The 72089-nt window shown below is 44.6% G+C and overlaps 2 protein-coding genes, 3 non-coding genes and 1 pseudogene across 5 annotated transcripts; 4 read left to right on the top strand and 2 right to left on the bottom strand.

The window, feature by feature from the left end:
* Positions 1–28226: 28226 nt before the first annotated feature.
* On the top strand, positions 28227–28299 carry TRNAA-AGC (transfer RNA alanine (anticodon AGC)). Its single transcript has one exon. It is a non-coding gene; the product is annotated as a tRNA-Ala (tRNA).
* A 1783-nt stretch (positions 28300–30082) lies between these two features.
* LOC123147103 (uncharacterized) lies at positions 30083–31257 on the bottom strand. The gene has a single exon (XM_044566342.1). It carries the CDS (start codon positions 31040–31042, stop codon positions 30149–30151), a length of 894 nt encoding a protein of 297 aa, XP_044422277.1. The 5' UTR covers positions 31043–31257; the 3' UTR covers positions 30083–30148.
* A 3789-nt stretch (positions 31258–35046) lies between these two features.
* TRNAG-CCC (transfer RNA glycine (anticodon CCC)) lies at positions 35047–35117 on the top strand. The gene has a single exon. It is a non-coding gene; the product is annotated as a tRNA-Gly (tRNA).
* Positions 35118–38902: 3785 nt separating this feature from the next.
* Positions 38903–41116, bottom strand: LOC123154460 (F-box/LRR-repeat protein At2g43260-like). Its single transcript, XM_044573190.1, has 2 exons — positions 40924–41116; positions 38903–40402 (listed from the first exon to the last, which is right to left on the bottom strand). Exon 2 carries the CDS (start codon positions 40388–40390, stop codon positions 39245–39247), a length of 1146 nt encoding a protein of 381 aa, XP_044429125.1. The 5' UTR covers positions 40391–40402; positions 40924–41116; the 3' UTR covers positions 38903–39244.
* A 7083-nt stretch (positions 41117–48199) lies between these two features.
* On the top strand, positions 48200–48272 carry TRNAA-AGC (transfer RNA alanine (anticodon AGC)). The gene has a single exon. It is a non-coding gene; the product is annotated as a tRNA-Ala (tRNA).
* A 14618-nt stretch (positions 48273–62890) lies between these two features.
* On the top strand, positions 62891–65091 carry LOC123152962 (uncharacterized; annotated as a pseudogene).
* The last annotated feature ends 6998 nt before the right edge of the window (positions 65092–72089 follow it).

Below are 72089 nucleotides of genomic sequence, written 5' to 3'. Positions count from 1 at the left end.
TCATGTCATTACTGTAATCGCCTACTTTGCCGAGTTTCAAGGGAACTCAGCAGCGCATTTGCCGAGTTCCACCCTCGACGAACGGACTCGGTTGACTGGGTCGACAATCATTAATATTGTCGAGTTCTTTTTATCGGGAGCTCAGCAAAATGTCATATAACTACTGTCGAGTATGTAAAAGGTAGAACTCGTCAAACTGAGGGTGACAGACGGGATATACCGTTAATGGTGATGCCACGTGACACGCATGCTTTCAAAGTTCTTTTTGTCGCCGAGTTTCTTTTAGGCACTGGGAAATGATGATGTTTGCCGAGTTGTTCAATACTACCGAGTTTTATTATTGGTGTACACAACATATGTCCTCCACTACCGATCTCCCGATAAAAGAAACTCGACAAACCTTGAGAACTTGGCAAACACAATTCCAGTAGTGTGTCTAGAGTGTTGGATATTTCAAACTACTCCCTCCGCCCAAAAATACTTGTCGCTCAAACAGAACGACACTGAAGTAGCAGCATTTTAGATTAAAAAGGAGTCAAATACACCACCGATGCTTAAACTTGGCGAGGAAAATCACTTTAGTACCAAAACTAGCGGCATACATTAAATTGGTGCCACAACTTGGCTCATCGTGCAAATAAGATGTAAAACTCGTTTGTATATGCATGTGGCACTGCCGAGGCATGACGGTGACGTGGGGGCTCATTTTCAGTATCGGGCGATGTAGACCAGGTGTGTGGCGTGTTTTTTTTTTGCAAAAACACCCCTGACTTTTATTTTTCATGCAAAAAAGAAAACCTGACAGTTGCGGGACCCGCCTGTCAGCGAAAACGCACAAGTTTTGTTAGAATGAAAAATTACATGCTCGAGGAATCAAACCGCGACCAAAAGCAAACTGATGCTAGAGGTAACCACTTGTTATCCCGTGTATCTGAGCTAATTGATCCTGCATCGGGGGAGTGGGATAGGCAGCTTGTGTACCAAACTTTTTGTCATGTTGATGCCCAGAGAATACTTGCTATCCCACTGCCTATATATGAAATGTCAGACTTCTTGGCATGGAGCTTGACAAAGACAGGGGGTTTCTCGGTAAGATCTGCATATCATGCTGTTTGGGAGGCCCAGTTTGGTCACCATCTGCAGGCTGGCTGTAGCTCATCAGCGCCTAAACCCACTTGGAAATCTCTTTGGGGGCTGAATTGTCCTGCAAAAATTAAAATTTTTGTTTGGAGAGTGATCCACAACGCTATTCCATGCCAGGCGTTACTGGCGGATAGACATATCAAGATAAAAGCCCATTGTCCCTCTTGCAACCTAGGCCCTGAGACCATTCGACACTTGTTGTTTGAGTGCCCAGTCGCCACCGAGGTTTGGAAGCTGCTTGGATTGCATGAGGTAACCACTAAAGCCCTGGTTTTGGACAGATCTGGGGAAGTAACTTTAGAATTCCTTCTCAATCTTCTAGATAATCATATCCATGTGTTGGGATTCCCCAAATTCAGAGAAACAATTGCCACTTGCTGCTGGTTTTTGTGGTGGGAAAGAAGAAAGCTAACACACGGAGGAGTAAAGCTTAATGCTTCACAGATCAGTGTAGCGGTGAGATCACTTGCTGCTAACTATATTAATGCTTATTCTCCAAAACCAAAGATCCCACAGGCTGGCTGGATGAGGCCGAGGAATGGGTACGTCAAGCTGAATGTGGATGCGGGGTTCGACCATGATTCGCTGGAGGGATCTGTGGGGGCTATCATTAGAGACCACAATGGTAATTTCGTGGCAGCGGCCAATGAAAAACTGAACATATGCTATGATGCAATTACCGCAGAAGCAATTGCAGTAAGGTTTGGCTTGAATCTAGCCCGTGCCGCTGGATGCAACAAGATCGAGTTAAATTCGGATAGTCTTGAGGTCATCAACGCGCTTAAAGAAGGGAGTTCTTCTTCGGTTGCCAGTGCCATCTTTGATGATTGTTTTTTTATGTCCTTAGATTTTACTCATATCATCTTTGAACACTGCTGTAGAGATAACAATAAAGTAGCTCATGAGTTAGCTAGAGTAGTTAAATTCAATCCTCCTGGTGTTTGGCTGGATACAGCCCCGGGGGCGGTTATCCCCCTGGTTGTTTTTGATGCTACTATTGTAGCTAATTAATAAAGAAGGTGTTGAATGTCAAAAAAAAAAACCCACCACGATAACGCTCGATGTCCTATAAGCATACTCAGTTCTTATATTAAGGACATAAATTAAGAGTTTTAATTCCAACAAAAAAATATGCGGTCATGAGGGTTCAAACACGGGACCCGAGGCACACAAAGCTGACGGACCTGCCACCCCAACAAAGGCATTTTAGTATCTACATCGGATTGTTACTTTTTATGTCTACAACCGACCGCGCCCATGGGCGAAAATAGACTGCCGTTAGTGCGGCCCATTTTCAACATGTGTTTTGTTTTTCTTCTATTTTGGAAAATTGTAAAAAGAATATGATAATCCTAATTATAAATAATATACATATAATTGTACATACATCTTCATTTGAGAATCTGCAGATGACACATTAGGTTCATTTTTTTCCCATACATATATTTGTTTTTATTTAATTTATTTTTCAAAACACACAAACTTTATCAAAACACATACAAACTTTTAAAGCAAAATAAAAAAAATCTAGCATGAAATTTTTATATACTAATGAATATTTTATTAAAAAACTTGTAAAATTTTGAACTTACAAGTATATATATAATTACTTTAGTATTTCTATCTTATATGCAAACACTTTTTAAATTTATACAAACATTTGTATAAGTGGTAATCGAATTTTATGGATTTTTGTTAAATTAATAGGTGGGCATTTTTTGGAATTAGATGAGCATATTTTTGTGTAATTTATTTTATTTGTATGTATATTATTTGTAATTAGTATTTCAATATTTTTCACAAATTTCTTAAAATGAAAAAACACAGTGTGTTTTAGCCCATGAGTGCGGTGTATTAGTGAGAAAATGGATAAAAATCGCAACAAGGATCAAATGAATGTGGATGCAGTGGCCAGCTCATCTTGTTTTTTGCCCAAGTCGCAGGTTCAAACCCCCACGGCAGCATTTTTTTGGAATTATTAAAATTCTTAATTTATGTTGTTTATGGAAAAAAATATATAAGAAATGTGTATCCACCTAGGTCATCAAATGGTATCGATGTAGGGTAACTAGCCGAGCGAGCGGGATGACTCGAAGTCGCCAGTCTGAATCTTCAAGGGTGCAATTTTTCATTCTAATGTAAAATTTGTGATGTTTCCCTAACAGATTGGTCCCGTGCCTGTCATGGTTTTTCCCTTGCGGGAAAAAGATTCGAGGGTGTTTTTGCAAAAATAACATGCCACAACCCTAGTTTACAACTGGAGGTCACTGACAATGGGCCCCACGCCACGCTGTCACGTCTCGTCAGCTCCGCATGCATATTAGAACGAGTTTTGCACCGTATTTACACACCCAAGCCTAGTTGTGACACCAGTTCAATGTATGCCGCAAGTTTTGTCACTAAAGTGATTTTCTTTTTACCAAGTTTAAGCATCGATGGTGTAATTGACCCATTCAAAAGTTTCGTAGTCATACATATATGTGTTGGTGTCGTCGAGGGCGGAGGCAGAAAATTTAGCCATTGGGTTCACTCATTGACTTGGTGTCATGATTTGATACAAATTAACTATGTGTAAAATCTCATAATCAACATCTTACAACAAGAGTATAGCACTAAAAGATAACATCACAAATAAGGGCACGAAGTACCGCATTTAATGCACTTTGCCTACGGCCCATGGGTGGCCTTGAATTATCAGAGCATCTCTAGTGGCTTGTGCAAATGGTGGTCTATACCAAATTTAGACTACCACATGCCAAAAAACGTCTTCAATGGCTTGTCTATTGCGTTGTGTAAAATTTAGACAATGTCCAAACTAGCTACCCGTCGTCCACATTTGGACAACCAAGCCACAATGTCTAAACCAAAAATGTTGGCTCATGAGCTCAGCCATTCACCAATTCGGAGCAATTGGAGGACGTCGGCAGGGAGGCGGTCGCGCCGGCGCTGGACACGGAGGTCGTTGCGCCTGGACCGCCGCCTCATCAAGGTTGAACCTGTTGCTATTGTTTATTTCTCGTAAATTATATAGGGTGTTGCTAGTGTTGAACCTAAAATAATTTCGCGGCTGGTTTATTTTCTCCTTTATATGTCTTGCGGATGAAAAAAAATAAATGAGAACAACTCAGAAATGACCAACATAAGATTTTTAAAAAATATAGCTGCTATAAGATACTATTAAAATATATGAAAGAGAATATAGACATCATGTATATAGACAATCCGCTGGAAAACTTAGGTTGTCTAAAAGAAAATCTTTTTACACCATTGTGTATATGTAGATATAGTGTTGGGGAACGTAGTAATTTCAAAAAAATTCCTACGCACACGCAAGATCATGGTGATGCATAGCAACGAGAGGGGAGAGTATGATCTACGTACCCTTGTAGATCGCAACGGAAGCGTTGACACAACGTAGAGGAAGTAGTCGTATGTCTTCTTCCCGATCCGACCGATCCAAGCACCGTTACTCCGGCACCTCCGAGTTCTTAGCACACGTTCAGCTCGATGACGTTCCCCGGGCTCCGATCCAGCAAAGCTTCAGGGATGAGTTCCGTCAGCACAACGGCGTGGTGACGATGATGATGTTCTACCGACGCAGGGCTTCGCCTAAGCACTACAACGATATGACCGAGGTGGAATATGGTGACAGGGGGCACTGCACACGGCTAAGGAACGATCATGAGGATCAACTTGTGTGTCCTAGGGTGCCCCCTTGCCTCAGTATATAAAGGATCCAAGGGGGGGTGCGGCCGGCCAGGAGGAGGCGCGCAGGAGGAGTCCTACTCCTACCGGGACTAGGACTCCCCTCCTGTTCCTTGTCCAACTAGGAGAGGTGGAGGGAGAATAGGAAAGGGGGGGGGGGCGCCGCCCCTCCCTCCTTGTCCAATTCGGACTAGGGGGAGAGGGGACGCGCGGCCTGCCCTGGCAGCCCCTTCCTCTTCTCCACATTAGGCCCATGAGGCCCATTAACCCCCCGGGGGGTTCCGGTAACCCCCCGGTGCTCCGGTTTTATCCGAAATTCACCCGGGACACTTCCGGTGTCCGAATATAGTCATCCAATATATCAATCTTTATGTCTCGACCATTTCGAGACTCCTCGTCATGTCTGTGATCACATCCGGGACTCCGAACTAACTTCGCTACATCAAAATGCATAAACTCATAATAATTGTCATCGTAACTTTAAGCGTGCGGACCCTACGGTTCGAGAACAATGTAGACATGACCGAGACACGTCTCCGGTCAATAACCAATAGCGGGACCTGGATGCCCATATTGGCTCCTACATATTCTACGAAGATCTTTATCGGTTAGACCGCATAACAACATACGTTGTTCCCTTTGTCATCGGTATGTTACTTGCCCGAGATTCGATCATCGGTATTCCTATACCTAGTTCAATCTCGTTACCGGCAAGTCTCTTTACTCGTTCTGTAATACATCATCCCGCAACTAACTCATTTAGTTGCAATGCTTGCAAGGCTTAAGTGATGTGCATTACCGAGAGGGCCCAGAGATACCTCTCCGACAATCAGAGTGACAAATCCTAATCTCGAAATACGCCAACCCAACATCTTCCTTTGGAGACACCTGTAATGCTTCTTTATAATCACCCAGTTACGTTGTGACGTTTGGCAGCACCCAAAGTGTTCCTCCGGCAAACGGGAGTTGCATAATCTCATAGTCATAGGAACATGTATAAGTCATGAAGAAAGCAATAGCAACATACTAAACGATCGGGTGCTAAGCTAATGGAATGGGTCATGTCAATCAGATCATTCAACTAATGATGTGATCCCGTTAATCAAATAACAACTCTTTGTTCATGGTTAGGAAACATAACCATCTTTGATTAACGAGCTAGTCAAGTAGAGGCATACTAGTGACACTCTATTTGTCTATGTATTCACACATGTATTATGTTTCCAGTTAATACAATTCTAGCATGAATAATAAACATTTATCATAAAATAAGGAAATAAATAATAACTTCATTATTGCCTCTAGGGCATATTTCCTTCAGTCTCCCACTTGCACTAGAGTCAATAATCTAGATTACACAGTAATGATTCTTACACCCATGGAGTCTTGGTGCTGATCATGTTTTGCTCATGGAAGAGGCTTAGTCAACGGGTCTGCAACATTCAGATCCGTATGTATCTTGCAAATCTCTATGTCTCCCACCTGAACTAGATCCCGGATGGAATTGAAGCGTCTCTTGATGTGCTTGGTTCTCTTGTGAAATCTGGATTCCTTTGCCAAGGCAATTGCACCAGTATTGTCACAAAAGATTTTCATTGGACTCGATGCACTAGGTATGACACCTAGATCGGATATGAACTCCTTCATCCAGACTCCTTCATTTGCTGCTTCCGAAGCAGCTATGTACTCCGCTTCACATGTAGATCCTGCTACGACGCTTTGTTTAGAACTGCACCAACTGACAGCTCCAACGTTTAATGTAAACACGTATCCGGTTTGCGATTTAGAATCGTCCGGATCAGTGTCAAAGCTTGCATCAACGTAACCGTTTACGATGAGCTCTTTGTCACCTCCATATATGAGAAACATATCCTTAGTCCTTTTCAGGTACTTCAGGATGTTCTTGACCGCTGTCCAGTGATCCACTCCTGGATTACTTTGGTACCTCCCTGCTAAACTTATAACAAGGCACACATCAGGTCTGGTACACAGCATTGCATACATGATAGAGCCTATGGCTGAAGCATAGGGAACATCTTTCATTTTCTCTCTATCTTCTGTAGTGGTCGGGCTTTGAGTCTTACTCAATTTCACACCTTGTAACACAGGCAAGAACCCTTTCTTTGCTTGATCCATTTTGAACTTTTTCAAAACTTTGTCAAGATATGTGCTTTGTGAAAGTCCAATTAGGCATCTTGATCTATCTCTATAGATCTTAATGCCTAATATGTAAGCAGCTTCACCGAGGTCTTTCATTGAAAAACTCTTATTCAAGTATCCCTTTATGCCATCCAGAAATTCTATATCATTTCCAATCAGTAATATGTCATCCACATATAATATCAGAAATGCTATAGAGCTCCCACTCACTTTCTTGTAAATACAGGCTTCTCCGAAAGTCTGTATAAAACCAAATGCTTTGATCACACTATCAAAACGTTTATTCCAACTCCGAGAGGCTTGCACCAGTCCATAAATGGATCGCTGGAGCTTGCACACTTTGTTAGCTCCCTTTGGATCGACAAAACCTTCCGGTTGCATCATATACAACTCTTCTTCCAGAAATCCATTCAGGAATGCAGTTTTGACATCCATCTGCCAAATTTCATAATCATAAAATGCGGCAATTGCTAACATGATTCGGACAGACTTAAGCATCGCTACGGGTGAGAAGGTCTCATCGTAGTCAATCCCTTGAACTTGCCGAAAACCTTTTGCGACAAGTCGAGCTTTGTAGACAGTAATATTACCGTCAGCGTCAGTCTTCTTCTTGAAGATCCATTTATTCTCAATTGCTTGTCGATCAGCGGGCAAGTCAACCAAAGTCCATACTTTGTTCTCATACATGGATCCATCTCAGATTTCATGGCTTCAAGCCATTTTGCGGAATCTGGGCTCACCATCGCTTCTTCATAGTTCGTAGGTTCATCATGATCTAGTAGCATGACTTCCAAAACAGGATTACCATACCACTCTGGTGCGGATCTCACTCTGGTTGATCTACGAGGTTCAGTAGTATCTTGATCTAAAGTTTCATGATCATCATCATTAGCTTCCTCACTAACTGGTGTAGGTTTCACTGAAACAGTTTTCTGTGATGTACTACTTTCCAATAAGGGAGCAGGTACAGTTACCTCATCAAGTTCTACTTTCCTCCCACTCACTTCTTTCAAGAGAAACTCCTTCTCTAGAAAGGATCCATTCTTAGCAACGAATGTCTTGCCTTCGGATCTGTGATAGAAGGTGTACCCAACAGTCTCCTTTGGGTATCCTATGAAGACACATTTCTCCGATTTGGGTTCGAGCTTATCAGGTTGAAGATTTTTCACATAAGCATCGCAGCCCCAGACTTTAAGAAACGACAACTTTGGTTTCTTGCCAAACCACAGTTCATAAGGCATCGTCTCAACGGATTTTGATGGTGCCCTATTTAACGTGAATGCGGCCGTCTCTAAAGCATAACCCCAAAACGATAGCGGTAAATCTGTAAGAGACATCATAGATCGCACCATATCTAATAAAGTACGATTACGACGTTCGGACACACCATTACGCTGTGGTGTTCCGGGTGGCGTGAGTTGCGAAACTATTCCACAATTTTTCAAATGTACACCAAACTCGTAACTCAAATATTCTCCTCCACGATCAGATCGTAGAAACTTTATTTTCTTGTTACGATGATTTTCAACTTCACTCTGAAACTTATGTTTCATTAAGTAGATATACCCATATCTGCTTAAATCATCTGTGAAGGTGAGAAAATAACGATATCCGCCACGAGCCTCAATATTCATTGGACCACATACATCTGTATGTCTGATTTCCAACAAATCTGTTGCTCTCTCCATAGTACCGGAGAACGGTGTTTTAGTCATCTTGCCCATGAGGCACGGTTCGCAAGTACCAAGTGATTCATAATCAAGTGGTTCCAAAAGCCCATCAGTATGGAGTTTCTTCATGCGCTTTACACCGATATGACCTAAACGGCAGTGCCACAAATAAGTTGCACTATCATTATCAACTCTGCATCTTTTGTCTTCAACATTATGAATATGTGTATCACTACTATCGAGATTCATCAAAAATAGACCACTCTTCAAAGGTGCATGACCATAAAAGATATTACTCATATAAATAGAACAACCATTATTCTCTGATTTAAATGAATAAACCTCTCGCATCAAACAAGATCCAGATATAATGTTCATGCTCAACGCTGGCACCAAATAATAATTATTTAGGTCTAATACTAATCCCGAAGGTAGATGTAGAGGTAGCGTGCCGACCGCGATCACATCGACTTTGGAACCATTTCCCACGCGCATCGTCACCTCGTCCTTTGCCAGTGTTCACTTAATCCGTAGTCCCTGCTTTGAGTTGCAAATATTAGCAACAGAACCAGTATCAAATACCCAGGTGCTACTGCGAGCTCTAGTAAGGTACACATCAATACCATGTATATCACATATACCTTTGTTCACCTTGCCATCCTTCTTATCCGCCAAATACTTGGGGCAGTTCCGCTTCCAGTGACCAGTCTGCTTGCAGTAGAAGCACTCAGTTTCAGGCTTAGGTCCAGACTTTGGTTTCTTCTCTTGAGCAGCAACTTGTTTGCCATTCTTCTTGAAGTTTCCCTTCTTCTTCCCTTTGCCCTTTTTCTTGAAACTAGTGGTCTTGTTGACCATCAACACTTGATGCTCTTTCTTGATTTCTACCTCCGCAGCTTTCAGCATTGCGAAGAGCTCGGGAATAGTCTTATTCATCCCTTGCATATTATAGTTCATCACGAAGCTCTTGTAGCTTGGTGGCAGTGATTGGAGAATTCTGTCAATGATGCAATCATCTGGAAGATTAACTCCCAATTGAATCAGGTGATTATTATACCCAGACATTTTGAGTATATGCTCACTAACAGAACTGTTCTCCTCCATCTTGCAGCTATAGAACTTATTGGAGACTTCATATCTCTCAATCCGGGCATTTGCTTGAAATATTAACTTCAACTCCTGAAACATCTCATATGCTCCATGACGTTCAAAACGTCGTTGAAGTCCCGATTCTAAGCCGTAAAGCATGGCACACTGAACTATCGAGTAGTCATCAGCTTTGCTCTGCCAGATGTTCATAACATCTGGTGTTGCTCCAGCAGCAGGCCTGGCACCCAGCGGTGCTTCCAGGACGTAATTCTTCTGTGCAGCAATGAGGATAATCCTCAAGTTACGAACCCAGTCCGTGTAATTGCTACCATCATCTTTCAACTTTGCTTTCTCAAGGAACGCCTTAAAATTCAACGGAACAACAGCACGAGCCATCTATCTACAATCAACATAAACAAGCAAGATACTATCAGGGACTAAGTTCATGATAAATTTAAATTCAATTAATCATATTACTTAAGAACTCCCACTTAGATAGACATCCCTCTAATCTTCTAAGTGATCACGTGATCCAAATTAACTAAACCATAACCGATCATCACGTGAAATGGATTAGCCTTCAATGGTGAACATCATTCTGTTGATCATATCTACTATATGATTCACGCTCGACCTTTCGGTCTCCGTGTTTCGAGGCCATATCTGCATATGCTAGGCTCGTCAAGTATAACCCGAGTATTCTGCGTGTGCAAAACTGGCTTGCACCCGTTGTAGATGGACGTAGAGCTTATCACACCCGATCATCACGTGGTGTCTGGGCACGACGAACTTTGGCAACTGTGCATACTCAGGGAGAACACTTCTTGATAATTTAGTGAGAGATCATCTTATAATGCTACCATCAATCAAAGCAAGATAAGATGCATAAAAGATAAACATCACATGCAATCAATATAAGTGATATGATATGGCCATCATCATCTTGTGCCTGTGATCTCCATCGCCGAAGCACCGTCATGATCACCATCGTCACCGGTGCGACACCTTGATCTCCATCGTAGCATCGCTGTCGTCTCGCCAATCTTATGCTTCCACGACTATCGCTACCGCTTAGTGATAAAGTAAAGCATTACATCGCGATTGCATTGCATACAATAAAGCGACAACCATATGGCTCCTGCCAGTTGCCGATAACTCGGTTACAAAACATGATCATCTCATACAATAAAATTTAGCATCATGTCTTGACCATATCACATCACAACATGCCCTGCAAAAACAAGTTAGATGTCCTCTACTTTGTTGTTGCAAGTTTTACGTGGCTGCTACGGGCTTAAGCAAGAACCAATCTCACCTACGCATCATAACCACAACGATAGTTTGTCAAGTTGATGCCGTTTTAACCTTCGCAAGGACCGGGCGTAGCCACACTCGGTTCAACTAAAGTTGGAGAGACAGTCGCCCGCAAGCCACCTATGTGCAAAGCACGTCGGGAGAACCGGTCTCGCTAAGCGTACGCGTAATGTTGGTCCGGGTCGTCTCGTCCAACAATACCGCCGAACCAAAGTATGACATGCTGGTAGGCAGTATGACTTATATCGCCCACAACTCACTTGTGTTCTACTCGTGCATATAACATCAAACCATAAAACCTAGGCTCGGATACCACTGTTGGGGAACGTAGTAATGTCAAAAAATTTCCTACGCACACGCAAGATCATGGTGATGCATAGCAACGAGAGGGGAGAGTATGATCTACGTACCCTTGTAGATCGCAACGGAAGCGTTGACACAACGTAGAGGAAGTAGTCGTATGTCTTCTTCCCGATTCGACCGATCCAAGCACCGTTACTCCGGCACCTCCGAGTTCTTAGCACACGTACAGCTCGATGACGTTCCCCGGGCTCCGATCCAGCAAAGCTTCGGGGATGAGTTCCGTCAGCACAACGGCGTGGTGACGATGATAATGTTCTATCGACGCAGGGCTTCGCCTAAGCACTACAACGATATGATCGAGGTGGAATATGGTGGCAGGGGGCACCGCACACGGCTAAGGAACGATCACGAGGATCAACTTGTGTGTCCTAGGGTGCCCCCTTGCCTCAGTATATAAAGGATCCAAGGGGGGGTGCGGCCGGCCAGGAGGAGGCGCGCAGGAGGAGTCCTACTCCTACCGGTCGTCCACATTTGGACAACCAAGCCACAATATCTAAACCAAAAATGTTGGCTCATGAGCTCAGCCATTCACCAATTCGGAGCAATTGGAGGACGTCGGCAGGGAGGCGGTCGCGCCGGCGCTGGACACGGAGGTCGTTGTGCCTGGACCGCCGCCTCATCAGGGTTGAACCTGTTGCTATTGTTTATTTCTCGTAAATTATATAGGGTGTTGCTAGTGTTGAACCTAAAATAATTTCGCGGCTGGTTTATTTTCTCCTTTATATGTCTTGCGGATGAAAATAAATAAATGAGAACAACTCAGAAATGACCAACATAAGATTTTTAAAAAATATAGCTGCTATAAGATACTATTAAAATATATGAAAGAGAATATAGACATCATGTATATAGACAATCCGCTGGAAAACTTAGGTTGTCTAAAAGAAAATCTTTTTACACCATTGTGTATATGTAGATATAGACTATCAAATTTAGACAAGCCACTAGAGATGCTCTCACATCATTATCCGGATCCTCGAGGAAACCCTTGAACCTGTGTGATAGGACGATGACGGTGCCTTGGTGTCGTATTCATCTTTGAGGGCTTCATTTTTGGAGTTGGGCATTGCCGAGTGCAGTGGAAGGCGATAGTGTTGGCGTCAAGGCCTATGTGGCAATGACGATGGGAGGAGCGATGTTGGAGATGCGGCAAATGGTTGAGGTAGTCGGCTCTTCTTCGGCATGTCAGTAGGATTGCCTCGGCTTGTTTGTTTATGTGAAGTCGAATCTGCGGTGGTGGGGTCCTGGTGGCATATGATGCTGGACAACAACTGGTCTGCTCGATGATCTTCCACGGCACCAGCCTTGCCTAGTTCTCTTTCGTTGTTCTTCTTTAGAGTCGGAGTTACGATGTCCTGTCGTAGGTCACTGAGTTCTAGAGCGATTTTTCGTATGACTCCACATGGCCTTTACAATGTGGGTTGGATCGACAGGTGTCTTTGGTGAAGTCCAAGTTGTTTGTCAAGGTTTACTGATGGCAATGTCGTCTTCTAGAGGAGTAGTTATGACGATGATGCCTGCATGTTGTCTTGACGAGGCCTTATTTGAAGAAGTGTGTGTGAGATATTTGTGTGTGTCGCTCAACGGTTTGCGATGGCTTTCATCCATTTTTTCTTTAATTAATTGAATAACTCTCTTGTACTTAATTAATGGTCAAGGCAAAAAATGAAAATGCCTCCTTTTCCAAAAAATTAAAACCGGATCTGTGACCTCTTTGAGAATCTCCATTTGATTGTTTGGATCAATCAAAGTACGCGGAATAAGAAATTAGAAAGATAGGGCATTGCACAACAGAGAGAAGATGACTAGATGTGATGATGTGATATCGATAGTCAGCTCATCGCTGCACGAAACCTCGAACGGGCCTGTCACAAAGCCGATTCAATTTGTGGGCCTTTGGCCTTTCCATTGAGCGTTGCTTTCAAAATTGATGGGGTCATCTCTTATTTTTTGTTGGGTTCAGAGCACATACGTATCTCTATAGCATACGTGACAAGGAAAACCCGTTGGGTTCAGTTGAACCCAATGCCAGTACGCTAGTCATGTTGAACGCCGAGTCGGCTAGTCCTAGTCGATGTAATCTGTTCTATCTCTAAATTTAAATTACTATAAAGGAAAGGAAAACTTTGAAGCCCACCTAGTATAGGGGTGGAGGAAGAAAAGGAAATCGCACGTGTACGTGAGTTGCGGCCGTCCGGCGAAATCGGTTGTTAGTTTAGCTTTCCCTGCATGCGTATATATAGTCTCTCCAAGGAGCAGCCAAGCTCCTCGCTGGAAGACGGCGCGGCAGCCTAGGCTGTGTCGTCTAAGGTCGAGGCTGCACCAACACATAGGCGCCGCCCTCGCTCTCTCCGTCCATTCTCCAGAGTAGAGTAAATCCCTTCAGCTTTTCTTTTCTAGGAACACTTTTCCAAGCTTGGACGCATCCTACTAAACGTTTGCTTCTTCTTCATCCTCTTTTCTTGTTCCCATCTAGGAATCAGTATGCTCGTCGTCGGCTCGACTGTCTTGGACGACCTGCCCGAGTGGCTCGTCGTCGATGAGATCCTTGTCCGCTTGCCTGTCAAAGAGGTACTCCGCTGCCGCGCTGTCCGCAAGTCGTGGCGCAGCGGTACTTCCACTGACGCCTTCATCCTCGGCCACCACCGCCGCTAGCACTCGCTCCCCATCATCAGACCCCTAAAGGACATCTGCCGCGTCCTCGGAGCCTCCAATGATCTAAAGCTGCGACCTGTCCTCGGATACGCATTCGCTACCATTGTACACCGTGCCACCTGTGATGGCCTCCTCATCTTGTCGCAGTAATCCAATTACTACATCTGCAACCCGGCCACCCACAAGTGGGCGTCCATGCCACGTCCTCCTCAACGACAACCAAACACCATGGCTGTCAGCCTAGTCGGCTTCTATTGGCACCACCCATCTGGAGAACACCGAGTGCTATGGGTGTCATACCCAATAAACGCCGCCGCGACGGGCGATGTAGCAGTTGAGTTGCTTGAGTACTTCGTCCTCACAGTGGGATCGGACCAGCCAAGATGCATCCAATGGCCAGCAGTTTCAGAACAAAGGTTTGTTCCTGCTATCTGGTCCTACCACTGCCCACCAATCCTGAAGGAAATATGCCCTAGAGGCAATAATAAAGTTATTATTTATTTCCTTATATCATGATAAATGTTTATTATTCATGCTAGAATTGTATTAACCGGAAACATAATACATGTGTGAATACATAGACAAACAGGATGTCACTAGTATGCCTCTACTTGACTAGCTCGTTAATCAAAGATGGTTATGTTTCCTAACCATGGACAAAAGAGTTGTTATTTGATTAACGAGGTCACATCATTAGTTGAATGATCTGATTGACATGACCCATTAGCTTAGCACCCGATCGTTTAGTATGTTGCTATTGCTTTCTTCATGACTTATACATGTTCCTATGACTATGAGATTATGCAACTCCCGTTTGCCGGAGGAACACTTTGGGTGCTACCAAACGTCACAACGTAACTGGGTGATTATAAAGGAGCATTACAGGTGTCTCCAAAGGAAGATGTTGGGTTGGCGTATTTCGAGATTAGGATTTGTCACTCCGATTGTCGGAGAGGTATCTCTGGGCCCTCTCGGTAATGCACATCACTTAAGCCTTGCAAGCATTGCAACTAAATGAGTTAGTTGCGGGATGATGTATTACAGAACGAGTAAAGAGACTTGCCGGTAACGAGATTGAACTAGGTATAGGAATACCGACGATCGAATCTCGGGCAAGTAACATACCGATGACAAAGGGAACAACGTATGTTGTTATGCGGTCTGACCGATAAAGATCTTCGTAGAATATGTAGGAGCCAATATGGGCATCCAGGTCCCGCTATTGGTTATTGACCGGAGACGTGTCTCGGTCATGTCTACATTGTTCTCGAACCCGTAGGGTCCGCACGCTTAAGGTTACGATGACAGTTATATTATGAGTTTATGCATTTTGATGTACCGAAGGTTGTTCGGAGTCCCGGATGTGATCACGGACATGACGAGGAGTCCCGAAATGGTCGAGACATAAAGATTGATATATTGGAAGCCTATGTTTGAATATCGGAAGTGTTCCGGGTGAAATCGGGATTTTACCGGAGTACGGGGAGGTTACCGGAACCCCCCGGGAGCTAAATGGGCCATGATGGGCCTTAGTGGAAAAGAGAAGAGGCAGCCCTACATGGGCTGTGCGCCTCCCCTTCCCCTAGTCCTATTAGGACTAGGAGAGGTGGCCGGCCCCCTCCTTCTTTTTTCCCCCTTCGCGAATCCTATTCCAACTAGGATTGGGGGGGGGGGGGGCGGGGAATCCTACTCCCAGAGGGAGTAGGACTCTCCTGGCACACCCCTTGTGGCCGGCCAGCCTCCCCCCTTTGGTCCTTTATATACTGAGGTAGAGGCACCCTAGAACACATAAGTTGATCCACGTGATCTATTCCTTAGCCGTGTGCGGTGCCCCCAGCCACCATATTCCTCGATAATACTGTAGCGGAGTTTAGGCGAAGCCCTGCTGCTGTAGTGCATCAAGATCGTCACCACGCCGTCGTGCTGACGGAACTCTTCCCCGACACTTTGCTAGATCGGAGTCCAGGGATCGTCATCGAGCTGAACGTGTGCTCGAACTCGGAGGTGTCGTAGTTTCGGTACTTGATCGGTTGGATCGTGAAGACGTACGACTACTTCCTCTACGTTGCCTCAACGCTTCCGCAGTCGGTCTGCGTGGGTACGTAGACAACACTCTCCCCTCTCGTTGCTATGCATCACATGATCTTGCGTGTGCGTAGGAAATTTTTTGAAATTACTATGAAACCCAATAGTGGCATCCGAGCCTAGGTTATTTATGTTGATGTTACATGCACGAGTAGAACACAAGTGAGTTGTGGGCGACATAAGTCATACTGCCTACCAGCATGTCATACTTTGGTTCGGCGGCATTGTTGGACGAGACGACCCGGACCAACATTACGCGTACGCTTACGCGAGACCGGTTCCCCCGACGTGCTTTGCACACAGGTGGCTTGCGGGCGACTGTCTCTCCAACTTTAGTTGAACCAAGTATGGCTACGCCCGGTCCTTGCGAAGGTTAAAACGGCATCAACTTGACAAACTATCGTTGTGGTTTTGATGCGTAGGTGAGATTGGTTCTTGCTTAAGCCCGTAGCAGCCACGTAAAACTTGCAACAACAAAGTAGAGGACGTCTAACTTGTTTTTGCAGGGCATGTTGTGATGTGATATGGTCAAGACATGATGCTGAATTTTATTGTATGAGATGATCATGTTTTGTAATCGAGTTATCGGCAACTGGCATGAGCCTTATGGTTGTCGCTTTATTGTATGCAATGAAATCGCGATGTAATGCTTTACTTTATCACTAAGCGGTAGCGATAGTCGTAGAAGCACAAACTTGGCGAGACGACAACGATGCTACGATGGAGATCAAGGTGTCACGCCGGTGATGATGGTGATCACGACGGTGCTTCGAAGATGGAGATCACAAGCACAAGATGATGATGGCCATATCATATCACTTATATTGATTGCATGTGATGTTTATCTTTTATGCATCTTATCTTGCTTTGATTGACGGTAGCATTATAAGATGATCTCTCACTAAATTATCAAGAAGTGTTCTCCCTGAGTATGCACCGTTGCGAAAGTTCTTCGTGCTGAGACACCACGTGATGATCAGGTGTGATAGGTTCTACGTGCAAATACAACGGGTGCAAAACAGTTGCACACGCGGAATACTCAGGTTATACTTGACGAGCCTAGCATATGCAGATATGGCCTCGGAACACGGAGACCGAAAGGTCGAGCGTGAATCATATAGTAGATATGATCAACATAATGATGTTCACCAATGAAACTACTCCATCTCACGTGATGATCGGACATGGTTTAGTTGATTTGGATCACGTGATCACTTAGAAGATTAGAGGGATGTCTATCTAAGTGGGAGTTCTTAAGTAATATGATTAATTGAACTTAAATTTATCATAAACTTAGTCCTGGTAGTATTAGCATATCTATGTTGTAGATCAATAGCTCGCATTGTTGCTTTCATATGTTTATTTTGATATGTTCCTAGAGAAAATTGTGTTGAAAGATGTTAGTAGCAATGATGCGGATTGGATCCGTGATCTGAGGTTTATCCTCATTGCTGCACAGAAGAATTATGTCCTTGATGCACCGCTAGGTGACAGACCTATTGCAGGAGCAGATACAGACGTTATGAACGTTTGGCTAGCTCAATATGATGACTACTTGATAGTTTAAGTGCACCATGCTTAACGGCTTAGAATCGGGACTTCAAAGAAGTTTTGAACGTCATGGACCATATGAGATGTTCCAGGAGTTGAAGTTAATATTTCAAGCAAATACCCGAGATGAGAGATATGAAGTCTCCAACAAGTTCTATAGCTAAAAGATCTAGGAGAATCGCTCAACTAGTGAGCATATGCTCAGATTGTCTGGGTACTACAATTGCTTGAATCAAGTGGGAGTTAATCTTCCAGATAAGATAGTGATTGACAGAATTCTCTAGTCACCATCACCAAGTTAGTAGAACTTTGTGATGAACTATAGTATGCAAGGGATGACGAAAACGAATCCCGAGCTTTTCATGATGATGAAATCGATGAAGGTAGAAATCAAGAAAGAGCATCAAGTGTTGATGGTTGACAAGATCACTAGTTTCAAGAAAAGGGCAAAGGGAAGAAGGGGAACTTCAAGAAGAACGGCAAGCAAGTTGTTACTCAAGTGAAGAAGCCCAAGTCTAGTCCTAAGCCTGAGACTAAGTGTTTCTACTGCAAAGGGACTGATCACTGGAAGCGGAACTACCCCAAGTGATTGGCAGATAAGAAGGATGGCAAAGTAAACATAAGTATATTTGATATACATGTTATTGATGTGTACTTTACTAGTGTTTATAGCAACCCCTCGGTATTTGATACTAGTTCAGTTACTAAGATTAGTAACTCGAAACGGGAGTTGCAGAATAAACAGACACTAGTTAAGGGTGAAGTGACGATGTGTGTTGAAAATGGTTCCAAGATTGATATGATCATCATCGCACACTCCCTATAATTTCGGGATTAGTGTTGAACTTAAATAAGTGTTATTTGGTGTTTGTGTTGAGCATGAATATGATTTGATCATGTTTATTGTAATACGGTTATTCATTTAAGTAAGAGAATAAATTGTTGTTCTGTTTACATGAATAAAACCTTATATGGTTACACACCCAATGAAAATAGTTCGTTGGATCTCGATCGTAGTGATACACATAATCATAATATTGAAACCAAAAGATGCAAAGTTAATAATGATAGTGCAACTTATTTGTAGCACTGCCGTTTAGGTCATATTGGTGTAAAGCGCATGAAGAAACTCCATGCTGATGGGATTTTGGAATCACTTGATTATGAATCCGTTGATGCTTGCGAACCATGCCTCATGGGCAAGATGACTAAGACTCTGTTCTTCGGAACAATGGAGCGAGCAACAGATTTGTTAGAAATCATACATACTGATGTATGTGGTCCGATGGATATTGAGGCTCGCGACAGGTATCATTATTTTCTGATCTTCACAGATGATTTGAGCAGATATGAGTATATCTACTTGATGAAACATAAGTCTGAAACATTTGAAAAGTTCAAAGAATTTCATAGTGAAGTGAAAAATCATCGTAACAAGAAAATAAAGTTTCTACGATTTGATCGTAGAGAAGAGTATTTGAGTTACGAGTTTGGCCTTCAGTTAAAAACAATGTGAAATAGTTTCACTACTCATGCCACCTGGAACACCACAATGTAATGGTGTGTCCGAATATCATAACCGTACTTTATTAGATATGGTGCGATCTATGATGTCTCTTACCGATCTACCACTATCGTTTTGGGGTTATGCATTAAAGACAGCTGCATTCACGTTAAAAGGGCACCATCAAAATCCGTTGAGACGACGCCTTATGAACTGTGGTTTGGCAAGAAACCAAAAATTGTCGTTTCTGAAAGTTTGGGGCTGCGATGCTTATGTGAAAAAGCTTCAACCTGATAAGCTCGAATCCAAATCGAAGAAATGTGTCTTCATAGGATATCCAAAGGAAACTATTGGATACACCTTCTATCACAAATCTGAAGGCAAGACTTTTGTTGCTAAATTCGGAAACTTTCTGGAGAAGGAGTTTCTCTCGAAAGAAGTGAGTGGGAAGAAAGTAGAAAACTTGATAAGGTAATTGTACCTTCTCCCTTATTGGAAAGTAGTTCATCACAAAAATCTGTTCTCGTGACTACTACACCAATTAGTGAGGAAGCTAATGATGATGATCATGTAACTTCAGATCAAGTTACTACCGAATCTCGTAGGTAAACCAGAGTGAGATCCGCACCAGAGTGGTACGGTAATCCTATTCTGGAAGTCATGTTACTTGACCATGACGAACTTGCGAACTATGAGGAAGCGATGGTGAGCCCAGATTCCGCGAAATGGTTTGAGGCCATGAAATCTGAGATATGATCCATGTATGAGAACAAAGTATGGACTTTGATGGATTTGCCCGATGATCGGCAAGCCATATAAAATAAATGGATCTTCAAGAGGAAGACGGACGCTGATAGTAGTGTTACTATCTACAAAGCTAGAATTGTCGCAAAAGGTTTTCGACAAGTTCAAGGTGTTGACTACGATGAGAGTTTCTCACTCGTATCTATGCTTGAGTCTGTCCGAATCATGTTAGTAATTGCCGCATTTTATGAAATCTGGCAAATGGATAAACAAAACTGCATTCCTTAAAAGATTTATTAAAAAAGAGTTGTATATGATGCAACCAGAAGATTTTGTCGATCCAAAGGGAGCTAACAAAGTGTGCAAGCTCCAACGATCCATTTATGGACTGGTGCAAGCATCTCGGAGTTGGAATATACACTTTGATGAGTTGATCAAAGCATATAGTTTTATACAGACTTGCGGTGAAGCCTGTATTTACTAGAAAGTGAGTGGGAGCACTACAGCATTTCTGATAAGTATATGTGAATGACATATTGTTGATCGGAAATAATGTAGAATTATTCCGTAAAGCATAAAGGAGTGTTTGAAAGGAGTTTTTTCAAAGAAAGACTTCGGTGAAGCTGCTTACATATTGAGCTTCAAGATCTATAGAGATAGATCAAGACGCTTGATAAGTTTTTTCAATAAGTACATACCTTGACAAGATTTTGAAGTAGTTCAAAAAATGGAGCAGTCAAAGAAAGAGTTCTTGCCTATATTACAAGGTGTGAAGTTGAGTAAGACTCAAAGCCCGACCACGGCAGAAGATAGAAAGAGAATGAAAGTCATTCCCTATGCCTCAGTCATAGGTTCTATAAAGTATGCCATGTTGTGTACCAGATCTATTGTATATCCTGCACTGATTTGGCAAGGGAGTACAATAGTGATCTAGGAGTAGATCACTGGACAGCGGTTAAAATTATCCTTAGTAGAATAAGGAAATAATTCTCGATTATGGAGGTGACAAAAAGGTTCGTCGTAAAAAGTTACGTCGATGCAAGTTTTGACACGGATCTGGATGACTCTAAGTCTTGATCTAGATACATATTGAAAGTGGGAGCAATTAGCTAGAGTAGCTCCGTGCAGAGCATTGTAGACATAGAAAATTGCAAAATACATAACGGATCTGAATGTGAAAGACCGTTGACTAAGATTCTCTCACAAGCAAAACATGATCACACCTTAGTACTCTTTGGGTGTTAATCACATAGCGATGTGAACTAGATTACCGAATCTAGTAAACCCTTTGGGTGTTGGTCACATGGCGATGTGAACTATGGGTGTTAATCACATGATGATGTGAACTATCGATGTTAATCACATGATGATGTGATCTAGATTATTGACTCTAGTGCAAGTGGGAGACTGAAGGAAATATGCCCTAGAGGCAATAATAAAGTTATTATTTATTTCCTTATATCATGATAAATGTTTATTATTCATGCTAGAATTGTATTAACCGGAAACATAATACATGTGTGAATACATAGACAAACAGGATGTCACTAGTATGCCTCTACTTGACTAGCTCGTTAATCAAAGATGGTTATGTTTCCTAACCATGGGCAAAAGAGTTATTATTTGATTAACGAGATCACATCATTAGTTGAATGATCTGATTGACATGACCCATTAGCTTAGCACCCGATCGTTTAGTATGTTGCTATTGCTTTCTTCATGACTTATACATGTTCCTATGACTATGAGATTATGCAACTCCCGTTTGCCGGAGGAACACTTTGGGTGCTACCAAACGTCACAACGTAACTGGGTGATTATAAAGGAGCATTACAGGTGTCTCCAAAGGAAGATGTTGGGTTGGCATATTTCGAGATTAGGATTTGTCACTCCGATTGTCGGAGAGGTATCTCTGGGCCCTCTTGGTAATGCACATCACTTAAGCCTTGCAAGCATTGCAACTAAATGAGTTAGTTGCGGGATGATGTATTACAGAACGAGTAAAGAGACTTGCCGGTAACGAGATTGAACTAGGTATAGGAATACCGACGATCGAATCTCGGGCAAGTAACATACCGATGACAAAGGGAACAACGTATGTTGTTATGCGGTCTGACCGATAAAGATCTTCGTAGAATATGTAGGAGCCAATATGGGCATCCAGGTCCCGCTATTGGTTATTGACCGGAGACGTGTCTCGGTCATGTCTACATTGTTCTCGAACCCGTAGGGTCCGCACGCTTAAGGTTACGATGACAGTTATATTATGAGTTTATGCATTTTGATGTACCGAAGGTTGTTCGGAGTCCCGGATGTGATCACGGACATGACGAGGAGTCTCGAAATGGTCGAGACATAAAGATTGATATATTGGAAGCCTATGTTTGAATATCGGAAGTGTTCCGGGTGAAATCAGGATTTTACCGGAGTACCGGGAGGTTACCGGAACCCCCCCGGGAGCTAAATGGGCCATGATGGGCCTTAGTGGAAAAGAGAAGAGGCAGCCCTACATGGGCTGTGCGCCTCCCCCTTCCCCTAGTCCTATTAGGACTAGGAGAGGTGGCCGGCCCCCTCCTTCTTTTTTCCCCCTCCGCGAATCCTATTCCAACTAGGATTGGGGGGGAATCCTACTCCCAGAGGGAGTAGGACTCTCCTGGCGCACCCCTTGTGGCCGGCCAGCCTCCCCCCTTTGGTCCTTTATATACTGAGGTAGAGGCACCCTAGAACACATAAGTTGATCCACGTGATCTATTCCTTAGCCGTGTGCGGTGCCCCCAGCCACCATATTCCTCAATAATACTGTAGCGGAGTTTAGGCGAAGCCCTGCTGCTGTAGTGCATCAAGATCGTCACCACGCCGTCGTGCTGACGGAACTCTTCCTCGACACTTTGCTGGATCGGAGTCCGGGGATCGTCATCAAGCTGAATGTGTGCTCGAACTCGGAGGTGCCGTAGTTTCGGTACTTGATCGGTTGGATCGTGAAGACGTACGACTACTTCCTCTACGTTGCGTCAACGCTTCCGCAGTCGGTCTGCGTGGGTACGTAGACAACACTCTCCCCTCTCGTTGCTATGCATCACATGATCTTGCGTGTGCGCAGGAAATTTTTTGAAATTACTACGAAATCCAACATAATACACATCACATAAGCCTTGCAAGCATTACAACTAATGAGTTAGTTGCGAGATGATGTATTACGGAACGAGTAAAGAGACTTGCCGGTAACGTGATTGAACTAGGTATTGGATACCGACGATCGAATCTCGGGCAAGTAACATACCGATGACAAAAGGAACAACGTATGTTGTTATGCGGTCTGACCGATAAAGATCTTCGTAGAATATGTAGGAGCCAATATGGGCATCCAGGTCCCGCTATTGGTTATTGACCGGAGATTTGTCTCAGTCATGTCTGCATTGTTCTCGAACCGTAGGGTCCGCACGCTTAACGTTACGATGACAGTTATTATGAGTTTATGCATTTTGATGTACCGAAGTTAGTTCGGAGTCCCGGATGTGATCACGGCCATGACGAGGAGTCTCGAAATGGTCGAGACATAAAGATTGATATATTGGATGACTATATTCGGACACCGGAAGCGTTCCGGGGAAGTTTCGGATAAAACCGGAGCACCGGGGGGTTACCGGAACCCCCCGGGGGGTTAATGGGCCTCATGGGCCTAAAGTGGAGAAGAGGAAGGGGCTGCCAGGGCAGGCCGCGCGCCCCCTCTCCCCCTAGTCCGAATTGGACAAGGAGGGAGGGGCGGCGCCCCCCCCTTTCCTTCTCTCCCCCCCTCTCTCCTACTTGGACAAGGAAAAGGGAGGGGAGTCCTACTCCCGGTAGGAGTAGGACTCCTCCTGCGCGCCTCCTCTAGGACGGCCGCACCCCCCCCCCTTGGATCCTTTATATACGGAGGCAGGGGGGCACCCTAGAACACACAAGTTGATCTTCGTGATCGTTCCTTAGCCGTGTGCAGTGCCCCCCTCCACCATATTCCACCTCGGTCATATCGTTGCAGTGTTTAGGCGAAGCCCTGCGCCGGTAGAACATCATCATTGTCACCACGCCGTCGTGCTGACGGAACTCTTCCCCGACGTTTTGCTGGATCGGAACCCGGGGAACGTCATCGAGCTGTACGTGTGCTAAGTACTCGGAGGTGCCGGAGTAACGGTGCTTGGATCGGTCGGATCGGGAAGACATACGACTACTTCCTCTACGTTGTGTCAACGCTTCCGTTGTTGATCTACAAGGGTACGTAGATCATACTCTCCCCTCTCGTTGCTATGCATCACCATGATCTTGCGTGTGCGTAGGAAATTTTTTGAAATTACTACGTTCCCCAACAGCTAGTACTCCTACACAAGACTAATTAAGTTGGTGATGCTGGTGTGTCTGTCATCCGTCGTTTCTGACCATTAGATCTACATCTAACGATTGTGAGGTAAGTTGTTGCCTTTTCTCACCAACATCCCACTTGTCTACCAATTTGCAGGAAAAACCCATAATTAGTATCTTAAAACTAACCACATCCCTTCCTGACCTCACCAAAAAAGCCCAAGGAATATATTCTAATTGAAACATAATATATCTATAGTGACATCTGTATATCAAAATTAGAGTGTTTTGTACCAAGTTTGTGAATAAGTATTATTCTAATTATGATTCGTTGCAACGGACATGAACATTGTTAGTATTTCCAACCATGCATTTTTTCCTAGTATTCCATAGTTTCGAGTTTTCCATCAAGATATTAGTCACTCATGGTTGATATTTACTTTCAATCATGTACACATATGCACTATGTAACTACCCTTGCTTATTGGCTTCCAAAGCTTAACTTTCACTCCTACTTACAATATGTAGAGTATTTAACAAAAAACTACCACTTTCAACCAGCCCTAGGAAGAATCTATTGTACAAAAAATAGCAAAAACATACCCAAAGTTTCTTAATCCACGCCAAAAACTACCTAGTACTCCTATCGATTAGGTTTGTTTAAACCCATTTATGACAGGGTTGGCCCACATGTCCGTGCTGACAAGGCAGCTTAAACTAACACATTTTGTTTGACCGTTGACACGAGGGACCCACATCTGACCTTCTATCCTGTTATTCCCCCTCAAATCATTATTTTTCCTGAACATTACTTCAAACAGTACTAATATTCGGCTTTTCAAATATTCCCATCTCTAGTGAACACACAAAACAAAGACTGAAATTACTGAAAAATCTGGATTGTCCATCTGGTCTTGCAAGAACCCCAGAAAGAAACTTAACTGGTCAAGTTACAGCAGTTTTCGGCTTTTCGCAGGTAAAACCGTCACCGTGTGAGCTACAAGTCTTGATGCAGACATGGATGACTTGAATTTGCATATTTACCAGATTTATTAGAGGGAACAAAATGGAAACAGAGACGATGCATCTAGAGGTGTTGCTGCGAAAACTGTGAATCCGCAAAATTATCACCAATTTTTAATAAGATAAATAATTGAAACATCATGGTGAAACTGTCACCGTGCAAGCTATTCCTAAATCTTCATCCATATAAAGATAAACTTTGAATTAGCACGTTTAAAGGGTAAAATAAAAGGAACAGCACCAGGTTGCATTATCATTATGCCCAACAGAAACACAAAGACATGCAACCGCAGCCGTACAGAAAATTAACGCCAGCCAACAAATTTATTCAGTCAATCGAGTGTAAAAAAAAAAGGCAATCAATCTCGCCAATGCAGCATTCACGTCAAGAGACAGCTGCAACATTCCAGGATTAAAAAACAGCTCCTGATTAAATTCAGTTCCTGAAGTGCCGAACATTAACAAAAGTATGGTCGATCTAATGCTCCCTCGCAAAAAAAAACAAATCTAATGCTAACCACCTAAGAAGTGAACAACAAGAGAAAGATCGCTGAAATTGTTGATCCACGAACTAGTAGAAAAGAACAATAGCGCCAAGGGCCAGCAGCAAATCGGTTGAACACAAACAAAAACGCAAAAAAATGGCTCCCAGCAAACCACAAATCCAGCTGATCATAGAAGCAGCAGCAAGAAAAGACCCCAGCTAGCAACACTTCCAAGAATTATTATATCACCAAAGTACCAACCTTTTGTCTCCAAACTGGTGAAAGCCAATCAATCAAGTTCATAACCATTTCAACTAGTCCAAACCACTGAACATGAAAATAAAAAATTATGCTACAGAAGGGAGTACCAAAACTACTAACCATTTCAACAACTGCACCAACGCCTTAATAGATCGGATCCCCCCCCCCACCCCCCACCCTCAAAAAAAAACAAAGAACTATCACCGTGTGAGCCATTACAAATCTGAGCTGAGAATTGGCACATTAACCTGGTCCATGAGCCCATCATACTACCTCCTTTCCGGTTTATAAGGCCCGCGCGTATCCCTAGAGGTGCTGCTGTGGAAACTGTCGCCATCTTAATCGGCCAAATTATCACCAAATTTTTATAGATAAAAATAATGGAAACATCATGGTGAAACTGTCACCATGCAACCTACAAATCTTCATCCAGATAAAGATGAACTAGGAATTAGCACATTGACCTGGTCCTTTTTTGGGGGTAAAAGGAACAAGACCTGTGACACATGATGCCTAACTGCATATCTATTTTTCTGCTAATTCAGCCCACGCGGTGCTGCGGTACGCGGATGTCGATGCAGAGTAGAGAGAAACCAGAGCCAGGGCCCTTTGAAGTCGCCTTCCTGTCCACCTCTTCAGAAGCGTCGCCTTCTCAGGCACGATGACATTAGAACCCAGTTCCTTTTGTTGAGATATGGGTTCATGAAAACCCAGCAGTTTCTTGTGTTTCTAATAGCTAAACTTGCTTTACTCAACTGACAGTAGGGCACCTATTTGCTCTGGCATCGCGGTTCTAAAATACTGAAACTGTTCGGAAAATGGTGCTGTGACATATATTAGTCTGTAATGAGTTGACAATGGCCAGTACTTCAACGTTGCTGGCAGCATTTTTTTTCTTAGATGAAGCATCTGGTGTCAGCACAGATGTGGTGCTCCTTGCAATGACTTGAGCCCTTGAGTTTTGTTATTCTGCTTAGAATTTTAGTTCGTCAGCAGAGACTGAATTTTGTGTTTTGACAGAGATCAAATTCTGAACATTTTGTGTTTTAACTTTGAGTTTTGTGTTTTTCTTTTTTATATGCTTATCTAAACTTGTTTCAGCACCTGTTACGCATGAAAACCCAAACCAGTCCAAGAATTTTCTGCTAATTCAGCCCACACGGCCCTGCGGTATGCGGATGTCGATGCAGAGTAGAGAGACACCGCCCTAGAAGTTCCCTTCCTGTCCAACTCTTCAGAAGTGTCGCCGCCTCGGACACGATGACATTAGAACCCAGTTCCTTTCGTTGAGATATGGGTTCAGAAAAACCCAGCATGCAGTTCTCGTGTTTCTGCAAGCTAGGCTTGGTTTCATCTTCTGATATGAACCTATTTGCTTAGGCATCACGGTTCTAAAATTCTGAAATAGTTTGACCATGACACTTGCCATTAGTCTGTAAAAATGCTTTGACAATGGTCACTACTTGAACGTTGCTAGCTGCATCTTTTGTTAGATGGTATCGGTACTACTTGTGTTTGCTAGCTAGGTTTGGTTTCTTCTTGTGGTTCTTGCAGTGAGTTTGGAGCTTGAGTTTTGTTGTTCTGCATAAAGTTTCAGTCTATCAGCAGGGGATGATTTTTTTTTTTTTTGAGACCAGCAGAAAAGGAATTTTTTGACAGATATCGAATTCTGAACATGGCGATGCTAATGTGCCAGGACACAACTTGCTGCATTTTGCTGGGATATTTTTTGAGAAAACAAATCAGGTTGTACCCACAATGCTGTAAGAATACTAGTTTATGCACATTACATTGTTCTTCTGCACATTCACACGACGACATTTTGCTTCTCTTGTTACATTTGACGGACACTGAAAACGTTGCAGGGTCAGTAAAATGTATATTTTTGGAAAAAAAAATTTGTGTGTGTGGAAGGGAGGCAAACCCCGGCGTCTCTGAAATGTATATCTCGCTTACAAGACGAATTCAACTATTCTTGCATCGAAAATAAGAGAAGAGTAAGAAAGTTAGAATTACTCACTGTCACGATTTCATCCAAATTGAACAGTCTTCAGTGAAAATGGGTGTCCCTCTGCAGTTTGGACCTTGCATTGCAACTGCGCCAGCTATTGACATTTCTTCGGAAGGATTTGCAACATAAAAGGGGATGTAGCTCAGATGGTAGAGCGCTCGCTTAGCATGCGAGAGGTATGGGGATCGATACCCCACTTCTCCATTTTCTTTTTTGCAGATCTGAATATACTGTGAAAAAACACTCAGTGTTACTTTTGCAGACTCGCTAAACAGCTCTTATCAGTCAGTCAACTTCTCTTATTACCATCGTGATTTTGTCACCATCCTTTTATGTAGAGAAAAGATATAACAAAATGATACTCAGAGATACAATTACAGCATTCTAGAAAGAAGAAAAAGCTCATCCAAATTTATTCAGTCAACCAATCTCGCCAATGCAGCATCGACATCAAGACACGGTTACAACATTCCAGGAAAATAAACAGCTCTTATCTGCACAACAGGCTTCTATTTACGGTACCTATCAATAAAGCCAGTTCCTGAAATGTTGAACATTCCCAAACAAATGGTCAACGCTGAGCTGCGGCCTCAGTATTATGCTTCACCAAATATCACCATCACTAGAAATTGTTGATCCACATACTGAAGAAGATGAAGCAAAAATCCAAATCTCAACCACACAAGCAACATAACACTGAAATCACTTGATTGTCCATCTGATGTGACATGAACTTGGAGAAAATAAACAGGTCAAATGATCACCATCGTTTTTACATAATTGGACATCATGGTCAGCCTATCGCCATGTAAACTACAAATCTTCATCCAGACAAACATGAACTTGGAATTAGCTCATTTACCTGGTACATGAGAGAACATATTCAGTTCTTTTCAAGTAAAAGGGACAAGGCCACGTTCAACTCCGATGGAGATGCAAAACAGAACACAATATATCGGCTTCAACTCTCAGCGGATCAAACCATAACAACCTAATAGCATCGCCGAGCACCAGCAGCGAATCGGTTAAACACAAACGAAAAACGCAAGACATGCATGCAACAGCAGCCTTACAGAAAAAAAAACACCAGCCAGCAACAAATCCAAGACATATCACCATTGTACCAAGCTCTTTCCATATAACATGTCATAGTCAATGAACTGTAGCAGGAAAAGTAAGAACGAAGAACAGAAGACATGGTTAATTTTGCACATCTTAATGACTTGGGCCCATTAACTAACAAAATCAATGACTCAGATTAATTATGTATTCTTACCTTTTTCTCCCAACTTGGGCAGAAAGATTTACAAGATTATATACCACCAAAGTACCAAGCCTTTTTCTCCCAACTTATTTCTAGACACATAACCAACAGCCAACCTCTTTTCTCGAAAATAGTGAAAGTCAATGAAACAGAGTACTCCCTCTTCATCGCTATCAGAAACAAAACACTATAGTGATACTGCAGAAATATCTATGTTGCCATTTTTTCTACAATGGCTGTATTGAAGTGGCAATTAGAAACAAAACACTGTAGTAACAATCAGACACATAAGCAGCTTCCCCCGGATGTATGAGAAAAGACATCTACACACAAAGAGCAGGAGCAAGACCAACCAGCTGCCAAAAGCAATAGGAGCGAAGTGTGCACTGAACATGAAAGATCGGAATATTAAACTACAGAAGGGAGCATCTAACTAACCATTCCAACAACTAAATGTAATAATTTCTCATGAAAGAATTAGCATTTCAAACTGCAACCATTCCTTTTGTGCTTCTTAATACTGCAAACTTTAAAGTAGAAACGGGGGAGAACGGTAGAGCAGTTCTATAGCATAGATATTCCATTGTTTAGAGCACTAACAAGATGCTCAAGATAGGTAGGATAACTAGCACCACGTGACCATAGCACAAATGCTACTTCAGACATATAAAGTGTTCAGTTCTACTAGTAGTAATAAAAGGTAGGAACAAAAGGCATGCTTCATATGGCATAGATACTCCAAGAGCACAGCAACAACTTGTCCGAGGCAATAAGATGGAGCACGGCAACTTATAGCACTATGAGGAATGGATGCTCCTTCACATCATCATCTTCTTGTGTCTCAAACAACGGAAGTGAGATCATGCTCTCTTGGAAACGATGTCTGGTAAGTATCTGCTTGTTTCCATGTTCTTCACTTTCCACATTTCCTAAAAACACACCATCAGTGTCGCAATGCAATAGACGGTCAGGACGCTGCTCAATCAACAGCTCATGCTCATTGATCACAGCCATACTAGGGCGATATATCACCCCCAAATTAAGCGGTGGTGATGCCTCCATCGTAAACAAGCTAATCCGGTACTGAAAGCCCCATGTCTCAGCATCATAGTCCTGCAACACCCAAATATCGAAAGTGATGCTATCACAGGTGGTGTGCCACAAAGCAAGGGATCCACCCATGTCCAACAATGACACCAAAGCACCCAACTCTATTGGGCGGCTCATCTGCCGGAATGTCTCAGCTACGCTGTCAAATACAGTCAAGTTGAGGCCAAATGCCCAGTGCAAGCTACCACGATGGTGGACTGGTGGACAATAGGGGGACTGGGTGACATGAAGCGTGTGTTGTGAAACTGTCGGACACTGGATGCATCTTGGCTGATTTGATCCCACCGTGAGGACGAAGTACTCGGGTGACTGTACTGGGACACCAGAGCTGATCAGTCTGGAGTATGACACCCAGAGAACCCGGTACTCTCTAGATGTGTGGTGCTGGTAGAAGGCGACTACGGCGATGACGCTGGCGCCTGGTCGTTGTGGAGGATGTGGCAGGGAAGCACACTTGCGGGTGGTCGGATTGCAGATGTAGAAATTGGATTGCTGCCCCAGGATGAGGAGCGCCCGTCGCAGGCACGGTGTATAACAGCGGGTTTTGTAACAGCATAACGGAGGACGGGCCATATCTTTTGACCATTAGAGGCTCTGGCGATGTGGCAGAAGCCCTTTCGTCGTTGTTCAATGATGGGGAGTGACGGCTGGCGTCGGTGATGGTCGAGGATGAACGCGTTGGTGGAAGTGCCGTTGTGCCACGACTTGCGGACAGCACGGCAGCGGAGCACATCTTTGGGCGGCAACCGGGCAAGGATCTCATCGATGACAAGCCACTCGGGCAGGTCGTCGAAGATGGTCATGCTGATAAGAAAAGAAAGATGCAAACATTAGTACGACACATGAAAAAGGATGAAAAGGGATTTCCGAAAAATCACTCGGATGATATGTTCTGTTTCATCACTCGTTTTTTGGACAGCTATATCTATCAGCCGATACGTGCAAACAACGAAAAAATAGTGTGCTACAAGGTTTTGAGCCGCCCTTCTCCAGATGCTATACACGTTATAGCATGCTGTATTTGAAAATAGCATTTAGCATAAAAATGTTCAATATATCCCAGAAATGATAAATATGAGGCATAATCGATTTGAGTAGAAGCACAAAGTCAGCCATTGCAGTCGACCCAATTTCAAGCTAAAGTTTGAACCCGCCGCTCTCTCTTCCCTACTTCCTCTCCATCCCCTGTAGACCGGCGGCGATCACCACACCTTCCCGACTCATCAAGCCAGCAGTCAGATCCGCCAAGCGCCCAAGCCTGGCCTAGGATTCGTCGGCCCCTATATTTGCTTACTGTAACATTTTCACACATTTAAATTACTGTCTACATTTTTATAGTACGAGCATTTACACATCTAAAATGTAGATTGTACTACTTGCATTTCTGATGAAATATTTACGCGTGGCTAAAATGTAAGCTTTGCTATTAACATCTGTTATTGTATAAAATTTATGCAAATCTAAAACGTAAATTTCACTAAATCTGAAAAGGAACATTCTGAAAAAGTCGAAGGAGGGGGTTTACTCTGCCCTGGAGGACGGTGGAGCGGCGATTTCCAGCGGCGTCGCGATGTGTTCTGTTCCCGGCGGCGTCTCCTGGCGATCTGCGAGGGGGGATACGGGATACCAATCAAGAGAAACCTGGCACGGGAGCAAGAGAGTCACCACGCAGAGACGAAACCTTACATCTGGTTTTTCTTCTGGGGCGAAAATCAGAGTGTTTGGCGTAGTTTGTATGGAGGATGAGGGAGGATGGGCGGCGTCTCTGCAGCGGCGGTCGATGAGACCAGACGAGCTGTGTGCAGGTTGGAAACTGATGCGGGGAGAGGAGCGGCCGCTTTGACGGAAAGGGTGATTATCTTCTGCTAACCCTAACCTCAACAGGGGACACATATCAAGTCCTTTTTAGGCGCTGTCAAAAAAAATTCCCTTTTTAGGAAAACTGAAAACATAGAAGACAGAAAGAAAAACAGAACATTTCCAATGCAGCGTTGCACATGGTAACTCATGTTGTGAATTTTGACTGGATGCACAATTGTTGATACTCTCTTCGATCCATATTACTTATTGCTCAAATGATATGGATCAGAGAGGGTAGACGAAAATGTTTCGCGGCACCCGTGTCGCTCCGTTCGGGCCCACACGGGAGGCGACCAACCCTAGCGCTGCCAGTCCTTCCCCTCTCCTCTCAGCTCTTTTCCTTCACTATATGGTGCTATTCCATGTAAATCTATTCTTGCTAATAAGCATATGAAAATTCATACTGCATGTCCTGTGTGCCAGGTGTATACTGAAGACATTCGGCATGCTTTATTTGAATGTGACCGAGTGCAGATGGTTTGGGAAAAATCTGGGTTTTTATTGGAAAAAGTTGAGAAATCTCTGAATGTTGATAGGGCCGGTTCGGCTGTACTGGAGGAGCTGATTTGTACTTCAATTGATGACCCATTATATCTTGCTCAAATCCCTGTATCATGTTTGATTGCGGTGGCTACTTGGTTCCTTTGGTGGGAAAGGAGACAGTGTGCAAAAGGAGAAAAGATACCTGAACCTGAACGTTCCGCCCTATCAATACAAGCTCTTGCTCTTAACTTTTATCGGGCAGGCACTGTTCAACATCCGGCAAGAGAGGTAATGTGGGCTAAACCACCGCAGGGTACAGTCAAGTTGAATATAGATGTATCATTTGAGTATGAACGGGAGTACTGCTTCCATTGGCGCGATCTTGAGAGATGATGTTGGCGATTTTATTGCAGCCGAGGTCTTCTATATGGGTAAAACAATTGATGCATATACATCGGAAGCTATGGCTATGAAGAAGGGTCTACAACTTGCAGATTCTCTGGGTATTCATAAACTGCTCGTTCACATTGATTGTGCAGAATTGGTCAAGGAGATTAATCAAGGAGCAGTTAATTCAGTAGCGACCCCTATTCTTAATGACTGCTTTGAGATTTGTAATAATTTTGGCCATGTTAGTTTTGAGCATTGTGCGCGTGAATCGAATCGCGTGGCTCATGAGCTAGCTAGAAGGGCTAGGGTTGATCCTCCGGTGTGTGTGGACGGACAATCCTCCCTCCTTTATCCGTAGCCTTTATTTTGGATGATTTGTCGTTATTCGGGATGAAATAAAGCTAGCCATGATGGCATTTCCTCAAAAAAAAAAAGGGGCAGCTGGCAAGCTCGCGCGCCACAAGGACGGCTGCGGTGAGGCGGTCTCCCCATGCGGTTTGTTAGGAAGTGGATGGCACACCCAGCTCCGGGGGTGGGAAAGTTTGTTGACTCAAATCTGACCGTCCTAGAGACAGCGACACTCATGGTGGCTTCACATGTGGATTCGGCCAGGGAAACTCATGTGGGGGGGGGGGGGGGGGGCTCGAAAGTTGAGGTGGCGGCCCCAGGTGGCGACGACAGGAACGTCCTTTTGATGGGGCTTGTTGTCAGTGTTTCAATCGACTCTTTCGGCCTGCATGATCGGCGAGGAGCCGATGATTGGAGGTGTGGTGCTCTGGTTCTCTGTTGGCTAGGCACCTTCTCGAAAGAGGCCAGTTGCAGTTTGTGTGTTATCGTCCTTCCCCCAGATTTGGACTTTGGACGCTCGTCGGTTAAAGATAGTGGTCGGAGGGAAGTCCTGGGGATCACGGTGGGTGGATTATTTTGACCATCAATGACGACCACAATGATGACGGTGCTACATGCGCCACTTCCCCTCTTGAAGGTGTCGTCAAGGTACTAGTCCCCACCTTCCATTCCCGCTCCTTGGGAGAAAATCTCGGTTGTACATTGGACGACGAGAACGCTCCAGCGCTGTTCCCCTCCTTGGAGGTTTCGTATGTGGAACATAGAAGTCAGTGTTTGAGTTGGTGCGATTTCGGAGGTTGATGTTCTAGATTGTCTATTTTCATGATCAAACCAGCTATGTGGTGGAATTGGTGTGCTTTGGTATCAGGCATTCCCTTCTTGCGGCCCAGTTCGTCGGAAGGTCATCCCCTTTGAGCATAGGCAAGAGGGGAGAGGTTTCCCTCTACGACCATATTGTCGTGCCAAGGATGTCGGTAGCTTAGTGTTCCATTAAGGCTGGTTCATGTCCTCTTGGTTGTCGTTCTACTAGCATTGTGTCTTCTTGTCTTCTCAGGTTTGCATCATCTCCAATCGGCAATTTGAGTCTCTCATGTGGCTGTGGGCGATATCAATTAGTGTGGAGTTCTTGATTTGCAAAGGGATGTCTTGTTGGACCCTCCCATGTTTCCTGGCAGCATATGGCTTCTTCGGTTTCCAGTGTAAACCTCTGTCTATGTCAACAATGTGGCATCCTTCGAGCCGGGGCAAGAGAAGGCAGTTTTCATTTGCAGTTTTGCACCTGCTTTGGTTAACATGGTTCTTGCATGGACGTTACATGGTATATCAGATCTTAAATTACTAAAAGCAACGTAAAAGGGGATTAGCTCAGATGGTAGAGCGCTCGCTTAGCATGCGAGAGGTATGGGGATCGATACCCCACTTCTCCAATTCTCAATTTTTGTTCTTTTTCACATGGCCTGGTCTATGAGCTGAAGACAAAACATATAACCATCAAGGCGCATCTGGTGTAGTGGTATCATAGTACCCTCCCACGGTACTGACCAGGGTTCGATTCCCTGGATGCGCATTTTTTTAAAAATTTTCAATTAATTTTTTGTAAGTTCAAGTCCTACATCTGAATCGGCTTAATTATCACTAATTTTTGTAGATAGATAATGGAAACATCATGGTAAAACTGTCACCATGCAAGCTACAAATCTTCATCCAGATAAAGAATTAGTACATTTACGTGGTCCATTGTTTTGGGTGAAATAAAAGGAACAAAACCAGGTTCCACTATGATGAACAAAAGCGTTAGCCAATACTAATCCTGGTCACATAAGCAGCAGCAAAGAAAGACCACACTTGCAACATTTATATATATCACCAAAGTACCAACCTTTTTTCTCCCAACAGGTGAAAGTCAATCAACCAAAGTCCATAACGTATTCCGACCACCATTTACCCGGTTCTGGACGTAGCTATAACCAAAGATTATATCCTGAACAAAGTCCGTACTTCCCAGAAAACAAAAACAATAGTCATAGTATTGAAGTAGCAATCTGACACATAACAGTGGTTAGTGATCAAATCACTTGCCACATAAGCAGCAGCAAAGAAAGACCACACTTGCAACATTTATATATATCACCAAAGTACCAACCTTTTTTCTCCCAACAGGCGAAAGTCAATCAACCAAAGTCCATAACGTATTCCGACCACCATTTACCCGGTTCTGGACGTAGCTATAACCAAAGATTATATCCTGAACAAAGTCCGTACTTCCCAGAAAACAAAAACAATAGTCATAGTATTGAAGTAGCAATCTGACACATAACAGTGGTTAGTGATCAAATCACTTGCCACTGTAGTAAATCATGCTGCTGAGCACCAAATCAAGTGCAGCTTCCGAAATATGCCTGCTAAAAAGATATCTCCACACAAAATAAGGAGCGGCCAGTTACCGAAATCAGCAGGATCAAAGTGTGCACTGAACATTAAAGAGTCAAATATTAAGCTACAGAAGGGAGTATCTGAACCCTCCATTTCAACAGCTACAATGACATAACTTCTCGCCAAGGAACCAGCATTTCATACTGCAACTGTGTCATTCGTGCTTTTTAACAATGCAAGCTGAAAATAATCAGGGGAGAACAGTACAACAGGTCTATGTCATAGATGCTCCACTGTTTAGAACACTAGATGATACTCCGCACGTTGTTGCAGGAATATTTGCAATACATTTCGATGATATGTGATTTTTATGGAACGTGAATAGTGATATTACGTAAACTAAAATTGCAAATTCATACGCTTTATTGTGTTTGATTAATGTATTGTAAAATATTTAATATATGTTTGCATGTTGAGGTGGACATTTTCATGTGCATGAATGCATGTTGTGGTGGGCCTTTTGCCATGCATGTTGCTTGATGATGTGGCATGCTTGCATGTTGAGAGAAATATGTTAGTGGGGGCTAGCTATTTAGATATAGAAGATTAGCATGACGCTCAAGATAGCATAACAAGCACCAAATGGTGATCGCAGAAGAAGTGCTGCTCCGCCATACAAATACTCCCTCCGTCTCATAATATAAGAGCGTCTTTGACATTACACTAGTGTCAAAAACGCTCTTATATTATTGGACGGAGGGAGTAGTTAAGTTCATGTGAGATAGATGCTCCCAGGGCACAACAGGTGAACAAGTAGTCGAAAACATTAAGTTGGAGCAGGGCATCTTATACCACCATGGGGTATGGAGATACAACTTCTTCTCGTGTCTGAAACATTGGATGTGAAGACAGGCTCTCTTGGAGGCGATATCCAGTAAGAGTCAAGCTGTACCCATACTCTTCAAATCCCAAATTTCCTATAAACACACCATCAATGTCACAATGCAACAGACGAAGATGCTTCTCAATCAACAGCTCATGCTCGTTAATCATAGCCACCGTAGGGTAAAATCCCATCCCCGAATTAATCAGTAGTGATGTCTCCATCTCTAACAAGGTAATCCGGTATTGAAAGCCCCATGTCTCGACATCATAGTCCATATCCAACAATGACCCCACAGTTAAGGATGGCACGGCACAAAGGAAGGGCACAGCCCATATCCAACAATGACCGCAGATCGCCAAACTGTCCTGGGCAGCTATCTGCCAGAATGTCTCAGCTACGGTGTCAAATACCAATATGTTGAGGTCCGTTGCCCAATGCAGATTACTACGAAGGTGGACTGGTGGACAGTGGGAAGACCAGGTAGTGATAAAGTCTCTTCTGAAACTATCCACCATTTAATGCATTTGGCTGGTCCGAACCAACCGTGAGCACGAAGTAATCAGGCAACTCAACTGTGATGTCACTCCTGGTGGTTATCGAGTATGATACCCAGAGCACCCGGTGTTATCCAGATGTATGGTGCCCGTAGAACCCCGACTATATTCATGCCTGGCCGTCGTGGAGGATGTGGCACGGACGCACATTTGTGGGTGGCTGGGTTGCTGCGACGAGATGATCAGGAGGCCATCACACACGGCATGGTGTATAATTGTGTCAAATGTGCATCGGATGACCAACCGTATCTTCTGACCAATTGAGGCTCCACACTGGCAACACTAAGGACGGCAGAGCGGTAGATGCCATCTCCATGTTTGATGATGGGAAGAGAGGCCTGACGGCGATGGTGGTTGAGGATGGGCACGTCGGTGGAAGTACTGCTGAGCCACGACTTGCAGACCACACGGCAGCGGAGTACGTTTCTAGAGGGCAGCCAGATGAAGATCTCGCCAACAACAAGCTACTCTGGTCGGCCGTCAAGCACAGTCGCGCCGCTGCTGTTCGGCATGCTGATAAGTAGAAAAGAAAAAGGAAAACATTAGTAATATACAGCAGACGTCGACATATTCACGTCTCGCTGAAGGACGTGAGAGGATAAAATAAAATCAGAGATAAAACTTATCATTATCTTGGATACTTAGTAATTTTCCGGTGCTAATAATTGTTCAATCCGGAAAAAGAACTGCAGATACACCACCATGCACCATCATACATTCCTGAACAATTGATCGATGTTCATCTTTATATATGCTTCACCAAATGTCACTGAACATCACTGAAATTGATGTTTTCTTTTGTTGAGGGAATCACTGAAACTGATGTCGGTTCCATTCCGATGAAAATGGAACCAATACACAGGCTTCAAACCAAAACAACCTAGCAGCAGCGCATTCCAGCAAACCATAGCATGCTGATCAAGATAGCACCAAACCCTAGATCCAAAAGCAGCAAGCAGGAAAGAAAAGACCCCCGCAAAGGTTCCAGGATATCACCAAAGCCTTTTCTCCCAGCAGGTGAAAGTCAACTAATAATGGTTCATAACGGGAAAAAAATGACAATGCATGTACTGGATTAACAATCAAACACAAAACCATGGATGGGCCTGCACAGCATGAGCGCAGATGCAGCTTTGATGCGTTTGGTGGCCCGAATGGACAGTTTTACCTGCACCGCGGATCCTTGAGGCACCACTATCACCAGCCTTCCAGCAGACTACAAGATGATGATTAAGAAGACATATCTTGTAACTTATGCCTTTCAAAAGAAAGGGAACCCTGGACACAAAAGCAACAGCAAAGCTCTTTTCTCCGAATGGTTAGTCAATGAAAGAAAATACTTGTCGGTTTCTTTTTAAAAATAGCTGTACTGAAGCAGCAATCAGACACAAAACAGTAGTGGTGAACAAATTACTTACTGCTGTAGTAACAATCAGAGACAAAACCATGGTGAGCACAAAATCACAGCCAGCTTCTCAAATATACCTGAAAAAAGACATCTCTACACAAAGAGTCACGCGACCAGATGCCAAAAGCAATAGGACCAATGTGTGTACTGAACATGAAACATCAAAATATTAAGCTACAGAAAGGAATAACTATAGTATCCATTTCAACAAAAAAATGCCATAACATCTCATGGAGGAATCGGCCATTCCAAACTGCAACCACGCCATTCGTTGTTTTTAACATTGCAAGCTGAAAGTAAACATGAGAGGGGAGAACAGTAAACGATTCTGTAGATACTCCATTGTTTAGAAGTTACAAGTTACAACATCAAAGTACTGAATGGTAAGAATACAAGCATGGCCCATATGGGACAGATACTCTATGGGCACAGCAAACAACTAGAACAAAGCATTAACATGGAGCACGGCATCTTTATAACACAATGGAGAATGGGGGCTCCTGGTTCACAGCTTCTTCTTCCTGCATCTCAAACAATGGAAGTGAAATCATGCTCTCTTGGAGGCAATGCCGAGTAAGTGTCCAGCAGGATAAACGCTCTTCGCTTTCCACATTACCTAAAAACACACCATCAATGTCACAATGCAACAGATGGTGAATATGCCTCTGGATCAACAGCTCACGCTCATTGATCAGAGCCATCCTAGGGATAGATTGGAACATCCAATTAATCGGTGGTGATGCCTCCATCCCTAACAGGTCAATCCGGTAGTGAAAGCCCCAGGTCCCGGCATCATAGACCTGCAACACCCAAACATCTAATGTGGCGCAGTCAGGGGCGACGTGGCACAAAGCAAGGGCCTCGCCCATATCCAACAATGACACCATATCGCCCAACTGTGTTGGGCGGCTCGTCTGCCGGAATGTCTCGGCTACGGTGTCAAATACTGTTATGTTGAGGCCCATTAGCCAGTGCAGGCTACCACGATGGTGGACTGGCGGACAATCGGCAGACCGGGTAGCAGGAAAATACTTTTGTTCTGAAACTGTCGGCCATTGGATGCATCTTGGCTGGCTCGATCCCACCGCGTGGATAAAGTAATCAGGCAACTGAAATGTCTCGTAAATCCTAATGGGTTTCGTGTATGACACCCAGAGTATCCGGTGTTCTCCAGATGTGTGGTGCCGGTAGAAGCCGACTACGTCGATGAAACTGAAGCGTGGCCGTAGTGGAGGACGTGGCAGTGAAGCACACTTGAGGGTGGCTGGATTGCAGATGAAGAAATTGGCTTGCTGCGACACGATGAGGAGGCCATCACAGGCGGCTTGGAGTTGGAATTTTGTAAAGGAGCCTTCATACCGGATGACAGGCCGTATCTTTAGATCATTGCAGCCTCCGACGACGCGGCAGATGCCCAATTTGTGTTGGATGATGGGAAGCGAGGGCTGGCGACAGTGGTGTCCGAGGTTGAACGCATCGGTGGATGTGCCGCTGCGCCACGACTTGCGAACGGCACGGCAGCGGAGCACATCCTTGGGCGGCAAGCGGACAAGGATCTCGTCAACGACGAGCCACTCGGGCAGGTCGTCGAAGGCGGTCACGCTGCTGCTGCCCTGCATGCTGATTGCTCGCTGACAGGGAAAAAGAAGAAGAATCAAACATTAGTACAGCGCTCGAAAAAGATGAAAAGGGATCTGCTAAGAAATCACTCCGGGTGGTATTTTGTGTTATGTTCCTCTGTGACAAAGATCGTCGGTGCTGTTTCCCCATATCTTTGCACTAACAAATTGTTGCGCCCTTGACGCTAAGAAAAATGTAGACTGTACTATTTGCATTCATGTTGTACACGCCCTCTGATCCTAACATTCACGTATCTAAAAATGTATGTAAAAGATAGTAGTATAACCATTTTAATTGTACAATCTACACAAACCTAATATGGAAAATTCGCTAAAAATATGAAAAAGCACCATCCTGATGAGCTCAAAGCCCAGCAGTAGAAGGTGCGGTGGGGAACCAAAAAAAAACGCTCCAGTGATTCCGGAGAAAATGGACGGATTTGGCGCAAGAAGAAACAACTGCTCCGGCGATCTATGGATCTACCGGCTTAAACTAAAGGAGAGAATGGGCGGAAAGAGCCGAGGGGGTTTACTCTGGAGCGGGCTCTGGCGGCGATTTCCGGCGGCACCGCGACGGTGCTCTGTTCCCGGCGGCGGCTCTGGACGGGAGGACACGGACGATCTGGGTGGGGCGGAGATATTAGACCAGCAATTAATAGAAACCCTTCCTCTGCACGGGCGGATAGAGTCACCACGCAGTCACGCCCGAAAGCTTCCCGGTGAAGATGGCAGTGAGCGGGCGGTTTTGGGAGCGAAAATCCCGAGGAAAAATGGCGGCCAGAGTGTTGTCTTCTTGACGACGCTAGCGTGAATACTTTTTTTTTAGCATCATTACAGACACAAGCGCTCATATACACGCACATACATTCATCCCCATGAACGCACACACGCACACCCTACCCTATGAGCACCTCCGAGAGACTGAGCCGGCATATCATCTTGAGATTTACGAAGTCACCGTAGGCGCCTCGTCGTCGACGGGAACGTCTCCTCCCACTGAAAGCGCATCGCCGGAAATCCTGAAATAAATCCAGGAATAATGCGGGCACCAGGATTTGAACCCTAGTGGGTTGGGGATACCAGCGTGAATACTTGATACGTATCGGAGACGTGATACAGAAATACGTCGGATAAGCCAATTTTTTTGAAAACTAAACTAGGATACGGGGATATGTTCATGGTGTGGGCAACGCTACCCGTCCGCCGGCGGATAGCGCTAAAATATCAACCACCTCTTGTACCGTCCGATAGACATAGAATTAGCCATCAGATCTCCCCCAATCGTGCGCGCCCCGAATTGCAACAAGCCGGTTGTTGCACTTCTTCCTCTGATAGTGTGAAGCGAGCGGTCCGTTTCGTTTCTCTAATTTTCTGTAACAATACTCTTGTTGTGAAACCTTCTCTTCTCTAAATTCCTGCAATAAGACCTTTATTGTGAAACCTCCTCTTCTTTAATTTCCTGCAACAAATCTGTTGTTGCAAAACTTCTTCTTCTCTAATTTTCTGCAACAAGACCCTCTTCTTGCGAAACCTATTCTTCTCTAATTTCCTGTAAAAAGAGCTTTGTTATGAAACCTCCTCTTCCCTAATTTCTTGCAACAAGTCAGCTGTTGCAAAACCTCTTCTCTAATTTTCTGCAACCAGACCCTTGTTGCAAAAATTACAAACACACCTCCCGCCGTATCTAATTTTCTGTAACAAGATCCTTGTTGCAAAAATTGCAACAACAAAAATTGCAATAATATCTCCCATCGCGTCGCGCATTGGTACGGTCTTCGTTCGCTGCCGTCGTTCCGCAACAACACTGTTGTTGCAGAAACTTGTTCCAAAGGTAGTACATGGCATGGCAGTGAACACAACACCATATCTATTTTTTTACGTACAAAAAAGGTATTAGTAGCCAGTACTAGACTACTAGTACATGGCATGGCAGTGTGTCTCCATTCTAAAAAATTATAAACAAGTCAGTAGCATTCGACAGTGGGCGTATCTGTAGCTTGAGGAAGAAAGAGCAGACAAAACAAGCAACGTGTTGGTTGGTTTCGCGGCGGCGGGTGCGCTCAGAAAAAAAGGGACGTTGCAGTGGGCTCCCGCCTGGATATGTGGTTGGCAGGGGAGGCGGCTGATGCCTGTGCGTTATCAGCCGGTGGAAAGCGAGCGTTTTCCTATGTTCATGCCTCAAATAGAATTGCCACTTTTTTCTTGCATTTGGTCCACTTTTTTTATTGCAAATTTTTGTAGGTAGCTTACCAAGCTGACAGTGGGATTTCTCTAAGTTTGCTACCGTCAATCAGTCCATCGGCTCTCTCTCTCTCTCTCTTGCCTCATCTTTCAACTGAACAAGAATATCGACATTCACGCCTTTTGACATGAACTCGTGCCGATGTTGGAATCTTCAAAAAATGTGCCTTTACTCTTGAGGGGATTTCACTTGAACAAAGGGTTTCATGTATCCAAATCGTATCGCAACAGCATCCCACGAGTATCAAACATTATTTTACTCTTTTTTTAAATTAAAAAAATAAAAGGCTACGTATGAGATACGTATCCGGGGTAGTATTCAGCTGGATATGCGTAATTTCTGAAGTATCCGTGCAATCGTAGGCGGTGGCAGTGGGAAACCCGGAGAGTATCATACCAACTTCCACGTACACTACCATGATCTCATTTAGAAAAAAACAATTTTAATTGTTTCAATTTTTTGGGAAAATATGTTAATGCTCATAAGGAATATGTCTTTCCCTAAAATTTTCTTGTTCAAATTTGAAATGCACATTGAGAAGAAAAAAAAGGCAAATGCAAATGTGAATAGCGTCAATTTTGCTTTTGTCTTTTTGTGAACTATTCGTGCTAGATTTATCATTTTTGTTTCTCAATGTGTATTTTTGAATTTGGATCTGACTTTTGTAGGGGTTGTAGATACATACCTCATGAACATTCACAAAAGGAAAATCAGAAAATTATGATTTTTTTTCAGGGGTATGATTTCAGAATTAAGAACATGGAGGAAAAACACATGATTCATATGACATGGACTTCCCATGGATGTTGTTCCATTGCAACTAATTGGAACATGATCAATGGACGATTTTTCGGATCTGGTGAACAAGGTATCCTTGAGTCTCTCGTCTAGGTGGTGTTGCCTGCGGCGGCAGCAATGGCGTATTTTGCTGCCAAATATTACGAATGTCGAGGTTATAGTTTGCAGGATTTGTTGGCACAACGGAGGTTGTGGCAGTTTATCATTGTAGTTTGGTCCTGGGACTTAATCTCCATCATGTCAATGCTGCCTCCGGAGCTAGCATGAGCTGGTTCGTGGATATGTGGCTCTTCCGCAATGACAACTTCTTCTCCAGGGGCTGATCCTATAGAACTGTGGATTTCATAACTTCCTTCTGCAATCAACAACGACGGGCCGACTGGCTTTCTACATTGGAGCGATAGGCGGTGTTGTGCCATTGGCCTATTCAAGGGGATGAAGACGATGGGCCCCAAGCGCTTCAATGTAATTTCTCTATTTTTCTAATGGTGTTTGCACTATTTGTTTGGTTAACATATTCGAGTGTTTTTTCACAAATTATCAGTCAAATCGAATATGTCATACTCAAAAAATAAGAAAAAGGTCAAGATAATATTATAATGGAAGCGACATTGATGGAATCGTCGAGTTGTTAGAACTTTACAAAGGAAGCGACGTTCACTCGCATCTCCCCAAATACTCTTGTTGCCATGGTATAAATAGTACTACCTAGGTATTAAAATTGAACTACAAAAATGTCTTATATTTTGATACAGACAAGTAATTATCATCATCGATAAAGACCACACTTGATCTTATTTGTCATTTCTCTCTAATATTAATCACAATACACATATCTCTAAAGGCTTTAAAATCAGGTAATCATCCTTTAGGTTTTGAGCACTGCATAAACTGAATAGGCCAATGGCACCATCTACAATACATATTAGTCTGCACTCTGCAGTGCAAGATCTACAAGTAATAAATCTAAATCTACTTTTGTGACATCATGGGGATGTAGCTCAGATGGTAGAGCGCTCGCTTAGCATTTTTAATGCAGAACTGAAATACATACTGTGGATTGTGAACTGCAAATATTTGCAAACTCCAAATCTTACGAACGTGGGCAGACTCCTTTTAGACATAGAAGGAAAAACATGCGCACAAAAATTTGCTGCATACCAAAGCAAGTGTGATTACAATAATCACAGGCCAAAAGAGCAAAATACCACCATCATGATTTTGTTACCGTCCTTTTTCTAAAAAAAAGGAGGAGCAAAATGATACTCGGAGACAGTTACAGCATTCCAGAAAACAGAAAACTCGTCTGTATGTTCAGCCTTACACCCAACCAAATTTATTCAGTCAGTCAATCTCACCAATACAGCATCCAGATTTCAGGAAAAAGAACAGCCCTTATCTACACAACAGGCTCCTGATCACAGCATCTATCAACAAATTCAGTTCCTGAAGTATTGACTAACATTCCCGAACAAATGATCAGTGTTGAACAATATCAATCAAGGAGGCAGTACTGACTAACATTCAGTTCCTGAGTTCCTCTGGTTCCTACTCGTCCGGGATTACCGTGCTCCTGCTGGTTGTTCACCATGCGTTCCTTAGCACTTTGACTTTATATCTTTTACCATCTCGGAATCATGTAAATGTAGATCGCTTTTCATCGATTCCTGAAGGTGGATACGTCGGTTTCAGCTCTCAGCAGGTCAAACCATAACAAGCTAACAGTAGCGCCGAGACATGCAACAGCAGCCTCGCAGAAAAATAACACGCCAGCCTCAAAGTGGACGGTAACATGCTGATCAACATAGCGCCACAAAAGCAGCAAGCAGGACAGAAAGTACCAATCTATTTTCTCCGACCGTTTCGTAACTTGTTACTACCAACAACAACAACAACAACAACAAAGCCTTTAGTCCCAAACAAGTTGGGGTGGGCTAGAGGTGAAACCCATAAGATCTCGCAACCAACTCAAAAAAAATAAAATTGGATACAATAACCAACAGTCAAGCTCTTTTCTGTCAAATGGTGAAAGTCAATGAAACAAGCACCTGCCAATATTTTAACAACGGTTAAGCAACAATCAGACACACAACCAGCTTCCCAAATATGCCAGGGAACATGAAAGGTCGAAATATTAAGCTACAGAAGGGAGCATCTGAACCAACCATTTCAACAACTAAAATGCCATAACTTCTCATGAAGGAATTAACAATCAAGTGCAATCATGCCTTTCGTGATAGTTAACAGTGCAAACTGAAAGTAAACAGGGGGGAACAGCAGAACACTTTCATAGCATAGATACTCAATTGTTTAGAAGTTAGAACATCAACATGGTGCTCAAGATAGCATAACAATCACGAATTGATGATAGGAGAAGTGCTACTTCAGACATACAAAGTGTTCAGTTCTATTAGTAGTACTAAAAGGTAATAAAAAAAACACATGGCTCGTAAGGGATAGATATCCCAAGGGCACAGCAGACAACAAGTCCAAAGCATTAAGATGGAGCAAGGTATCTTTATAGCACTATGACGAATGGAGCCTCCTTGTTCACAGCATTTTCTTGCGTCTCAAACAATGGAAGTGAAATCATGCTCTCTTGGAGGCAATGGGTAGTAAGTGGCAGCAGGTGGTATTCATGCTCTTCACTTTCCACATCTCTTAAAGACACACCGTCAATTTCACAATGCAACAAACGGCTAAGACGCTGCTGGATCAACAGCTCACGCTCATTGATCAGGGTGGTCATAGGGACAAGCATGATGCCCAAATCAATCGGTGGCGATACCTCCATTGCTAACAAGTTAATCTGATATTGAAAGCCCCAGGTCTCGGCATCATAGTCCTGCAACACCCAAATATCAAAAGTGACGCAGTCAGGGGCGGAGCGGCACAAAGCAAGGGTGCCGCCCATATCCGACAATGAGTCAGGCGACCACATATGGGTGTTCTCCAACCGTGCCGGGCAGCTCATCCGCCGGAACGTCTCAGCTATGGTGTCAAATACAGTTATATTGATACCCATTGCCCAGTGCAGGCTACCACGATGGTGGACTGGTGGATTTCTGGAGGACCGGATATCAGGAAACTCTTGTTTTGAAATAGTCGGCCACTGGATGCATCTTGGCTGGTCCGATCCCACGGTGAGGACCAAGTAATCGGGCAACTCAATTGCCATGTCTGCCCCCTGAGGACCAGTCGCTCTAATTGCTCTAATGACGGGTATCGGGACTGACACCCAGAGCACCCGGTGTTCTCCAGATGTGGTGTGCTGGTAGAAGCCAACTACGTCGACAAACCTGGAGCCTGGTCGTGACGGGGGATGTGGCAGGGAAGCACACTTGCGGGTGGTCGGGTTGCAGATGCGGAAATCGGATCGCTGCTGCGACATGATGAGGAGGCCATCACAGGCGGCGTGGAGTGTAACGTTGTTGCTTGAAAAATAGCGTGCATATCGGAGGACGGGCTGTATCTTTCGTTCATTGGAGGCTCCGGTGAGGCGGCAGATGCCCTTATGGTGTTTGATGATGGGGAGCGAGGGCTGACGGCGGTGATGATCACGAATGAATGTGTTGGTGGAAGTACCGCTGAGCCACGACTTGCGGACGGCGCGGCAGCGGAGTATGTCTTTGGGCGGCAACCGGACAAGGATCTCGTCGACGACGAGCCACTACGGCAGGTTGTCAAAGACGGTTGTGCCGCTGCTGTCCGCCATGCTGATTGCTCCCTGATAAGAAGAAAAAGAACAAGAAGCAAAACATTACGATGCCGCGTGAAAAAAGAAGAAAAGGGATTTGCTAATAAGAACACTCGGTGTGAGATTTTGTGAAGAAATTCCCTTTTCTTCTGAGGAAACAAAAAATTTCAATTTCTTTTGAAAGTACTAGAACTATAATTTATTTGCATTTGCTGTCATGGAGCTATTGATCTGTAGGCATGGTCATAATCGGAATATGCGAGCAATGGGGCACTCTATTTTACATTTGTTTATTGCAACATGGTTATACAATCAAATGTAAATTCAACTATCTACAATTTTTATTGTGACATTTACAGATATCTAATATATTTCTAAAACGTACAATTTACTATCAACAATTTTTGTTACAAAATTATATATAGAATTTCAATATCACTTAGAGCATAATGAGCTCAAAGCCCAGCAGTAGGACCGAGCGCCAAATCCGTTCTGGTCCGTGCTCAGCGACCAGAAGAAGAAGAAAATGTAGATCTCGGCCTAGAGCTAAAGCGGCAGGAAACAAGAAATCACTCGACGCATGGAAAAAGGAAGGAGAAAGGCAGATCGGGCGGCGGATTGGGGGCAAGAAACAGTAGCCGCTTCGGCGATCTATATATACATATCGGCTAATGTTCAGAAAGAGAGAGAGAGGCGAGGGGATTTTACTCTGGAGCGGACTCTGGTGGCGGATTGCCGGCGGTGCCGCGACGGTGTTCTGTTCTCGGCGGCGTCTCTAGACTGGACGATCTGAGGGCAGAGCAAAGGGTCGAGTGAGGAAAAGGACGAATAAGAAGGCACCCAAAAACAACCTAACCTGGCGCCGGAGAGACTCACCACGCCACGGCTGAAATCTTGGTTGAAAGAAAGCTTCCCGGGGAAGGACTTGGGAGCGAAAACGAGGGGTAGGGTGGAGTTTTCTCGGTGGCGGCGGCGGAGGATGGGCGGTGCAATGCAGCCTTGCCCATGATGTCTGCTGGCGATGTAGCTACGGAAATGGTGATGACGCCTGTTATTTAAGATATGTGAACAAGGGGATGTAGCTCAGATGGTAGAGCGCTCGCTTAGCATGCGAGAGGTATGGGGATCGATACCCCACTTCTCCAATATTCTTTTTTCATTTCTTTTTCAGAATGGATACAGTAAAAATCCAAACTAATTCAGTTATGAGTGTGAAGAAATACTATCTTCATTTTTACTTTTGCAAACTCCAAATCTTACAAGCATGGGCATAGTCCTTTTTGTATATTACACATAAAGGGAAAAAACAAAAACATGAGCACAAACGAAAACAAAAGCAGTGCAATAGTAAAAAGAGTCGGTTCTCTTTGGACAATTGGGTATTTCATCCATAACCTCAAGGTGGGAATCTGCGCCCATCAACACGAAGTTGGACGCCGGCTGCTGATGTAGGACGACCATGATGAGGATGACGTACACGAACATGGAGGAAGCAGTGAGGATGACGTACACGAACATTTTAGCCCATCAGTAGTTCGAGACAATAAACAGTTCTAAATAATGATATATACAACATTCAAACACTGACTAGTGACTACTACTGACATAAACAGCAAGACATGATAGTTCATAAGAAGTCTTGCTACACCATCAAAACGCACCCATCTGCAGCGCTCAGACTCTCGTGATCCAGACGAGAATGACATTCTAAACAGAGTCAACTATTACATAGTAAGAGCGACATAGACAAGGATGACCAAATGACAAGGAATATGCATAACAAAAGAAAGAACTACCCATCCAGAACAAGCAGCAAAGACAACAAAGTCATCCGAAGAGATGATCCAACACCATCATAATTTACAGCCCCGCTTCAGCGACCAATGATCCGAAGACACCAGTACTCCACCCTTTCGACGCAATAGCCCAATTACCTATCAACCTGAAGGCTTGAACCACATCACTGTCTGTCGTAATTGAGACATCCAAGGATCAAAGTTAATCCGGATGCCTTTGGCATTCTCATCTTCTTTCGGTTGCAGGCTGTATCGTTGACAATCAGGGAAGTTTGCTCCCGAACTCCTAGGGCTCGCCGTGTAGACACATTTTTTCATAAAAAACAGAGCCTCTTTGTCAGCAAGGTCCTTGCCAACGGTGATCTCCTGGTTAATCGGATAATTGAGTCCGAGAAACAGAGAGTGTGAACCAAGGCTATTTACCCGCCTCCAACTAAAAAATCCTAAAGGCCCCAACAAGCTGGTATCCTGCTCATAGATGTAACAGTCACTGTCCGGATACTCACGTATTTCACGGTGCTTGTATACAGTGGGGTTTTTGCAATATAACTTTTCTGGCTCATGTGTCTGAATGATCATCAGTCTTTTGTCGTCGTCTGATCGAGCGAGGAACCAGTTGTGCTTCCCTATTTTTGGCAAAGGTGGTGTGATTACAAAGGGCAGTAACTGTAGGGACACTGCATCATATCAAAAAGGACAGGCATTGTTAATGTAAGATCAGCATTGTTCAAAGTATGAGTAGGATAATGCAAGAAACATCATTGATATGCCCCTGTTGGAACTGGGAGGAAAATACAGGAAAATGTATATTGGGTTCGAAAATATAAAAGTGACATGCATGGTTATACTCATGTTATCTCGCAATCGATTCTTCACAGGAAACTACCATGTCATGCATGTTATGGAATCATGTTCTGTCCTCACAAACAAATTCTTCAAGGTAACTAACAGACCATGCATTGTTATATACTTGTGTTCTGTGGGCAAAATTTTTGTGAGGATATTATTCTAGCCATTGATTGTTGAAGGGTGAATATAGGTATGTACACATGGTAAGCATTATAGGATTTCACTACTTCCAAATATAGAGTTCTCCATATGCACATTTACTTCATGTTACTTGCCCGAGATTCGACCGTCGGTATCCCAATACCTCGTTCAATCTCGTTACCGGCAAGTCACTTTACTCGTACCGTAATGCATGATCCCGTGACCAGACACTTGGTCACTTTGAGCTCATAATGATGATGCATTACCGAGTGGGCCCAGTGATACCTCTCCGTCATACGGAGTGACAAATCCCAGTCTTGATCCGTGACAACCCAACAGACACTTTCGGAGATACCCGTAGTATACCTTTATAGTCACTCAGTTACGTTGTGACGTTTGGTATACCCAAAGCACTCCTACAATATCTGCGAGTTACACGATCTCATGGTCTAAGGAAAAGATACTTGACATTGGAAAACTCTAGCAAACGAACTATACGATCTTGTGCTATGTTTAGGATTGGGTCTTGTCCATCACATCATTCTCCTAATGATGTGATCTCGTTATCAATGACATCCAATGTCCATAGTCAGGAAACCATGACTATCTGTTGATCAACGAGCTAGTCAACTAGAGGCTTGCTAGGGACATGTTGGTGTCTATTTATTCACACATGTATTATGATTTCCGGATAACACAATTATAGCATGAATAAAAGACAATTATCATGAACAAGGAAATATAATAATAATGCTTTTATTATTGCCTCTAGGGCATATTTCCAACAGTTTCCCACTTGCACTAGAGTCAATAATCTAGTTACATTGTGATGAATCGAACACCCATGGAATTCTGGTGTTGATCATGTTTTGCTCTAGGGAGAGGTTTAGTCAACGGATCTGCTACATTCAAGTCCATATGTACTTTACAAATATCTATGTCTCCATCTTGAACATTTTCACGAATGGAGTTGAAGCAACGCTTGATGTGCCTGGTCTTCTTGTGAAACCTGGGCTCCTTGGCAAGTGCAATAGCTCCAATGTTGTCACAGAAGAGTTTGATCGGCCCCGACGCATTGGGTATGACTCCTAGGTCGGTGATGAACTCCTTCACCCAAATTGCTTCATGTGCTGCCTCCGAGGCTGCCATGTACTCCGCTTCACATGTAGATCCCGCCACGACGCTCTGCTTGCAACTGCACCAGCTTACTGCCCCACCATTCAAAATATACACGTATCCGGTTTGTGACTTAGAGTCATCCAGATCTGTGTTCGAAGCTAGCGTCGACGTAACCCTTTACGACGAGCTCTTCGTCACCTCCATAAACGAGAAACATTTCCTTAGTCCTTTTCAGGTACTTCAGGATATTCTTGATCGCTGTCCAGTGTTCCTTGCCGGGATTACTTTGGTACCTACCTACCAAACTTACGGCAAGGTTTACATCAGGTCTGGTATAGAGCATGGCATACATAATAGAACCTATGGCTGAGGCATAGGGGATGACACTCATCTCTTCTATATCTTCTGCCGTGGTCGGACATTGAGCTGAGCTCAATTTCACACCTTGCATCACAGGCAAGAACCCCTTCTTAGACTGATCCATATTGAACTTCTTCAATATCTTATCAAGGTACGTGCTTTGTGAAAGACCTATGAGGCGTCTTGATCTATCTCTATAGATCTTGATGCCTAATATATATGCAGCTTCTCCAAGGTCCTTCATTGAAAAAACTCTTATTCAAGTAGGCCTTAATGCTGTCCAAGAGTTCTATATCATTTCCCATCAAAAGTATGTCATCTACATATAATATGAGAAATGCTACAGAGCTCCCACTCACTTTCTTGTAAACGCAGGCTTCTCCATAAGTCTGATTAAATCCAAACGCTTTGATCATCTCATCAAAGCGAATGTTCCAACTCCGAGATGCTTGCACCAGCCAATAAATCGAGCGTTGAAGCTTGCACACCTTGTCAGCATTCTTAGGATCGACAAAACCTTCCGGCTGCATCATATACAATTCTTCCTTAAGGAAACCATTAAGGAATGTCGTTTTGACGTCCATTTGCCATATCTCATAATCATAAAATGCGGCAATTGCTAACATGATTCGAACGGACTTTAGCTTCGCTACCGTGAGAAAGTCTCATCGTAGTCAACCCCTTGAACTTGTCGATAACCCTTAGCGACAAGCCGAGCTTTATAGATGGTCACATTACCATCCACGTCTGTCTTCTTCTTAAAGATCCATTTATTTTCTATGGCTCGTCGCTCAACGGGCAAGTCAGTCAAAGTCCATACTTCGTTTTCATACATGGATCCTATCTCAGATTTCATGGCTTCTAGCCATTTGTCGGAATCCAGGCCCGCCATCGCTTCTTCATAGTTCGAAGGTTCACCGTTGTCTAACAACATGATTTCCAAGACAGGGTTGCTGTACCACTCTGGTGCGGAACGTGTCCTTGTGGACCTACGAATTTCAGTAGGAGCTTGATCAGAAGTATCTTGATCATCATCATTAACTTCCTCTCTAGTCAGTGCAGGCACCTCAGGAACATTTTCTTGAGTTGCGCCTTTTTCCGGTTCAAGAGGTAATACTTCATCAAGTTCTACTTTCCTCCCACTTACTTCTTTCGAGAGAAACTCTTTCTCTAGAAAGGATCCATTCTTGGCAACAAAGATCTTGCCTTCGGATCTGAGGTAGAAGGTATACCCAATAGTTTCTTTAGGGTATCCTATGAAGACGCATTTTTCCGACTTGGGTTCGAGCTTTTCAGGTTGAAGTTTCTTGACATAAGCATCGCATCCCCAAACTTTTAGAAACGACAGCTTAGGTTTCTTCCCAAACCATAATTCATACGGTGTCGTCTCAACGGATTTCGACGGAGCCCTATTTAAAGTGAATGCAGCAGTCTCTAAAGCATAGCCCCAAAAAGATAGCGGTAAATCGATAAGAGACATCATAGATCGCACCATATCTAATAGAGTGCAATTACGACGTTCGGACACACCATTACGCTGAGGTGTTCCAGGCGGCGTGAGTTGTGAAACTATTCCATATTTTCTTAAGTGTGTGCCAAATTCGTGACTCAAGTATTCTCCTCCATGATCTGATCGTAGGAACTTAATTTTCCTGTCACGTTGATTTTCAACCTCACTCTGAAATTCCTTGAACTTTTCAAAGGTCTCAGACTTGTATTTCATGAAATAGATATACCCATATCTACTCAAGTCATCAGTGAGGGTGAGAACATAACGATAGCCACCGCGAGCCTCAACACTCATTGGACCGCACACATCAGTATGTATGATTTCCAATAAGTTGGTTGCTCGCTCCATTGTTCCTGAGAACGGAGTCTTGGTCATTTTACCCATGAGGCATGGTTCGCACGTGTCAAATGATTCGTAATCAAGAGACTCTAAAAGTCCATCTGCATGGAGCTTCTTCATGCGTTTGACACATATGTGACCAAGGCGGCAGTGCCACAAGTATGTGGGACTATCATTATCAACCTTACATCTTTTGGTACTCACACTATGAATATGTGTAGCATTACGCTCGAGATTCATTAAGAATAAACCATTCACCATCGGAGCATGACCATAAAACACATCTCTCATATAAATAGAACAACCATTATTCTCGGATTTAAATGAGTAGCCATCTCGTATTAAACGAGATCCCGATACAATGTTCATGCTCAAAGCTGGCACTAAATAACAATTATTGAGGTTTAAAACTAATCCCGTAGGTAAATGTAGAGGTAGCGTGCCGACGGCGATCACATCGACCTTGGAACCATTCCCGACGCGCATCGTCACCTCGTCCTTCGCCAGTCTCCGCTTATTTCGCAGCTCCTGCTTTGAGTTACAAATGTGAGCAACTACACCGGTATCAAATACCCAAGAGCTACTACGAGTACTGGTAAGGTACACATCAATTACATGTATATCACATATACCTTTTGTGATGCCGGCCTTCTTGTCCGCTAAGTATTTGGGGCAGTTCCGCTTCCAGTGACCACTTCCCTTGCAATAAAAACACTCAGTCTCGGGCTTGGGTCCATTCTTTGGCTTCTTCCTGGCAGCTTGCTTGCCGGGCGCGGCAACTCCCTTGCCGTCCTTCTTGAAGTTTTTCTTACCCTTGCCCTTTTTGAACTTAGTGGTTTTATTCACCATCAACACTTGATGTTCCTTTTTGACTTCTACCTCTGCTGATTTCAGCATAGCAAATACTTCAGGAATGGTCTTTTCCATCCCCTGCATATTGAAGTTCATCACAAAGCTCTTGTAGCTCGGTGGAAGCGACTGAAGGATTCTGTCAATGACCGCGTCATCCGGGAGATTAACTCCCAGCTGAGTCAAGCGGTTATGCAACCCAGACATAGTGAGTATGTGCTCACTGACAGAACTGTTTTCCCTCCATCTTACAGCTGAAGAACTTGTCGGAGACTTGATATCTCTCGACCCGGGCATGAGCTTGGAAAACCATTTTCAGCTCTTCGAACATCTCATATGCTCCGTGTCTCTCAAAACGTTTTTGGAGCCCCGGCTCTAAGCTGTAAAGCATGCCGCACTGAACGAGGGAGTAGTCATCGGTACGTGCCTGCCAAGCGTTCATAACGTCTTGTTCTGCAGGGAGAACAGGTGCGTCACCCAGCGGTGCTTGTAGGACATAATCTTTCTTGGCAGCTATGAGGATGATCCTCAGGTTCCGGACCCAGTCCGTGTAGTTGCTGCCATCGTCTTTCAGCTTGGTTTTCTCTAGGAACGCGTTGAAGTTGAGGACTACGTTGGCCATTTGATCTACAAGACATATTGTAAATATTTTAGACTAAGTTCATGATAATTAAGTTCATCTAATCAAATTATTCAATGAACTCCCACTTAGATAGACATCCCTCCAGTCATCTAAGTATAACATGATCCGAGTTAACTAGGCCGTGTCCGATCATCACGTGAGACGGACTAGTCAACATCGGTGAACATCTTCATGTTGATCGTATCTTCTATACGACTCATGCTCGACCTTTCGGTCTTCTATGTTCCGAGGCCATGTCTGTACATGCTAGGCTCGTCAAGTCAACCTAAGTGTTTGCATGTGTAAATATGTCTTACACCCGTTGTATGTGAACGTTGGAATCTATCACACCCGATCATCACGTGGTGCTTCGAAACAACGAACTGTCGCAACGGTGCACAGTTAGGGGGAACATTTTCTTGAAATTATTATGAGGGATCATCTTATTTACTACCGTCGTTCTAAGTAAACAAGATGCAAAAACATGATAAACATCACATGCAATCAAATAATAATAGTGACATGATATGGCCAATATCACATAGCTCCTTTGATCTCCATCTTGGGGCTCCATGATCATCTTGTCACTGGCATGACACCATGATCTCCATCATCGTGTCTCCATGAAGTTGCTCGCCAACTATTACTTCTACTACTACGGCTAACGCGTTTAGCAATAAAGTAAAGTAATTTACATGGCGTTTCTCAATGACACGCAGGTCATACAAAAAATAAAGACAACTCATATGGCTCCTGCCGGTTGTCATACTCATCGACATGCAAGTCGTGATTCTTATTACAATAGCATGAACATCTCATACATCACATATATATCATTCATCATTCATCACAACTTTGGCCATATCACATCACAAAACACTTGCTGCAAAAACAAGTTAGACGTCCTCTAATTGTTGTTGCAAGTTTTACGTGGCTGCAATAGGGTTCTAGCAAGAACGTTTTCTTACCTACGTGAAAGCCACAACATGATTTGTCAACTTCTTTTACCCTTCATAAGGACCCTTTTCATCAAATCCGCTCTAACTAAAGTGGGAGAGACAGACACCCGCCAGCCACCTTATGCAACTAGTGCATGTTAGTCGGTGGAACCGGTCTCACGTAAGCGTACGTGTAAGGTTGGTCCGGGCCGCTTCATCCCACAATACCGCTGAAGCAAAATAAGACTAGTAGCGGCAAGAAAGTTGACAACATCAACGCCCACAACAAATTGTGTTCTACTCGTGCATAGAGAACTATGCATAAACCTAGCTCATGATGCCACTGTTGGGCAACGTTGCAGAAAACAAAAAATTTCCTACGGTTTCACCAAGATCCATCTATGAGTTCATCTAGCAATGAGTGGTTGGATGCATCTACGTACCTTGTAGATCGCGAGCGAAAGCGTTCAAAGAACGGGGATGAGGGAGTCGTACTCGACGTGATCCAAATCACCGGAGATCCTAACGCCGAACGGACGGCACCTCCGCGTTCAACACACGTACGGTCAGCGTAACGTCTCCTCCTTCTTGATCCAGCAAGGGGGAAGGAGAGGTTGAGGAAGATGGCTCCAGCAGCAGCACAACGACGTGGTGGTGATGGAGCTGCAGTACTCCGGCAGGGCTTCGCCAAGCTCTATGGAGAAGGAGGAGGTGTTGGAGAGGGAGAGGGAGGCACCAATGGCGTAGTAAGGGGCCCTCCCTCCCCCCACTATATATAGGGGGCCTAGGGGGGACACCGCCCCTAGGAGATGCAATCTCCTAGGGGGGGCGGCGGCCAAGGGGTGGGGGGCTTGCCCCCCAAGCAAGGGGGCGTCCCCCTTTAGGGTTTCCCCCACCCTAGGCGCATGGGCCCTAGGGGAAGTGGCGCCCCAACCCACTTTGGGCTGGATCCCTTCCCACTTCAGCCCATGGGGCCCTCCGGGATATGTGGCCCCACCCGGTGGACCCCCGGGACCCTTCCGGTGGTCCCGGTACAATACCAGCGACCCCGAAACTTGTCCCGATAGCCGAAATAGCACTTCCTATATATAATTCTTTACCTCCGGACCATTCCGGAACTCCTCGTGATGTCCGGGATCTCATCCGGGACTCCGAACAACATTCGGGTTACTGCATATACATATCCCTACAACCCTAGCGTCACCGAACCTTAAGTGTGTAGACCCTACGGGTTCGGGAGACATGTAGACATGACCGAGATCGCTCTCCGGTCAATAACCAACAGCAGGATCTGGATACCCATGTTGGCTCCCACATGCTCCTCGATGATCTCATCGGATGAACCACGATGTCGAGGATTCAAGCAACCCCGTATACAATTCCCTTCGTCAATCGGTATGTTACTTGCCCGAGATTCGATCGTCGGTATCCCAATACCTCGTTCAATCTCGTTACCGGCAAGTCACTTTACTCGTACCATAATGCATGATCCCGTGACCAGACACTTGGTCACTTTGAGCTCATAATGATGATGCATTACCGAGTGGGCCCAGTGATACCTCTCCGTCATACGGAGTGACAAATCCCAGTCTTGATCCGTGTCAACCCAACTGACACTTTCGGAGATACCCGTAGTATACCTTTATAGTCACCCAATTACGTTGTGACGTTTGGTATACCCAAAGCACTCCTACAGTATCCGGAGTTACACGATCTCATGGTCTAAGGAAAAGATACTTGACATTGGAAAACTCTAGCAAACGAACTATACGATCTTGTGCTATGTTTAGGATTGGATCTTGTCCATCACATCATTCTCCTAATGATGTGATCTCGTTATCAATGACATCCAATGTCCATAGTCAGGAAACCATGACTATCTGTTGATCAACGAGCTAGTCAACTAGAGGCTTACTAGGGACATGTTGGTGTCTATTTATTCACACATGTATTACGATTTCCGGATAACACAATTATAGCATGAATAAAAGACAATTCTCATGAACAAGGAAATATACTAATAATGCTTTTATTATTGCCTCTGGGGCATATTTCCAATAGAGCAGGCCGGCGGGGCTCCTCTGCTTGGTTACTTGAGGCAAGGTGCTCCGGGGACGAGCAGGAGGAGGCCGGATCGAGGGCGGTTCTGGCGTCGGGTCTCCGTTCGTCTCCTAGCAGAGAAGAAACGAAGAAGGGAGAGAGATTAGAGTAGGGGAGGGAGAAGAAATCAGTGGAGGAAAGGCGTTGCGCGGGCCTGGCTGGGGTCACCGATGGAGCTCGCTCCAGCGTCTCGGCTCGCCGCGAAGGCTGCCGCCACTGCAGCCGTGCAGTGCGAGGCAGAGCCGGCCCGGAGCTGGTTCACCCGACGCTCGTGCTGGGGTCCGACGTGGTGTATAGCGAGCAGGCTGCCGGAGCTCCTCTGCTTTCGTCTCATGCACAAGAGGTGTTTTTTGAAATGCCAAAGAGAGAGAGAGAGAGGAGGAGGAGAGGAAGAAGAAGGTTGATGATGACATGTTCGTCCCATCTATCATAACGGTTAACTTAACGGTCAAAATAAACAGAGTTGACTTTTCCGCCACGTCATCCCTGACTTGTGGGCCCATCCTGTTAGAAAGGTGTTTAGAAGAGGCGAATCGGGCACTTTTGCGACATGGTAGTTTTTAGTCAAAGATTGGTCAAAAAATGGTAGTTTTCGGCACAAATATGTAAAGTGGTAGTTTCTGGGCATGTTTCCATGAATTGTGGTAGTTTTTGGTTAAATACTCATTTTACTCTGGAGTGGACTCTGGTGGCGGATTGTCGGCGGTGCCGCGACGGTGTTCTGTTCTCGGCGCCGTCTCTGGACTAGACGATGTGAGGGCAGAGCAAAGGGTCGAGTGAGGAAAAGGACGAATAAGAAGGCACCCAAAAACAACCTAACCTGGCGCCAGAGACAATCACCACGCCACGGCTGAAATCTTGGTTGAAAGAAAGCTTCCCGGGGAAGGACTTGGGAGCGAAAACGAGGGGTAGGGTGGAGTTTTCTTGGCGGCAGCGGAGGAGGATGGGCGGTGCGATACAGCCTTGCCCATGATGTCTGCTGGCAATGTAGCCACCGCCATGGTAAGTAAACTTGTTAATTACCATTTGCCACCAAGGGGATGTAGCTTAGATGGTAGAGCACTCGCTTAGCATGCGAGAGGTATGGGGATTGATACCCCACTTCTCCATCTTGTGTATTTTGTTTTCTTTTGCAAATCTCTATAAAAGAAAAAGAGAAAAATTCACTGTAGGTCAGAAAACTTGTGCCGGCTGACACTTAAGTACCACTACTTCAAAATACCCAAAATACAGTCCATCTACTTGCGCAGGGGGTTCACTTTGGTACGTATATACGATTGGAGCTACGTATTTGCTGACTTGGCCGAGTCAGCCGTTGCCAGCTGTGCTTTGACCGCCACTTGTGCAGCACCTGTCGGGGGGGCGTTAATACTAGATGGCTGGAGGTTTTTTTTGCAAATGCGCGCACCTAGTCGGACCGCACCGGGTCGCTCCTGTCTCCTCCCTCCCGCAACCCACCTGGTTGTTGGGGAACATAGTAATTTCAAAATTTTCCTACGCACACGCAAGATCATGGTGATGCATAGCAACGAGGGGAGAGTGTGATCTACGTACCCTTGTAGACCGACAGCGGAAGCGTTATATCAACACGGTTGATGTAGTCGTACGTCTTCACGATCCGACCGATCCATGCACCGAAACTACGGCACCTCCGAGTTTCAGCACACGTTCAGCTCAATGACGATCCCCGGACTCCGATCCAGCAAAGTGTCGGGGAAGAGTTCCATCAACACGACGGCGTGGTGACGATCTTGATGTTCAACTGTCGCAGGGCTTCGCCTAAGCACCACTACAGTATTATCGAGGATTATGGTGGAAGGGGGCACCGCACACGGCTAAGAAAACGATCACGTGGATCAACTTGTGTGTCTAGGGGTGCCCCCTGCCTCCGTATATAAAGGAGCCAAGGGGGGTGCGGCCGACCCTAGTAGGAGGCGCGTAGGAGGAGTCCTACTCCTACCGGGAGTAGGACTCCCCTCCCTTTCCTTGTCCAAGTAGGAGAGGGGGAAGGAAGGAAGAGAGGAGAGGAAGGAAAGGGGGGGCGCCGCCCCTCCCTCCTTGTCCAATTCGGACTAGGGGGAGAGGGGGCGCGCGGCCTGCCCTGGCAGCCCCTCCTCTTCTCCACTTTAGGCCCATGAGGCCCATTAACCCCCCGGGGGGTTTCGGTAACCCCCCAGTACTCCGGTTTTATCCGAAACTTCCCCGGAACACTTCCGGTGTCCGAATATAGCCGTCCAATATATCAATCTTTATGTCTCGACCATTTCGAGACTCCTCGTTATGTCCGCAATCATATCCGGGACTCTGAACCAACTTCGGTACATCAAAACTCATAAACTCATAATATAACTGTCATCGAAACCTTAAGCGTGCGGACCCTACGGGTTCGAGAACAATGTAGACATGACCGAGACATGTCTTCGGTCAATAACCAATAGTGGAACCTGGATGCTCATATTGGCTCCCACATATTCTATGAAGATCTTTATCGGCCAGACCGCATACACTACGGGAAACATCTAATTTGCCGTCAGGGGGCGGCTTTGCCGTCAGCTTTTCGTCGGGCAGACGGCAAATAAAGGGTTTGCCGTCATCAGCAGATGGCAAAGAAACACAGACAGAAAAATAGACTTTGCTGTCTGCATAAAAAAACACAGACGGCAAAGAGCTCACTTTGCCGTCTGCAAACAAAATCACAGACGGCAAAATACTTTGCCGTCTTCCTTTTTTTCTAAAGATGGCAAAATGAGCACTTTGCCGTCTGTAAAAGAAAACGAAGACGGCAAAGTATTTTGCCGACTGTGAAAAAAAAAACGAAGACGGCAAAGAGAAAGCACAACACGCGGATCAACTACGCGGATTGATGACATGGCAGCGATCCAACACCGCCCGTTGCTCCTGTGCACGATCCTCACCGCCCATTTACCCCACCTGCCTTCACAACCACCCAACACCCCATCTGCCACGCACGGACGCAGTCCACACCTACCCACGATGCACGCGCCCCCAGGGCAGCACCCACGCGCCCCATGTACTGTCTCCCTTATCCCCAACCCCACCGCACGTCTCTCTCTCCCTCTCGTTTCTCTCCACTCAATCCAAATCGATCTCCCCCCGGTCATGGCCTTGCCCCCAACCTCCCCCGTCGCCACCTCCCCCGTCGCCAACGTAGGCCCGCTGGCGGCCGTGGCCACCTCCCCCGTCGCCACCGTAGGCCTCGCCGGCGGCCGCGACCACCTCCCCCGTCGCTACCGTAGGCCCCGCCAGCGCCTTGCTAGCCGCCATGTCGCCGGCCGGCCCCGGCCACGCTGGCCATCATCTCGCCCGTCGGCCCCGGCCTGGTCACCCACGGCGGCCTCCGCGCCCCGGCGCTCATCGCCCTCGGCAGTCTCCGCGCCCCATCACCCCCGGCGGCCCCTGACCCGTCACCCCCGTAGGACTCCACCGGCCTCCACCCCGGGCACCGGCCCCGGCCTCGAGGTCGCGTGCTCTGCCTCACGAGCTCCACCGCGACAGCAGCCGGGGACTCCGCCTCGCGAGCACTGCCCATCCCCGACCTCCCATGCATGCCTCGCGAGCGCGGCTGGGATGGAGCCGCGCGGCTGAGTGGGTCCAGACGGCGGCGCGACGAACAGGACCGGGAGGCAGCACGACGAGCCGGACCAGGAGGCAGAGTGGCGCGGCGGGCGTCTGGCTGGAAGTTTGGGCGAGCAGGCCACTACAACGAAGAAGAAGGACCTGATCGCTTTTCCATTTTATGTTTTAGGGTCCTCTGTGTAAATTTGAAGGACTATTCTGTAAGTTTAGTTCTCTGGCGGTCCTGCTTACATTTTGTACTCACTAATGTTGAATGAAAGGCACTAGGTACGGACAGGCCAGAAATATTAGATATGGCACTGCACTTGCATGCGTTGACTGCATCGTTCGGGGGAGCAACGCCGTTGTTTTTTTTTAATTTGACCCCATTCTTTGCCGTCTGTGATACACGAGGCTGAAGGCAAAGACTCGAATAGCTGACGGCAAAGATGTAGTCTAGCTGATGGCAAAACTGCTTTTCTTTGCCGTATGTGATCTATAAGGCAGACGACGAAGAAGTTTCGGCTGACGGCAAATTCTTTGCCGTTTGTCAGATAAAAAGCTGACGGCAAAGTATTCTTTGCCGACTTATCTTTGCCGTTTGACTTTGCCGTCTGCTTCCTGACGGCAAAATCTTTGCCGTCTGGATTTAGATCTTGCCGTCTGTGATCCACAGACGGCAAATTTCCTGTTTCCTGTAGTGATAACAACATACGTTGTTCCCTTTGTCATCGGTATGTTACTTGCCCGAGATTCGACCGTCGGTATATCAATACCTAGTTCAATCTCGTTACCGGCAAGTCTCTTTACTCGTTCCGTAATACATCATCTCGCAACTAACTCATTTAGTTGCATTGCTTGCAAGGCTTAGGTGATGTGCATTACCAAGAGGGCCCAGAGATACCTCTCCGACAATCGGAGTGACAAATCCTAATCTCGAAATACGTCAACCCAACATGTACCTTTGGAGACACCTGTAGAGCTCCCTTATAATCACCCAGTTACGTTGTGACGTTTGGTAGCACACAAAGTGTTCCTCCGGTAAATGGGAGTTGCATAATCTCATAGTCATAGGAACATGTATAAGTCATGAAGAAAGCAATAGCAACATACTAAATGATCGAGTGCTAAGCTAACGGAATGGGTCAAGTCAATCACATCATTCTCCTAATGATGTGATCCCGTTAATCAAATAACAACTCTTTGTCTATGGTTAGGAAACATAACCATCTTTGATTAACGAGCTAGTCAAGTAGAGGCATACTAGTGACACTCTGTTTGTCTATGTATTCACACATGTATTATGTTTCCGGTTAATACAATTCTAGCATGAATAATAAACATTTATCATGAAATAAGGAAATAAATAATAACTTTATTATTGCCTCTAGGGCATATTTCCTTCACTGGTCGCCCTGCCTTATCCTCTCGCTCTCCGCTTCCTCTCCTCCGAACCCTAGCCAACTCCCGTCCGCGCCGCCGCCGTCGCCTTCCGCCACCGCAGCCATTGCCGACGCCCTCCTCCGCCTCCTCTGTCTCCTCCTTCATGTTGTCTTCCAGCTCCATGCACTCAGCACTGCATGGCCGCTCTGTTGCTGTACCACTGATCGGGTGCCCGGATTGCGGCGAGCAGGTGAGGTTCTACCGGTCTAGCCCCGATGAGCACGATGGATGGATCTTCTACAAGTGTGTGAACCACCATGTAAGTGCCAGTTCAGTAGATTCATGACGTGTCAGCTCACTTTAGTAATGAAGCAGAGCAGCTGGTTAACTAATGCAGTAGTTTAGAGCAATGCAGTAGTTGAATCATTAAATCTGTAATTTTCTAGAGTTGGTTAACTAATTTTGCCACTGATTAATCAGGTCACTTGTGATTTCTGGCACTGGGAGCTTGAGTATGTGCAGCATCTGGGTCAAACAAGGCGTCTGGTTGGTGATGCTGCTGTAGATGCAATTGGTGCTGTTGAGGACAAGAGGGAAGAGCTTGAGAGGCAGAGGACTGAATCAATGGCAGGCAGAGGCACGGCTGGAAGGGTCATGGCTGGGAGAGGCAGGGCTGGAAGAGATAATTATGGCAGCTCCAGTGAGAATAAGTATGCTACCAAGCAGCAAATTGCTATGCTTTTAGGGTTAGGCAGAGAGATTTTGATGCTGCTGAAGCTGATGATTGGTTTTGTTATAGTGCTTTGTGTGATGTGTTTCACCTTAATTATGAAGAAGTGAAGTGTTGTTAATTCAGTAGGTGCAGGTGTGTAAAATTAGCATACTAAAATGGTTCCTTTTGTTTGCTTAGTAATGCTTAGTTGTAATGGTTGTTGTAATGGATAATATGTCAGTAATGTGAAGCCTGCTTGACCTAGTTGCTTTGAAATGCTAGACCTAATTGCTTTGAAAAAACTGACAGATGTATTTCATGTCAGAAGTGTAGTTAAACTAATTCTGACAGAATGTTTGCAGTTCACTGAATTTTTATAGTTAACTGAATTTAGTTTGCAAAGTTAACCTCATTGTACTTAACCTCATTGCTTTCAAATTAATTGTTGTACTGAACTAACTTTGCAAACTAATTGCTATACTAAATGAAGTAAGTGAATCTCAGCACAACTGAACTCAAAAGCAAGCATGTACTTGCACCTGCTGCAAACACCCACCCAGCAACTTGCACTCTACATGTAGCTTTGGTCCACCAGTCGACCACCACCACCACCACCACCACCAGATCCCCTTCTTCCTCATCTTTCATCTTCAATTTCGTGCACCACCAGATCCCTTCTCTCCTCTGTCCAATAGCACCAATAGATCCCCTTCTCATCTTCAGCTAGCAGCAACCATGGTGTCCTGGGATGATCTTCCCACTTCTTCTGAAGATGACTCAGCGACCAGCAAGGTTAGTGTGCTCCTCAATCTCACACAAATCCAGTCTAGGGTTTCTCAGCTAGGGTTTCTCAATTGATTCCAAATGTCTCTCTTTTGTTTAGCCACCTACCACAATATCCTGTGAGGAATGGAGTGGCTTGGCTACAGATCTGCCTAGCTTTAGATGTGGGCATGGATCTTTGTGTGAGAAGAATGTGGCATTTGAATCTGTTGATACTGGCAGAAGGTTTCTAGCTTGTGCACAAAAGGTTAGTAATTTTTTTGCATTTGGCACTGTTAAACATTTTTCTCTTTGTAGTATGTCTTAAGTTCCATCGTCAGGCACAGTACTGAATACTGGCAGTTAACTGAATCTCTTTTTTGTATGTTCTAAATTGTTAGGAAGTACCCAAATGCAGATATGTTGAGTGGGTTGACCCTGAGTGGCCTGATGCTCTGAAGATGAGCCTAGCTACTATATGGACCATGTATGAAGAGGAGAAAAAACAGAGGCTCAGACAGAATGTTGTGAGTGCTGAAGAAAATTCGAAGGTTCTTGAAGAGAAGAAGAAGATGGAGAATGAGTTGAGGCATTTCAAGCTTGATTTTGCTAAGATGGTGGCTGAGAAGGAGCAGGCAATGAGCCAACTAGGCAGCACACAACTTACTCTGACTGATCTAAAGGAAGAACTTGAGAAGAAGAAGATTGCAGATAAGTCAGTAACCAACATTCATCAGGTATTCAGGGTTAAAGCAGAGAAAGAGAGGGACCAAGCAGTGTAAGAGAGGGATGACTTGAAGCATGAGAAAAGGAAGCTTGAGTACATGATTGGTGACCTATTCAAACAGACAGAGGCCACCAAGGAGAAGATAAGGAAGCTGAAGGGCATGCTGAATGAATTTGATTGAATCTGTGTCATTGTAAAAAAACCACTTTGTATCTTTCCTCCTGGATTTGTGTCAACTAAATTGTGTTAAGATAAGATATTGAAGTTGAAGTGGGTTAAGATAAGAAACTGAAGTTGGTTCAGATAAGAAAATGAAGTTAACTGTCTCTGTCTTATATGACTGAATTTGCCTGAATTTATATGCCTGCAGTTGCTGTTTTATATGACTGAATTTGTCTGAATTTATATGTCTGCAGTAGCTGTTTTATATGACTGAATTTGTATGCCTGTACCAAATTTTTCTTAAAGAAAAAAAATTACACAAAAAGAGTTTTGCCTAGGTCTCGAACCTAGGACCTGTGGTATTGAACATTGGTGGCAATGCCAGTGTGGTAAGTAGTAGTGCTTTGATCAAGGGCAGGTACTAACGTAGCTATTTAGCAGTTGCTAGTGGCCCAATGGCTCACGCCTCTTCCGTTTCCTTGTCTCCTCTTTAAGCCCACCCACCCACCGCTCCACTCTCCACTCTTCACTCAGTCCACCGCGTTGCCTCGGTGACCCCGCACCAACCCCCCACGCAAGAAAACCCTCGCCGCCGACCACCACACCGCCGCCGCGGACATGGAGAACTGCCCTACCTGGAAGAGGGTCATCGATGACCTCGCATGCGACGACAAGGCCATGCGCGTGGACCTGACGGAGATCAGGAAGTGGTTCCCCAGCTGTTCGATGCTGCGTCACCATGCGCGTGGCCTCTTGAAGGTCATGACCGACGACGAGCTGGACCGCGCCTGCCCCGACCACGGCAGTATCCATTATGCACTCGTCCTCCACTTCGCGATGCAGGAGACGCGCTTCGACGACCCGGGGCAACGAGCCCGGTGGTGGATGTACCGGTCCGCCACTGCGCCGCGGCAGCCAGATCCGGTGCGCGTCCGCCACAACGTCGACCTGGTCGTCCCTGCACCTGTCAACACTGCCTACTAGGACCACTACCAGCCCGACTACCTCGGGCGCGACGATGTCTCCGAGTACATCTCATCCGACTCAGAGTACGACTACGGCTCCGACGACGACTCTGGCTACGCCGCCGATTCGTCCTAGTCGGCTAGCTGGGAGGAGCCGGAGGTGATTGTGCTCTCTGATGACGAGCCGGAGGTCAATGTGGCGGTGCCCATCGTCCCTAAGCCGGAGGTCCACATGGTGGCGCCGGTCGCCAGGGAGGGTGACAAGCACCGCCCCATTGACATCGAGCTGCTTCCCAATGTTCCTGACATCGTCAAGCAGGAGGTGGAGGTGGTCTTGGCCCTGCAAGCATAGGACATCGCAGCACAACCAGAGAGGAAGAAGAAGAGGAAGGTGGTAGCTGACATGGAGGTTCGCCACTCGGAGCGCCTCCAGAAGTTGAAGAACTGAAGATGATGCAGTTGCAGTAGAAGGCATGAAGAAGATGCAGTTGCAGTAGTTAGGTATGCTGAAATATACAGATTTTCAGCATATAAGTTATAAAATATTAGTTTGTTAGGTGTGCTTGTATATTAAGCACATAAGTTATTTGTAATTTCTGTCTATTGAACTCTGTTGAACTGGTTGTTGATGCTATATAAGTGTTGAACTGGATGTGATGCTATATATGTGTTGAACTGTGCTGATGCAAAAGTGGCAGTAATCTAAAAGTGTTTTGTTGGTATGTAATGGTGTTGATGCAGTCTTGTTGCTATATAAGGCAACAATCCAAAATTCTCTTGTTGCTATATAAGGCAATAATTCCAAAAGAAGTAGCTGCTAAGGTTTTGAATCTTAACTGAATTTTTGTCTGAATCTTTGTCTTAACTGAATTATGTCTTAACTGAATTATGTCTTAACTAAATACAGACAACTGTTAAGATCCAGTTAACTATAATCAAATCAGTTAGCTTTTCAAACTAAATTCAGACAACTGTAAAAAATCTGTTAGCTTTTCAAACTAAATTCAGATATCTTTGCAAACTACATTTGGTCAACTGTAAAAATTCTGATAACTTTGAATTCAGTGAACTGTAAAAATTCGGTTAAGTAAGTTGGAGGGGAGTGGAAATATAATAAGTAGGTTGTCAAGTAACACTTGAGCAAAGCACCATTCCTATCACACTGGCATTACACCCTGTTTATCACACCACAGGTCCTGGGTTCGACACCCAGGCCAACCTTTTTTGTATTAATTTTGAAATTTTATGCAGTTAATTATCTATACTCCAACAGTGAATAAATCAATGAACTCCAACTAAATAATAAAGCCAGTGAACTCCAACAGTTTTCATTTGGGATTTCTTTTCATTTTGAACTCCAACAGTTTTCATTTTGAATGGAAGTATGAAGCCACTGAATCTTCACATTTCCAACAGTTCAAAGAGTCTCATTGTAGTTTTTGCCAAAATATTACAAGTGCAAAATCACTGAATCATCCCAACTCCAACAGTTTCAAAGAGTCTCATTTAAGTTTTTTGCCAAAAAATTACAAGTGCAAAAGCACTGAATCATCTAAACTCATCAAACATGTTCACTCTCTTCGGCTTCTTGGGCACATGTCCACTTGGTCCTGCCTGCTTCCTCTGCTCAGCTCTTAATCTCTTGGCCTCTTCTTGTTGTATCTTCTTTGCTTCTTGATCTTCTTTTGTCTTCAGTGCTGCCATAGCTCTCTTTGCTTCTTGATCTTCTTTTCTCTTCAGTGCTGCCTCTACTTTAGCTGCCATTGCTTCAAGGGCTCTGGCCTCCTTCTCTTCTTGCAATGCAGCTTTTCTTGCTGCTGCAGCTTCCTTCCTTGCTGCAGATTCCAAAGCTTTCTTCTCTTGTGCTGCTCTTCTTCTTCTTCTTCTTCTTCTTTGTGAAGACTCTACTTTCCTCCTTGCAATTTCTTGCCTTTTTGCTTCTGCCTCCTCTGCTTTCTTCTCTGCCATCTCATTCATGGCCTCAAGTGATGCATCTCTCCTGGCTGCCATCTGTCTTTCTTTGTCTCTCTTCATCTTCAGCAACTTCATGGTCAGGTTGCCTTCATTTGTAGCTGTTGTTGTTTGTGCTACAGTGTGAGAACTGGCTGCATTTGAGATGAATGAGGAATCTGGCAAAATGATTTCAGGTTCTTCTCTAGGAATAGGTCTGGATTGTTGCATCCTATGAAGCATTGTAAATCCAAAGTCCTGCACCTGTACAAAACAAACATCACATGAAAACATCAGTACAACAAAAATGACTGGACAAAAGAGGTCAAAATTAAGGGACAAAAGTGGAGAATTTGCCTGAAAAACAACTGGTGCATCTGCTTCATCATCTTGTGTGACAATGACCTCATCATCTTGTGTGACAATGACCTCCTCATGTGTATCATGGCCATCAACATGGGCCTCCTCATGTGTAACTTGGCCATCAACATGGACCTCCTTCTGTGTAAGTTGACCATCCTCTTGTGTGACCTGAACCTCCTCCTGTGTACCTTGGTCATCATCTTGTTGTGCCAAAACAATTTCATCATCTGACACATCATCAGGAATGGCCCTTGGACCCCTTCTTGTTGTTCTCTCTGCTAGATTTGGCAAAATGCCAGCCTTTTTGAGATTACATCCTTTGATGTTGTGGCCTGTTTCATGGCAGTATGAACATGTTATTGTGATTCCATGTCTGCTCATCACCTTGGTTCCATCTTTCTTTTCAATCTCATAAGGCTGCTTTCTCCTACTTTTGTTTGAAGGCCTCCCTACTTTTTTTCAAAGACAGGTGGCTTGATTTCACAGCCATTCATCTTCTGCCACTCACTCCTATCTCTACAAGGCTTAATAATGGGTTTGTATGCTAGCTTGAATGCTTCTATACTGTAACCGGAGTGCACCAAACTCTCAGGATTAATCCTCTCATGTCCGGAGCATGCAATTGCATGGTGACATGGAACTCCACTAAGATCCCACCTTTTGTATGTACAGCTTTCTTCCTTCAGGTCAACAATGTATGTCCTATTCCTGTTGTCAACCTGAAAGATGCCATCACCAGCCCCTGAAACCATGCATGTAGCTGACAGCTCTATATTCTTCTCAATTCTTTTCCTAATTTTTGGGCATATTGAGCCAGGCCAGGTCTCTGCCTCTTTTCTTTTGTTGTAGAACCTGACCATGAGCTGTGTTTTGATCTTGTCAATCATTGATCTGAGATGCATCTCCCTAGCCTCAAGAATATATTTGTTGAAAACCTCACAGTTGTTGTTCAGAAGGATATCACACTTAACCAATTCTCTTTGGAAGCCCCTAACCCAAGTATTGGGTGGTAGCTGCTCAAGCCACTTGTATGCTTCTAGGCTTATGACCTTCATTTCCTCCATGCTTGCAGCCCACGGTTTTGGTGTTGTGCTCCTTTCACATTTCCATAGCTGGTTTTTAAGAACATCTCCTTTGTGTGTTTGCTGAAAATTCTGCCATATATGCCTAACACAGTGTCTGTGCTCTGCATCAGGAAAGTGCTGCCTCACTCCCTTGATCAGGCCCTTTTGCTTGTCTGACATTATAGTCCATGGGTCTGTGTTTACAATTCCCAAGTCACTCTTCAGATTTGACAGAAACCATTTCCATGTGTCAGTGTTCTCTACCTCAACAACTGCAAAAGCTAGAGGGTAAATGCAATCATTAGGATCCATGCCAACAGCACACAACATAATACCTCCATACTTTGTCTTCAGGTGGCATCCATCCAAACAAATGACAGGCCTACAAGCTTGCATGAAACCCCTTTTGCAGGCATCCAGAGAGAAATAACAACTTGCAAATATGCCATTATTGACACCCGCATAGAAAGAACTCCCTGGGTTTGATCTTCTGAATTCTTGTGCATAATCCCACATGCTGTTGTACTGCTCCAACTCATCTCCTTCAATAACTTTCTTCACTAACCTCTTAGCCCTTCTAAGCTTGCTTCTTGTTGCTGTCATGTTCCAATCTTTCTGAACCACCCTTGCAAAAAAATTCATGTTCATGTTTTCATCTGCTCTGAAAGAATCAAGATATTTCCCAGCCATAAAAGGAGCAGTGAATGACTTAACACACCATTTGTTTATGCATGTATGCTTTGGGTTGTATTTCTTGATCATGAAGCAGTTGATTCTCCCATCAAATGATGCAGACAAGGCCCAAGGGCACCCATCTTCACAAATGGCATTCAGTCTTTTCCTATCATTTCTAGGGCACCTAATGTCAACTCTCTCCTGACAGTTGTACTCTTTGATAGCTTTCCTAAGGAACTCAACAGATCCAAAGGTCTGGCCAACTTGAAACTATGGTTTAGTCAGGTCTTCCTCTCTAAAACTTTTGAAATTCAGCTTCACCTTATCTTCATTAGAGGATGGCAGACAAATATCCACATCTTCAGTAGGATCATCAACTTCTTCTTGGACTGCTGGTCCTTTGCCCTTCTCACAATCAACATGTTTGTCAAACAAGTCATCATCATCCTGCAGATCAATGTCTGAATCAACAATTTGTGGAATATAATCTTCATCTGAATCCTGCACTACTGTGTCTGCTGCATCCATGTTCAAAAACCTACAGGATTTCCTTGCCCTAAACCCAAACTGAGATGAAAGGTAAGTAGTTCCAGGCTGGGGTGGACTTGGTATGAAATCATCTTCTTCTGACTCTGCTCCACTTTCTGACTCTGCTTCATCTTGCTCATGCTCTTGATCAGAATCATGCTCTTGATCATGCTGAGCCAGCTCATGTTCCACTAGAGTGAGCTGATCCTGCTCCTCTTGCAACTGTTGTGTCTGCTCTGCTTGCTGCTGGTGGGCATTCTCCTTCTTTGGCCTAATGCCACTGAACCTGACAATTTGTGGATCCTCATCATCATAGTGGACTTGAACAACAGAAATATATGATCTCATGCTCTCATCATGATCAAGAAATATCTGTTGGAAGTGGTTGCCATTTAGAACACAATCCTTCATGTTTTCTGTCATAGTGTTGTCCCCTATCTTGATCTCTCTTAATCCATTCTTATACACTGTCAATCCAGGAACACACCAATAAGCCCTGATCCTGTCCTCAAACTCATATCCAATTTCCTCCACTAGAGTGGCAACAACATTAGGTGTCCAATTATCTATGTCACAGTACTCATACCAAATGGAGTGACCTTTGTGATAACCCCTATGCTTGCCAGCACACAGAAAGTAGCCACCATGTATGACCTCAACAGAGAAGTGGTTGCTTAAGTGACCTGCAAAACAATCAAGTTGAAAAAGTTCAGACATTTCAGACTACAGAGAGATTCAGACATTTCAGACTACAATTCAAAGATTCAGACTTTTTTACTTTTTCAGAAAGAAAAACAGAGATTCATGGCTCCAATTAACAAATGTATGATCTTACAGGTCGAAAAGCAACCATCTTTGGTCAATCTGACACAATGTAATTGCAAATTACAATAATTTTTGGTCCAATTAACACTCTGACACTAAGAGCAAACTTTACTGCTTAAACCCTAGACCCCTGGACCGATGAAAAATTGGGGGGGAGAAAGAACCATAACCACTCCAGATCTCTGCAAACATGGCCAAACCCTAGCTCCTACTGCAAACCCCCATGAAGCAGCCCTATTTTTGGCCTGTCAGAAAGATCTTCACAAACTGTTAAAACCCTACCACCCCACACCCAATCCGTCAGAGAGTAGAACAAACGGCCAAACCCTAGCTCCTACGCGCAATTGATGTGGCCAAGAACTCTTTACGGGAGCTAAATTGCACAGGTCGAGCAAAGGAGCTGCTGGCGACGGCGACATATCGTACAGGGGCGGCAAGGCATCATCACGACGACACGAAGGAGCAAGAGGCACGTCGCGCAGGCCCCTCCCGAACGGCGCGGACGGCGGCGGCTCAGCGTCCGACGACGTGCTCATGGAGCTGTTGTCGACGCCAACGACGTCCGACCTCGGCAGCGACGATGAGCAGAGAGGGTGCGGGAGCAGAGAGGTTGCGGGAGGGAGGAGAAAGGAGCGACCCGGTGCGGT

The sequence above is a fragment of the Triticum aestivum genome, chromosome 7A (assembly GCF_018294505.1).
Source record: "Triticum aestivum cultivar Chinese Spring chromosome 7A, IWGSC CS RefSeq v2.1, whole genome shotgun sequence".
Classification (NCBI taxonomy): domain Eukaryota; kingdom Viridiplantae; phylum Streptophyta; class Magnoliopsida; order Poales; family Poaceae; genus Triticum; species Triticum aestivum.
Note: the sequence above shows the minus strand (reverse complement) of the source record. Positions and strands in the feature narration are given on the sequence as shown.

Bases quoted from the DNA above. Each gene is read 5' to 3' on its own strand.
- LOC123147103 (XM_044566342.1), bottom strand. From the start codon at position 31,042: ATGGCCCGTCCTCCGTTATGCTGTTACAAAACCCGCTGTTATACACCG.
- LOC123154460 (XM_044573190.1), bottom strand. From the start codon at position 40,390: ATGCAGGGCAGCAGCAGCGTGACCGCCTTCGACGACCTGCCCGAGTGG.